Source organism: Macaca thibetana, chromosome 4, assembly GCF_024542745.1.
Source record: "Macaca thibetana thibetana isolate TM-01 chromosome 4, ASM2454274v1, whole genome shotgun sequence".
NCBI classification, from domain to species: Eukaryota; Metazoa; Chordata; class Mammalia; order Primates; family Cercopithecidae; genus Macaca; species Macaca thibetana.
The window spans coordinates 148,443,005-148,515,093 of NC_065581.1; the positions used below are offsets into that span (position 1 = coordinate 148,443,005).

General features: G+C 37.1%; 2 protein-coding genes across 3 annotated transcripts in view; both read left to right on the forward strand.

Annotated features, from left to right (window-relative positions):
* Positions 1-11,041: 11,041 nt before the first annotated feature.
* GPRC6A (G protein-coupled receptor class C group 6 member A) lies at positions 11,042-44,909 on the forward strand. Of its 2 annotated transcripts, none has more exons than XM_050786609.1 (6): positions 11,042-11,281; positions 26,134-26,437; positions 28,831-29,142; positions 35,290-35,502; positions 40,095-40,218; positions 42,704-44,909. In XM_050786609.1, the coding sequence occupies exons 1-6, from the start codon at positions 11,088-11,090 to the stop codon at positions 43,816-43,818; spliced, it is 2,262 nt and encodes a 753-aa protein (XP_050642566.1). In that variant the 5' UTR covers positions 11,042-11,087; the 3' UTR covers positions 43,819-44,909. The 2 variants fall into 2 exon arrangements, with proteins under 2 accessions (XP_050642566.1, XP_050642567.1); XM_050786610.1 differs by having other exon boundaries at positions 28,831-29,667; positions 42,704-43,831.
* Positions 44,910-63,406: 18,497 nt separating this feature from the next.
* Positions 63,407-72,089, forward strand: part of FAM162B (family with sequence similarity 162 member B) — a 23,582-nt gene continuing 14,899 nt past the window's right edge. Inside the window, 7 exon segments of the mRNA XM_050788878.1 lie at positions 63,407-63,502; positions 63,647-63,825; positions 65,052-65,076; positions 67,702-67,730; positions 67,732-67,994; positions 68,144-68,252; positions 71,270-71,378. Of these exon segments, the coding sequence (XP_050644835.1) occupies positions 63,407-63,502; positions 63,647-63,825; positions 65,052-65,076; positions 67,702-67,730; positions 67,732-67,994; positions 68,144-68,252; positions 71,270-71,378 (810 nt within the window).

Sequence of the window (72,089 nt, forward strand, 5' to 3'; positions counted from 1 at the left end):
CAAAAATTCCTGCCCTCAGGTAATTTAAATATTCGACAGTACATTCTTTTATGAATATTGGAAAAATTATAAAGGGTAGAAAATTTGAAACCTATAATTTTCTTTTCTTTCCTTTTTTTCCTTCCTTTCTTCTGCTGTTCTTCCTTCCTGATTTCCTTGCTTTCCGCTTTCTTTCTTTTTCTTTGTAGAATCTGTATCCCTCTATTCTAATGTACTAGATAGAGGTATTTAATCATAAAAATGATGACTAAAAATTTTTAAATACTTCCAAATGCTTGTAAAGTTCAATATCTCAAAACTTTTGAAGACTGTTAAGCTGCCAAAACTATGATAGTTATTATGAAAAGTTCTGTGAACATTTTAGTATCGTGTATTATTTAAGAGATAGAATACAATTGTAAATCAGTCCATTCTCCCACTTCTGAAAACAAAATTATATTACTTAATTGCCATTAATTTTTCTCAATGGGTATAAATAACCATGAGAGTCACATTGGCTAAATGAAATAGACAAGAAAGAATCTCACCAGAGGTTGTCTGGTGTTTTATCTTAATGCATTCCTAGGATGTATGATAAATTCACCCATGAGCTCCATTAACTCTATTCTCTAGAAGGCCATATGGAGTCATCTAGCACAGAAGTCAATGTGACATTTATGACTTCAGTGTCTCTTGGACATTAGGAGAGGGCTATGGGGTAGAAAAGATAAAAACACAGTCTCTGGATCCAGATCGATGTGGATCTGAATCCCAACTGCAGCATTTAGGGCATGCCATTCTCAGCAAGCAACAAAATTCCTTCAGCCTAGGATTTCTCTTATTTAAAATGCATTTATTAATATAACCTACCTTTTGGATTTTTAGCATAGTGATTGAAACATAATATTGTTCATTCTACATTATTGGCAAACAATTAGATTTAGATGTCCGAATAACTGAACTAAAAGGTTAGCCTTTGGAATATTTCAAACATCACCATATTAACCTGATAAATCCACAGTGACCCAAGCATCAGTCTGAAGGTGGCCATTTAACTAACTAACTAACAAACATTTAGTTTATCCCCCACTACTTCACCAAAACTACTCTCGTCAAGGTCATCAATGTCCTTAACATTGCTAAACCCAGTGCTCAATTTTTAGTCCTCACCTTATTTCACCTAAGCAGCATTTGACAATATAGATCAATCCTCGAAAGTGTTCTTTACCTCCTGAGTCTTCTCCTACCTCACTGGTCGCTTCTGCTCATTCTTCTGCCGTTTCTATCCTCGACACTGGAGTGTCTCAGGAGTCAGACTTTGGACCTCATCTCTTTAACATCTTCACTAATATTTGATGAGAAGATCTCTTCTAGTTCCATAGCCTTAACACCATATACATGATGATGACTTTTCATATTATATTTCTCACCCAAACATCACTTCTGAATATTGCACTCATATATTCTATTGCCTTGACACCTTTATTTAAATATGAATTATAAATATTTCAAACGGAAAGATCCAGTGTTGAAATTCTGGTATTTCTCACTCTGAATCTGCTACTCCTGCATTCTATTTTTCTGAAGTAATTGCAACTTGGTGCTTCCAGTTGCTCAGAATGAAAATTTGTAGTCATCCTTGACTCCTCATTTTTTTCTTGTATCCCATGTGCATTATGTCAGCAAATCCTGTTGGCTCCATTTTTTAAAATATATCCCGATTTTGCCTACTTTTCACTTCCTTTACTACTACCAGCCTTATCAGAGCCAACATCATCTTGCCTGAATTATTACAAGAGTTACCAAGTAGCCTGCAATCTATTCTCAACAGAGACAAAATGATCTTTAAAAATCTAAATCAGAATATATCACTCTGCTAGTCAAAACCTTCCAGCGACTTCCAATTTCAAAGTAAAAAACAAAGTTCTGAAAAAGCCCTTACGATATGGCTGTCAGCTCTCTAATATTTCTCATTCTATGTTCCCCTTGCTCCCTTTACTCCACATCACACATCCCTGTGCTATTCTGCTGGGCTCCCTCTTCAGGTTGTTGCACTCACCTCTGCCTGGATCACTTTTACTTCCCACATCCACATGCTTCCCTCCCTGACCTGCTCTAAGTCTTTGCTTACATATTATCTTCTTAAAAAGGCCTTTACTGACCAACTTGCCTGACTAAAATGTCAACCCTACTCTAGAACTTCCTATGCCCTTCACTGCTTTATTATTTTTCAAAATCTTCTTAATACCTTCTAAGATGTTACAAAATATATATTTTTGTCATTGCCTGCCTTCCCTATTAGGATGTAAACTTTATAAGTTTTTTCCATCCTATTTCGTTCACTTCTGTTTCTCCAGCACTAAGAACAATACCTAAAACGTAGTAGACACTCAGTAAGTATATGATGAATAAATGAATATATCATAGACATGGTTTAATATGCCTCTTCAACAAGAAAAGAAAGCATCTATAGGCAAATGAAAAGTAACTTTGATCAACTGCTAGGTAATTATCTGAGGCTAATTTAGATAAAGTAAGCAATTCTTACAACAGAATTGCTGATATAAATGATCCAAGTTGTCTCTATACATTCCTAAAGCGTTGAATTGCTACGTAATCAGTTTACCTGTGACTGTACCACAAGAAATTTGATAATAGCACAAGTATATCTATGATTCAACCTCATTTCTTGTTTCCAACTTGTATTTTCTACTTTACCAATTTAAAGAATTATACACATTTATTTCTACAGTATTTGAGGACAAATAGATGGATTCGGTTAAACAAAACTACTGTTGATTGAAGAATCTAATCAACCAGAATTCTATACAGCAGTCCTAGGTAAATTTGTTATCTTTTTAAATTGGTTATCTGTTACACTGTCTTTTCTAATCATAATAGAGAGGGTTTTCTACCTTTTTTTTTTTTTTTAAGAGTTCTAGTATCACGTCCTACAGGTAAGCTTTCAAAGGAAACTCTCGATGATTGCTGGTCAACTGAAGCAGCTAGATCATCAGTAATTCACCAAGCTGGTCTAACCATAGTGGTCTGCATTTGTTTAAGGGATTAAATCTGTTGGTTGTCTAAAATCTCAAGGAAGAAGACCTGATATTGTCTCTCACACAGTGTCCTATTGCCCACTCAAAATTGCCAACCTCATATTTTTCCTTACATTAAGTAGAAATCTATAATGGCATGTACTCCTATGCCTGAACAATCTTTTACAATCTTTTCACTGATAGCCTATTCCTTATGAAAGAATTTCTGAATCTGTTGTCTAATTACTTTTCATTTGAGTTGGCCTGTTTCTTGCTACTGAACAGAGCCTAAAGTGGCATGTGTAGCACATATAAAAGGTTATTTATCCTTAAAACATAAACACGCCACACTCACAACATGAACTGTGAACCTGATGGATGATGGGATATGTCTGTTGAAAACAAATAACAAGTAAGTAGTGGGAAGTCTTTTGGGCTTACAACCAGGCAGGTGCTGACTATATTGTGTCATTAAGAGAGGAGCGCAAAGAATGGATAAATAGGAAAGCAGGTGTTACCGATTCTCCCAAACAAATCCTCATTCTGACATCACAGACTGGAGAAAACCAATGTGAACTTGGAGTTTCTGCTTTTAGCTTCTGAGTGTTCCTTACCAACATTCAGCTTTCAGAGCTGTTCCAGGTATTGCAGTTTTCCTAAAGCTACATCCACCCGGTTAAGAAAAGCAGTCTAAGCTGTAATCACTCATGCCTGTGCTATTTCAATGTACTCGTTCATTCATCTGACAACTAGTTATTGAATGTCTACCATTCATAAGTCCTGTTTAAGAAGCTGAATATATTTTAGTAAATATGTGCATATAATCTCTGTCCTTATAGAGCTTTAAAATAATGGAGGAGGTAGACAATACACAAAAAACTAACAATGATAGATATTGATAAATGCTGTGAAGAAAATGAGCACGTTTTCTGAGGAAAGTCACATTGTAGCCAAAATCAAACACAAGAAGGGTGAAAATACTCTGGTATTAACATTTGCAGGATTTATGTGCCCTCAACTTTGAGTCCAACATGGTAATCTGGGTTTCTTGCCAATTTAAGCATTTGTTGTGTGTGGAATGTTCTATCACAGATTGTGGGGATCTAGGGGCACAGTTTGTGATTCCTGAAGAAAGTTTATTTTATATATCCTATATTATTTATTTACTACATAGAAAAGACAGCTAAGTTAGTTAGTTGTTGAATTGGACTATGTGTATATACATCAGAAAATTGAAAAGAGAAATTCAATCAGCTAATTTTTATATCAACGGCACTAAAGTAGTAATTTGGCAGATTTATTTTTCATTGAATTTATACTTTAGCTTGATATCAAAATGGTTTTTAAGCTTATGCAACTTGCTATACAAAAAGACTGAAACCTTTTGGTATTTTTTAATGACTCTACTGAAAATACAGTTGCAATATGAGTGATTCAGTCAGTACCCAAAAAGAAGATGAGGCAATGATTAAACACTAAGCTGAGTAACCGGTAGATACTTTGGGATTTGGGGGGTGGAGGGTTGCTTGTTTTACAATTAGTGCTGAGTTGGATGAAAGAAGTAATTTTTATGACTAGTAGTGTAATATCGGGGCTAAGAAAGAGGATGATGGAATACCATGTTGCCATTCTATAGGAGACAATGAAAGACAGAGCTGGATAGTATCCTAAAAGATTAGAGCTCTTCCCTGAAGTGGTGGGAACATATACATGTATATACATGTATATTAAAATCATACAGTTGACCCTTGGACAATGCAGGGGTTAGAGGTGCTGCACCTTCCCTGTACAAAGCATCCCAGAACTTAACTAGTAATAACCTGTTGTTGACCAGAAGCCTTACGAATAACCTAAGCAATCGATTAACACATATTTCTTATGTTATATGTATTATATGCTATATTCTTACAATAAAATAAATAAAACATTATTAAGAAAATCATAAGGAAGAAAAAATATATTTCTATTCATTAAGTGGAAATGAATCATCATAAAGGCCTTCATTCTTGTCACCTTCACTTTGAGTAGGCTGAGAAGAAGGAGGAAAAGGAGAGATTGGTCTTACTGTCTCAGGTATAGCAGAAGCAGAAGAAAATTCATGTATCCATGTAGTTCAAACCCATGTTGTCCAAGGGTGAATTGTGTGTGTCTATATATATATATGTATATATAGACACACACACATATATATATTTATATATATGTGTATATATATCTCTTCAATTTACAACAAAGTATTTTAATAACAATTCATTTTTTGTATGATTGTTAGAAAATAATTTTTTGTTGCAGCACTATTTACAATAGCAAAGACATGGAATCAACCCAAATGCCCATCAATGATAGACTGCATAAAGAAAATGTGATACATATACACCATGGAATACTATGTAGCCATAAAAAGGAACAAGATAATGTTATTTGTAGAGGCATGGATGGAGCTGGAAGCGGTTATCCTCAGCAAACTAACACAGGAACAGGAAACCAAACACTTCATGTTCTCACTTATAAGTGGGAGCTAAACAATGAGAACACATGGGCACAGAGAGGGGAACTACACACACTGGGGCCTATAGGGTGGATCAGGGGAGGGGAGAGCATCAGGGTAAATAGTTAATGTATGCTGGGTTTAATACCTAGGTGATGTGTTGATAGGTGCAGCAAACCACCATGGCACATGTTTACCTATGTAACAAACCTTCATGTCCTGCACATGTATCCTGGAATTTAAAATAAAATTTTAAAAAATAGAAAATAGTTTTGAAAAGTGAACACTTGACTTCTTCTGTACCAATAAAACCTTATAGATTATTACTACTGCTTAACTTCACCAGAAAATTGCCACCTTCCCTATTTCACAGTAAGGTAAGCAGATCTGGTCTTAGGGTAGTGATCTAGCTGAGTTCTACACTTGGATGAATGAGAAGGAATTTGTGGACAATAATACATTGTTAACAATCTTTTCGCTGATGGTATTAAATGGTGATGTGTATCAGGCACATGAAGTTGTTGGTGGGAGATTAGTGAGGATCATTCGAGTTACAAACAGGTAACAACAAAGGCAGGATCATTATCTCAGAAAACATTCCTGTGTTTCCTGAAAGCAGGCTTCAAATCTGTTCTAATAGATTTGACAGTGTTCTAATAAAACAGACAGTGGTTCTTCACATTTCTGGGGCTAAATGTCCCTTTGATAATCTGATGACAGCACTGAATGTTCTCCCCAGAAAAATCTACATATGCATATTCACTCAAAACTTTTATACAATTTCAAAAGATTCACAGACTCTCATGAAGTCCATCCATAGACCTCCTAGGGTACCCTAAGTAAGATAAAATGCTGTATGTTGCCCATTAAAGAAAATTAATTACCTAATGTTAAAACTACACATTAAATAAGAAATGCTAGGGGGGATTTCAATTACAGACCAGGTACAGCAGGAGAAGAAAATGGAGCAGGATGAAGTAGAGTGTTGCAGTGATCAGTGATAGTTCAATATTAAATAGTGCAGTGATGGAATAATAAGCCAGCTGGGCAAGTACAGGGAAACAGGGCACCTGGTGAGGGAAGATACAAGAGAACCAAAATCTGACTTGGTTATTTTATGACCTTGTTAAGGACCAATCTTTCTCTTTTTTACATATTTGAAATTCAGCTAAATGAAATAACTTTCTTAGCTATGCATCCAGTGGGGCCCAGTGGGGATTTAGGCTTTTGCTTGTAATTTTACCTCTAGAAGAGGTTTTATTGAACTCTTCATTTAAGGTGCAGTGATATCCCTCTAGCATTCAATACTTATTAAGCAATATGAATTGATATTTTTATTTTCTTGGGTAAATGATAATAGCAATAGACTGTAAAAGTTGCTGATCATATCTAGTGAGAGCTATAGCTTGGATTCATTTTCTGGGGCTCATCTATCTACTATGAGCTTATTGATGATCTGTTAAGATGAGCAAACTGATCAATATATTTGTAATGTGATTAAATGCATACATACACAAGTAAATAATAACATTATAATAAGTAACATGTAATTGCAAGACATTTAGAGTCTTTAAACTCATATATGTTTGTTAAACTCTCTGGACAACCAAAGTTGTCCTAATAAAAAAGCCTGCCATTTGAACTATGAGATACACAAAGAAGTATAAAACTTTTATCTCAATCTTCAAAAAGCTTCAATCTAGTTGAAGAGGTAATAGTAATCACGTGAAAAATTAGAAAATAATAGGAGGATTAAATAAGCTTGTAAGCTAGTAGCACAAGAGATGCCAGTTGAACGTGCCTAATTGTGGGATTCATGGCTTAGTGCTTATGGTTGTGTTTTTAAGGGCAAAATCTCTCCTGCTGTGACTTCTTGATAAGGAATTATTGAGAAAGACAGGCACACCACAAGCAGAAAAAAATGCATTCAAATTTAATGTTGATGAAATAAAACGGAATTGGAAAATTGTGTTTTGAATACCTGCTTGTTTTGGCTAAATATATTTTTGTTCATGCTGCCCTGAAAAACAAAAGGAAACTGAAGCAGTTTGACAATATGGAATGATGGGTCAGAAGTCATTCTTAAGTTCTGTTTATTTTCCCCCTAGGCTGTAGATATTGGCATCTACCCTCATAACATTGGTGTCAGCTTCTTCCCTTCCAGAGGCCACGCTCTGACCTGTTCCATCAGGCTGACTCCACGTGCAGCGGCATAGTCAGCTGCCTGCCTAGTGTGGGCTAAAGATCCCCCGTGAGCCCCTGCCACGCTCTACCTCCCTCGACCCCCTCTTGCAGACAACTGAAATGCCATTGTTATAAATGGATTCCTTTAATCTTGAAGACGTTTCTGTTTTAAAAATCTTATTGCAGATGCAAATAGCACTGAAAATAATTTTGTAGTGTCATTGTTAAGTTGAAACTCAATGAAGTATGAAAGACAGGTGTGCAATTGAGGAGGGTGAGTGGGAAGCTGGAATAACAGGAGGGAAAAATAAAATGTTAAAATAAAATAAGATGTGTGTCAAACCTCACCCTCTTGAGGTCTTTCTTGAGTGCGAATGTGGCATTCCCTGCCCCTGCTCCCAGAGTATCATTTCCAGCCTGATCCCATCTTCATGCAGCCTTTCATCAGTGGGAAGCCACCCCATCTTCAGTGCTACAATCTCACCATTTTAGAATAAAGTATCTTTAATCATTGACGGTATTTTCCTACTAGGCTTGTTCAACCAGGATAATGGTATCTTTATGATAATTACTTGGGGAGTGATACTTTCTTACTTCCCTCTAAGTTATTTTAACCAGATAGCCCTCCAGGTAAGGCTAGTTACAAAGAAATATAGACTCTTGAGATCAAAAGGAGCAATAAGCTAGTCCTGTCAGTAATTCATATCTCAAAAATTTTTAAGAGGTTTTACCCTCCAGAAATAGTTACTTAAGATAAAAATCAAAATCTTTTGGAATAGAAGTAGTTATTGTTGTCATTTATAATGATTTTTTAAATAGAAAAAATATAGTAACTGTACATTCTAAATTATGGCTAAAAGTTCTATTCCCAATAACAGAAACTACAAGAGTGACGATAATGTTTCCAGTGGAATTCTAAAGTAATTAACATATTCTATATCTTCCTTCAAGTTTAACTTAACAATGGATTTGCATTCCAACGTGACAACAACCAGCTAGTAGTACTATTACAAAAGTCATTTCTACCATGCATTTAATGCTTGACAAAAATCTTTGAACAATGATTTAGCCAGCTGTAGAAAGCACTACAAATTTGACTGGGTGCAGTGGCTCGTGCCTGTAATCCCAGCACTCTGGGAGGCCGAAGCGGGTGGATCACCTGAGGTCAGGAGTTCGAGACCAGCCCAGTCAATATGGTGAAACCCTGTCTCTACTAAAAATACAAAAAATTAGCCAGGCGTGGTGGAACACGCTTGTAATCCCAGCTACTCGGGAGGGTGAGGCAGGAAAATCGCTTGAACCCAGGAGGTGGAGTTGCAGTGAGCCAAGATCGTGCCATTACACTCCAGCCTGGGCAACAAGAGCGAAACTCCATCTCAAAAAAAAAAAGAAAGAAAGAAACCTCTACAAATTTAGGAAATGATAACTTTCAGTTTAGTTTTGGCAAGGGAAAGAAGGGAAACGAACTAATTATTCAGTGCATGCTAGAATACAGGAGCCGTGCAAATCAAACCAGCTTGTCTCACAACATATTTGTTAGATAGAGTACCTCAACTCCTTTATAGATGAGAAAATTATTTTTCAGAGAAGTTAGGTAACTCATTCAGTGTCACACAGCTAAGTAGTGGGCAGAGCAACCCAGGTCTATCTGATTCCAAAGTTTGGGCCCTTTCTGCCACGTGATACTTCATTTTACAGCGCAAAAGTCTTTTTAGATGTTTTGTTTTCCTACCTTCGGAGGCTCCTTTAAAGACATAGTTCTTCAAACTTAGATTATATTTATTAAAATTTTAAAAGTGCCTTATCTTTACATTTCATCAGATTACAAAGACCCTAAATATTGTTGAAACTGCAACCTAAAAGACATTATTGGCATAACTTTTGTCATTGATTTTTCAAAGAAATGTCATCTGAATAATGCATCTTCAGAATCACTCTGAGTTGCTTAATACTTACTATAATTTTGCTGGGAATTATCTGGATTTCTCATTTTTTAGTTTAGTTTTCCTGAAATCATTTTTGAACTTGTAATTACATAAGACCTTTGAGGTTATCCGAGCAAAATAACTAAATTCATGAAAATATAAATCCATCCGACACCAAACACACACATACACCAATAAGTAATAAGATTAAGATGAGTAAAATGTAATTGCTAAACATTTCAAGAGTCTTCAGACTCATGTATGTTTGTTAAACTTTCTGGGCAACTGAAGTTAACTGGTTTTCATTCTAATAGAAAATCCTGCCATTAGTAAAAATGCTAAGACTTAAGAAAACATTTGAAGCTGCATGATGAGCTGTGACTTCTCCACTCCTCAGCTGGTATAACCCTACTGGACCATGGAATCTAAGCCTAATTTAGATAATGAAAAAATGCCACAGTGGCCATTGCACTCTTTCATTTTTTTGAAATTTCTTTAAATGTATCTGCTACTCATCAAACAAACTGAATGTATTGGATTTGAAACTGCTTGCCCATGAGATATTCATTTTTAATAAAATATTTTTAAAAGACTGATTTTATTAAATAAATTTTAAAACTTTGAACTTTTTCTTAATGGTGACTACATCATTGAGGTTTCTCTATCCTCTGTTAAATTCCAAAAGACACCCATCAAATTATGTTAGTTCAGATTCCTAAGTATTTAAGAATATATAGCCTGAAATTAGTTCCAAATTTATTAAAATATAGCATCCACAATAGTGGAAATGGCAATGATCTATGAACAGACCTTTCTTGTTCAAAGCAAAATACTGTATCAGACAAGTTTCATCTTGTTTTTAGTTTTACCCATCTTCACAAAAGCTATGTATTTCTAACACAGGGAAACTGGAAATGACAAATACCTAATGTGGGAGTGACAAATACCCAAATTTAACTGAATTTCATTTTTTAAATAGAGCTTTTCAGGAAAAAGAAAAGCAGGATGTTTTTTTCTAAACACCTGATAAACTATATTGAATTATTTGTGCCTTGAATGTGATACCTTTTTGAAATGTAGAACTGTCTATTTCTAAAGTGGAAAAACTCTTCCAAACTGCTGCTTCTTGAAAGTTCTACATTCTGCTTCAAAAGAAATGCCAACGTGACTCAGGGCCCTTGACATATCACTAGAGTGAAAAAGTACCATTACAGTTAGACTTGTGTTTATAATTCTATCAGCTTTTACATCACATGACTGCTATCACATTATCTCTAACACTGGAGTGTTAAAAAGTCTATGTTCTTATTGGTGAAATAACTGTTTTGACTATCATCAAGTATCTGAATACTGAGTGTTTCTGGCCCTTGACACTGTCCTATACCTTATAAGGTGTTTACAGGTGAAATAGGAATCTTGTTGGCACTCCATGCACTTAAGAACTCACATGAACTGAGCAAATGAGATGGAAACATGGCATTATTAATTATACTAATTACCTGCTTTATGATTATTCTTGCTACTTCACAGCCTTGCCAGACCCCTGATGACTTTGTGGCTGCCACTTCTCCGGGACATATCATAATTGGAGGTTTGTTTGCTATTCATGAAAAAATGTTGTCCTCAGAAGACTATCCCAGACGACCACAAATCCAGAAGTGTGTTGGGTGAGTAAAGTCTCAAAAAATACATTTAGATTTCAAGATTCTGTCATGAGACTAGGACATATAAACTGTTGACTTGTATTAATATCTAAATCATTTTTAAAAATAAACTCATATATATTTTTTAGGTTGCATATGGTTAATCTTGCAATCTTTCTTTAAAAGAGTACTATAACAGCCCTATATGTATAATGAAACAACTTCCAAGTGCAGAGGATATGAATGCTTTTCATTAATATATTTATTTAGATTTTGCCTTATAAAACAATGCCTGAAGTCACTTGAGAAGACATTGTGGCCTATTTTTCACTACAAGCATACATAGCCCACATGTATTTCTATCACAGAAAACATGTATTTTATTTTAAACACAGATCTATTATTTAATGCTTTGTTTAAAATAGACTGTAGCTGAATTTTTTCTTACTAACATTTCATTTTTTTTTTCAACACTGCATTCGTTTCATTCCAGAAATAGTCTAACTCTTTCCTGATAAATTAAGACCCTCCTCAACTCAAAGTGCTCCTTCCTCCTGGATGAACACTTTGTGTCATGAGAGCTTACCTATGAGAAAGACATTTCACTGGCACAGTGTAATGTGGAAAGGTAAAGCTGGGTGGAAGGTGTTGCAAATGGATTTTCCTTAAGGAGAAGAGGATATTCTAATTCTCATTTCAGTTTTGAGACAAGCTAATTTTGTAAACTTAGGTAGATCACTTAAACTCTGAGTTCCAGTTTCACTGTCATGTGTATTTTCTCATCTGTAAAACAAAGGCCTGGATAATCTCTAAGGACACAGGCAGCATCAGCTGCTGTTGCTATGGAATGTGCTCTTCATGCCTCCTTCCAACTCTAAAATTACCATTCTACTTTTATGTTTCTGTGTCTAAGTTTAATCTTGTTTTTTCTCTTACCTTTCTTTCTTTATCGACGAAGTATTTCCCAAGCCCTCTAAAAATACTTTTAGATAAAATGTGATCCCCTGTCATACTAAGATTTCTTGGCATTCTCCCTAAAAGTTAGGCACTTTTAGCTATTGTCATCATAATCATTGATTAGCAGGAATACCAGAGAATAGTAAAAAACATAATAACAATTAATGAAGATTTTCAGAGCACTACTTTGGCACACAAAGAATGGCTGCAGAGTTGAGGCCCGCAATTGCAGGCCAACAATTAAGGATGGAAAACACTGAATAGCTATTTGACCAAATAAGGAAATTTCCTATTTTAAAAAATCACTCAGTTGAAAATCTCTTACCTTTTTGTCACTCATCAAGAGAAATGGTACTCACTCAACATTGCACAACTACTTATTAATTGCCTACATTACCTGTACCCTATTATAGGCACTGGCACACTAATGTGAATACGCCAAGGAGGTTCCAACTCTAATGGAGTTTACACGTGGTGGCCTCTGAAAATATTATACAGTTTAATGTCAGACAACCTATTCGTTTACCCTTTTTCTCTTCTATGTTTCTCTTCTTTTAATTCATACATATTAGTTTACATATTTATGAGGTACATGTGGTATTCTATTATATGCCTAGAATGTGTAATGATCAAGTCAGGCTTTTTGAGGTGTCCATCACTTTGAGTACTGTCACTTCTATATATTGGAAACAATTCAAGTCCTCTCTTCTGGCTATGTTGAAATATACAATACATTGTTGTTAACTAGAGTAACTGGGCTGTCAAACGACTGAACTTCTATCTTTTATCTAACTATATGTTTATACACATTAACCTACCTCTCTTTATCCCCTCTCCTTCCCATCTTTATCCACCCACCTTCCCATCCTCTAGTACCTTTATAATGTCAGCTCTCTACCTTTATGATATCAATGTTTTTATCTCCCACATACGAGTGAGAACATATGATATTCGTCTTTCTGTGCCTGAGTTATTTCGCTTAACATAATGGCTTCCAGTTTCATCTATGTTGCTGCAAATGATATGATTTTATTCTTTTTGTGGCTGAGTAGTATTCTGTTGTGTATATATAGCACATTTTCTTTATCTCTTCTTCTATTGATGGACACAAGTTGATTCTATATCTTTGCTATTGCAAATAGTGTTAGTTATGGTAAGCATGTGAGTGCAGGTATCCCTTTAGTATACTGATTTCCTTTTCTTTGGATACCCAATAGTAGGATTACTGGATTACATTTATCATTTTTAGATTTTTGAGAAATATCCATACTGTTTCCCATAGGAGTTGTACTAATTTACATTTTCTCCAACAGTGTAGATGAGTTCCGTCTTCCACATGTCCTTGTCAGCATCTGTTTTTGTTTTTGTTTTGTCTTTTTAGTAATAGCTATTCTAACTGGCGTAAGAAAATATCTCACTGTGGTTTCAATTTGCATTTCTTTGATGATTAGTGATGCTGAGCATTTTTTATATACCAGTTGGCCATTTATATGTCTTCTTTTGAGAATCATCTGTTCGTGTTCTTTGACCACTTCTTAATGAGATTTTGCTTTCTTATTGTTGAGTTGTTCAATTTCATCTATATTCTGGATATTAGTCTTTTGTTAGATGAATAGTTTGCAAATATCTTCTCCCATTCAATGGCTGTCTCTTCACTCTTGATGGTTTCCTTTCCTGTACAGAGATTTTTATTTTAATATAGTAACATTTGTCCATTTTTATTTTAGTTGTCTGTGCTTTTGAGGTCTTACCCATAAAATCTTTGCCTAGACTGATGTCCTTAAGTGCTTTCCCTGTTTTCTTCTAATAGTTTTATAATTTGGGATCTTATGTTTAAGTTCTTAGTCCACCTCAAGTTGATTTTTATATACAGTGAAGGAAAAGAGTCCAGTTTTATTCTTCTGCATATGGATATCCAATTTTCCCTGTACAATTTATTGAAGTCCTTTCCCCTGAATATGTTCTTGGCTCCTTTGTCAAAAATCAGTTGGTAATAAATATGTGGATTTATTTTTTAGTTGTCTATCCTGTTTCCCATGGTCTATGTGTCTATTTTTATACCATGCTGTTTTGGTTACTATAAATTTGTGATATAATTTTGTCAGGTAGTTTGATGCCTCCAGCTTTGTTCATTTTGCTCAGGATTGCTGTGGCTATTCTGGCTTTTTTGTTGTTGTTGTTCCATATTAATTTTAGGATTTTTTAAATATTTGTGAAAAATGATATTGACATTTAATAGGGATTGCATTTACTGTGTATGTTGCTTTGGGCATTATGGTCATTTTAACACTATTATTTTTTCTGATCCTTGAGCATGAGATATCTCTCCATTTATTTGTGTTCTTTTCGATTACTTTCATCAGCATTCTGCAGTTTTCCTTGTAGAGATCTTTCACCTCCTTGGTTAAATTTATTCCTATGTATTTTTTTGTAGCTGTTGTAAATGGGATTGCTTTCTTGATTTTTTTTTCAGCTATTTCACTACTGGTGTACAAAAATGCTATTGATTTTTATATGTTGATATTGCATCCTGAAACTTTACTGAATTTGTTTATAAGCTCTAAGAGGTTTTTTTGTGGAGTCTTTTGGTATTTCTAAATATAAGATAATGTCAACTGCAAAGAGGGACAATTTGACTTCCTCTATTTCAATGTGTGTGCCATTTGTTTCTTCTCTTGCCTGATTGCTTTGGCCAGGACTTCCAATACTATGTTGAATAAGACTGGTGAAGGTGGGCATCCTTGTCTTGCTCTACTTCTTAGAGAAAAGGCTTTCCACTTTACCCAGTCGGTATGATGTTAACTATGGGTTTGTCATATATGGACTTTATTAATTTGAAGTATGTTCCATCTGTGCCTAGTTTGTTGAGAGGTTTTATCGTGAAAGGTGTTGTATTTTATCAAATACTTTTTCTACATCTATTGAGACGATCACATAGTTTCTGTCCTTCATCCTGTTGATGTGATGTATTACTTTTACTGATTTGTATATGTTAAACTATCCTTGCATGGTTGATATTACACTTAATCATGGTGTATTATCTTTGTGATACACTGTTGAATTCTATTTGCTAGTATTTTTTGAGGATTTTTGTGTGTATGTTCATCAGAGATATTGGTCTATGGTTTTCTGTTTTTATTGTGTCCTTATCTGGTTTTGGCATTAGGGTAATGCTGGCCTCATAGAATAAGTTGGAGAGAATTCCGTCCTCTTGAACTTTTTGGAGTAGTTTGAGGAAGATTACTAATATTTCTTCTTTATATGTTTGGTAGAATTCAGCAGCAATCCATCTGGTTCTGAGCTATTATTTACTGGGGCTTTTTATTACTGATGATTTAATCTTGCTATTTGTTATTGGTCTGCTCAGGTTTGCTATTTCTTCCTGATTTAATCTTGGTAGACTGTATGTTTCCAGGAATTTTCACATTTCCTCTAGGTTTTTCCATTTGTTAGCATGTAATTGTTCCTAATAGTTTCTGATAATATTTCGTATTTCTGTGGTATCAGTTGTAATGTCTCCTTTTTCATCTCTGGTTTTGTTTATTTGGGTCTTCTCTCTTCTTTTTTCAGTTAGTCTAGTCTAGTGATTTATAAATTTTGAAGAATCAACTTTTCATTTTATTGATCCTTTGTGTTTTTATTTTTTAGTCTGCATTTCATTTAGTTCTGCTAGATCTTTATTATTGCTTTCCTTCTACTAATTTTGGGTTTCATGTGTTTTTGCTTTTCTAGTTCCTTAAGGTACATTCTTAGGTTATTTGAAATCTTTCCACTTTTTTGTTGTAGATGTTCATTGCTATTTACTTCCTTCTTAGTACTGCTTTTGCTGTATCCCACTGGCTTTGGTATGTTGTTGATATGGTTTGGATCTGTGTCTTTGCCCAAATCTCATATCAAATTATAATCCCCAGTGTTGGAGGTGGGACCTGGTAGGAGGTAATTGGATCATGGGAGCAGTTTCTTATGAATGGCTTAGCGCCATTCCCCTAGTGCTGTTCTTATGATACAGTTCTCATAAGATCTGGTTGTTTAAAAGTGTGTAGCATATCCCCTCTCTCTCTTTCTTCCTCCTAATCTAGCCATGTAAGGTGCCAGCTCCCCCTTTGCCTTCTGCCATGATTATAAGTTTCCTGAGGACTCCCAAGTCCCAAGTTGCTAAGCAGATGCCAGCGTCATGCTTCCTGTACAGTCAACAGAACCATGAGCCAATTAAACCTCTTTTCTTTATAAATTACTCATTCTCTGGTATATTTTATTCAATGCAAGAATGGGCTAATACAGAAAATTGATACCAGAGAGGTGGTGCATTGCTATAAAGATACCTGAAAATGTGGAAGCAGCTCTGGAACTGGGTAATGGATAGTGGTTGGAACAGTTTGGAGGGCTCCAAAGAAGATAGGAAGATGAAGAAAAGTTTGGAGCTTCCTAGAGACTTGTTAAATTGTTGTGACCAAAATGATAATGGTGATATATATAGACAATGAAGTTCAGGCTGAAGAGGTCTCATATGGACATGAGGAACTTATTAGGAACTGGAGTAAAGGTTATCTTTGCTATGCGTTAGCAAAGAACCTGGTGGCATTGTGCCCCTGCCCAGGTATCTGTGGAACTTTGAACTTGAGAGTGATGATTTAGGGTATCTGGCAGAAGAAATTTCTAAGCAGCAAAGCAGTCAAGAAGTTGCCTGGCTGCTTTTAATAGCCTAGTTCATATGTGTGAGCAAGGAAATAATGTAAAACTGGAACTTATATTTAAAAGAGAAACAGAATGTAAAAGTTTGGAAAATTTGCAGCCCAGCCACGTGTTAGAAAAAAGAAAACAAACAAACAAATAAAAATTTCTGGGTGAAGAACTGAAGCTGGCTGCAGAAATTTGCATAAGCAAAGAGAAGCTGAATGTTAATAGCCAAGACAATGAGAAGACTTCAAAGGAATTTCAGAGACCTCCATAGCAGCCCCTCCCATCACAGACCCAGAGGCCTAGGAGGGCAGAATGGTTTCTTGAGCTGAGACCAGGGCCCTGCTGCTTCTTATGTCCCAGCCACTCCAGCTCCAGCTTATACCAGTGTCCCCTGGGTATGAGACATGGAGTTAAAAGAGATTATTTTGGAGCTTTAAGATGTAATGATTGCCTTGCTGGGTTTTGGATTTGCATGGGACCTGTAGGCCTTTTCCTTTAGCCAATTTCTCTCTTTTCAAATAGGAGTATTTACCAAATGCCTGTACTCCCATTGTGTCTTAGAAGTAACTAACTAATTTTTTATTTTGCAGGCTCATAGGCAGAAGGGACTACTCAGATGAGACTTTGGACTTTCAACTTTTGAGATAATGCTAGAATTAGTTAAGACGTTGGGAGACTGGTGAGAAGGAATGATTGTATTTTGCAATGTGAGAAGGACATGAGATTTGGGAGGAGCCAGGGATAGAATATAAAAGTGTGTTACATCTTCCCTCTCTCTTTCTTCCTTTTGCTCTGGCCATGTGAGGTGCCAAGGCCCCCCTTTGCCTTCCACCTTGATTGTATATGTCCTGAGACCTCCCAAGAAGCTGAGCAGATGTCAGCACTATACTTCTGGTATAGCCTGCAGGACAATGAGCCAATTAAACCTCTTTTCTTTATAAATTACCCAGTCTCAGCTATTGCCTTATAGCAATGTGAGAAGAAGCTAATACATTCATGTTTCCATTTTCATTTGTTTTAATAAGATTTCTGATTTCCATCTTAATTTCTTCATTAACCCAATGGTTATTCAGAAGCATATGGTTTCTGCTGATTTGTATAGTTTCCAAAGTTCCTCTTGTTATTATTTCTAATTCTAGTCCATTGCAGCCTGAGAATATATTTGATATAATTTTTATTTTTGTAAATTTGTTAAGACTTGTTTTATGGCCTAATATATGGCCTGATCTGGAGAATGTTCCATGCACTGATGAGAAGAATGTGTATTCTACAGCTATTGGACCAAAAGTTCTGTAAATGTCTGTTAGGTCCACCTGGTCTAAAGTTCAATTTAAGTCCTTTTCTTGAGATGAAGTCTCACTCTGTTGCCCAGGCTGGAGTGCAGTGGTGCAATCTTGGCTCACTGCAACCTCCACTTACTAGGTTCAAGTGATCCTTCCACCTCAGCCTCCCAAGTAGCTGGCATTACAGGTGTGTACCACCATGACTAGCTATTTTTGTATTTTTAGTAGAGATGGTGTTTCATCATGTTAGCCAGGCTGCTCTTGAACTCCTGACCTCAAGTGATTCATCCTCCTCAGCCTCCCAAAGTGCTGGGATTACAGGGGTGAACCTGGTTGTAAGTTTGTTATATTTTTGCTGATTTTCTGTCTAGATGATCTGCCTAATGCTGAATAGGGTGTTAAAGTTTCCCACAATTATTGTATTGCAGTTTGTTTCTCTTTAGATCTAGTAATTTTTGCTTTATGAATCCGGGTGCTTCAGTGTTGCTTGCATATACATTTTAAATTATTTCCTCTTCCTGGATTGACTCCTTATCATTATATAATGACCTTATTTTACTTTTTCTACTATGTTTGGCTTACAGTGTGTTTTATCTAATATAAATATAGTTACTTCTGCTCAATTTTGGTTTTTGTTTGCATGGGATATCTTTTTCTATCCCTTCACTTTCACTCTATATGTGCTTTTATATGTAAAGTGCATTTCTTGTAAGTTGCATATAATTGGATCATGCTTTTTTTTTCATTTATACAGCCAGTCTATATCTCTTTTTTTCTTTTATTTATTTACTTATTTTTATTATACTTTAAGTTCTAGGGTACATGTGCACAACGTGCAGGTTTCATACATAGGTATACATGTGCCATGTTGGTTTACTGTACCCATCAACTCATCATTTACATTAGGTATTTCTCCTAATGCTATCCCTCCCCAAGTCCCCCACCCTCCTACAGGACCCAGTGTATGATATTCCCCTCCCAGTGTCCAAGTGATCTCATTGTTCAATTCCCACCTATGAATGAGAACATGCAGCATTTGGCTTTCTGCCCTTGTGACAGTTTGCTGAGAATGATGGTTTCCAGCTTCATTCATGTCCCTGAAAAGGACATGAACTCATCCTTCAATGGCTGCGTGGTATTCCACGGTGTATATGTGCCACATTTTTTATCCAGTCTATTATTGATGGACATTTGGGTTGGTTCCAAGTCTTTGCTATTGTGAATAGTGCCACGATGAACATACGTGTGCATGTGTCTTTATAGTAGCATGATTTATAATCCTTTGGGTATATACCCAGTAATGGGATTGATCAAATGGTAATTCTAGTTCTAGATCCTTGAGGAATCGCCACACTGTCTTCCACAATGGTTGAACTAATTTACACTCCCAACAGCAGTGTAAAAGCATTCCTATTTCTCCACATCCTCTCCTGCATCAGTTGTTTCCTGACTTTTTAATGATCTCCATTCCAGCTGTTGTGAGATGGTATCTCATTGTGTTTTGATTTGCATTTCTCTGATGGCTGGGGATGATGAGCATTTTTTCATGTGTCTGTTGGCTGCATAAATGTCTTCTTCTGAGAAATGTCTGTTCATATCCTTTGCCCACTTTTTGATGGGGTTGTTTGTTTTTTTCTTGTAAATTTGTTTGAGCTCTTTGTGGATTCTAGATATTAGTCCTTTGTCAGATGGGTAGATTGCAATAATTTTCTCCCATTCTGTAAGTTGCCTGTTCACTCTGATGGTAGTTACTTTTGCCATGCAGAAGCTCTTCAGTTTAATTAGATCCCATGTGTCTATTTTGGCTCTTATTTCCATTGCTTTTGGTGTTTTAGTCATGAAGTCCTTGCCCATGCCTGTGTCCTGAATGATATTGCCTGGGTTTTCTTCTAGGGTTTTTATGGTTTTAGGTCTAACATTTAAGTCTTTAACCCATCTTGAATTAATTTTTGTATAAGGTGTAAGGAAGGGATCCAGTTTCAGCTTTCTATATATGGCTAGCCAGTTTTCCCAGCACCATTTATTAAATAGGGAATCCTTTCCCCATTTCTTGTTTTTGTCAGGTTTGTCAAAGATCAGATGGCTGTAGATGTGTGGTATTATTTCTGAGGTCTCTGTTCTGTTCCATTGGTCTATATATCTGTTTTGGTACCAGTACCATGCTGTTTTGGTTACTGTAGCCTTGTAGTATAGTTTGAAGTCAGGTAGCATAAGATACTTCCAGCTTTGTTCTTTTTGCTTAGGATTATCTTGGCCATGTGAGCTCTTTTTTGGTTCCATATGAACTTTAAAATAGTTTTTTCCAATTCTGTGAAGAAAGTCATTGGTAGCTTGATGGAGATGGCATGGAATCTATAAATTACCTTTTCACAATCTCGATGCTTCCTATCCATGAGCATGGAATATTCTTCCATTTGTTTGTGTCCTCTTTTATTTTGTTGGGCAGTGGTTTGTAGTTCCCCTTGAGGAAGTCCTTCACATCCCTTGTAAGTTGGATTCCTAGGTATTTTATTCTGTCTGTAGCAATTGTGAATGGGAGTTCACTCATGATTTGGCTCTTTGTCTATTAATGGTGTATAGAAATGCTTGTGATTTCTTCATATTGATTTTGTATTCTGAGAATTTGCTGAAGTTGCTTATCAGCTTAAGGAGATTTTTGGCTGAGATGATGGGGTTTTCTAAACATAGAATCATGTCATCTGCAAACAGGGACAATTTGACTTCCTCATTTCCTAATTGAATACCCTTTATTTCTTTCTCTTGCCTGATTGCCCTGGCCAGAACTTTCAACACCATGTTGCATAGGAGTGGTGAAAGAGGGCACCCCTGTCTTGTGCCAGTTTTCAAAGGGAATGCTTCCAGTTTTTGCCCATTCAGTATGATATTGACAGCCAGTCTATATCTCTTAAGAGGGGAATTTAATCCTTTTAAATTCAAGGTTAATATAGACATATGAGGCTTTGTTCCTGTCATGTTTTTGCTTACTGTTTGTTTTATGTATTCTATATTCCATTCTTTTTCTCATTTTTTGTCATTGTGGTTTTGTAGATGAATATCTGTAGTAGTATCATTTGAGTCCTTCCTCTTTTTTACCATTGTTTTACACTTTGTTGTGTTTTCACCATGATAAGCATCATCATTTCACTTCCAGGTATAGAACTCCTTTGAGCATTTGTAGGGCCAGTCTAGCGGTGTTGAATTCCCTCAGCTTTTGCTTGTCTAGGAGCAACTTTATTTCTCCTCCATTTAGGAAGGATTATTTTTCTGGATATAGTATTCTTGGCTAACAGGGTTTTTGCCTCAGCACTTTAAATGTATCATCTTCTTCTCTTCTGGTCTATAAGGTTTCTGCTGACATATCTTCCATTAGTATGATGTGATTTCCTTTAGAGGTGACTAAATTCTTTCTGTTTTTAGAATTTTCTTTGTCATTGACTTTAGACATTTTGACTATAATGTGCTGTGCAGAATTTGTGCATTGTATCTGTTTAGGGATTGCTGGGTCTCCTGTATCTGGATGTCTAAACCTCCTACTGGATGTGGAAAGTTTTTATCTATTATTTTCATCTATTATTTTGTTATATATGTTTAACTATTTCAATATCTCTTTACCTTCTGGGATATCAATAATTTGTATATTTGATCACTTTATGGTGTTCCATATATCATGAAGGCTTTGCTTAGCTTTTTTTTTTTTTTTTTTAGACGGAATCTTGCTCTGTCGCCCAGGCTGGAGTGCAGTGGTGCGATCTCAGTTCACTGCAAGCTCCACCTCCCAGGTTCACGCCATTCTTCTGCCTCAGCCTCTAGAGTAGCTGGGACTACAGGTGCCCGCCACCACACCTGGCTAATTTTTTGTATTTTCAGTAGAGACAGGGTTTCACCATGTTAGCCAGGATTGTCTCGATCTTCTGACCTCATGATCCTCCCGCCTCGCCCTCCCAAAGTGCTAGGATTACAGGCGTGAGCCACTGCACCAGGCCTGTTTAGCTTTTTTTAATTCTTTTTTTTTTCCTTTATATTTTCATGGCTGGCTTATTTCAAAAGTTGAACCTGAACTGTCTTCAGGTTCAGAGCTTCTTTCATCTGCTTGAGCTAATCTATTGTTGAAGCTTTCAAGTGTTTTATGTTGTTCATTCAATGAATTGTTCAGTTGCAGAATTTCTGTTTGATTCTTTTACAACATCTGTGTCTTTGGTAAACTCATTCATATTCTGAATTGTTTTTCAGATTTCTTTGTATTGTTTTTCAGAATTATCTTGTATCTCACTATCCTTCTTTAGAATCTGTAATTTGGATTATTTTTCTGGAATTTCATTAATTGCTTTTTGATTGAGATATGTTTCTGGAGAATTATCGTGTTTCTTTTTTTAAAGTTATTTAAATTTTTTTTCTTAAAGACCATTATTATAGTATATCTTCCTTTAAAAATGTCATCTTTTCTGGCTTTTTCATGTTACCTGTGTTCTTATGTTAGTATATGTACATCTGATGTTTCAGTTGCTTCTTCCAATTTTAAAAAATTTGCTTTTGTAGGGGGAGAACGCTTCCTAAGGATGAATAGATAGTTTTGGTTGGGCAGGGTACTTTGACTTTTATTGTGGTTGCAGCAGTAGTATAATTACTTTGATTTCTTTGGCCATGACTAGCATAAGTGTCATCTGACATTTCCTCAGTGGCCTAGGGTACAGTTATTCTTGGGACTATGATGCAGCTTTGCTGGTGACTGGGATGCCAAGTAAGCCAGTCTTTGAGCCCCAGTGGTGTTAGCAATGGGCTGAGTATGCCCATCCTTGTGTCCCAGGGCAGCATACCCTGGCAGCAGTGTTAGGTCAAATCAGGTCAATTCTTGGGCCTCCAGGTGCCTTACTCAAATACTGGTAGTGGAAGCCATGGAACCAGCAGGTGAGTGATTTCTTGGGCTCTTGGGACACTTGTGTGGCATGCATGATGGCAATGGCAGTGACAGGATGACCCTCTGAGTCCTGAGTGGTGCTCACTAATGTTGGTTGTGCCAATGATAAGCTGGGCTTACTTCTCTTTTTTAATTGAAATTGTAATGTTTAATTAAGGAATTAAAATTTCTTAATTAAATTTAAAATTTTAGTAAAGAGGGATTTTTGGGGGTTTTTTTGTTTCTTTTTTAATTTTTTTATTATACTTTAAGTTCTAGGGTACATGTGCATAATGTGCAGGTTTGTTACATATGTACATGTATGCCATGTTGGTGTGCTGCACCCATTAACTCGTCATTTACATTAGGTATATCTCCTAATGCTATCCCTCCCCACTCCCCCTACCCCACAACAGGTCTCGGTGTGTGATGTTCCCCTTCCTGTGTCCAAGTGTTCTCATTGTTCAATTCCCACCTATGAGTGAAAACATGCGGTGTTTGGTTTTCTGTTCTTGTGACAGTTTGCTGAGAATGATGGTTTCCTGCTTCATCCATGTCCCTACAAAGGACATGAACTAATCCTTTTTTTATGGCTACATAGTATTCCATGGTGTATATATATATATATATATATATGTGCCACATATTCTTAATCCAGTCTGTCATTGGACATTTGGGTTGGTTCCAAGTCTTTGCTATAGTGAATAGTGCCGCAATAAACATACGTGTGCATGTGTCTTTATAGCAGCATGATTTATAATCCTTTGGGTATATACCCAGTAATGGGATGGCTGGGTCAAATGGTATTTCTAGTTCTAGATTCTTGAGGAATCACCACACTGTCTTCCACAATGGTTGAACTAGTTTACAGTCCCACCAACAGTATAAAAGTGTTCCTATTTCTCCATATCCTCTCCAGCACTTGTTGTTTCCTGACTTTTTAATGATTGCCATTCTAACTGGTGTGAGATGGTATCTCTTTGTGGTTTTGATTTGCATTTCTCTGATGGCTAGTGATGATGAGCATTTTTTCATGTGTCTGTTGGCTGCATAAATGTCTTCTTCTGAGAAGTGTGTTCATATCCTTCACCCACTTTTTGATGGGGTTGTTTGTTTTTTTCTTGTAAATTTGTTTTAGTTCTTTGTAGGTTCTGGATATTAACCCTTTGTCAGATGAGTAGATTGCAAAAATTTTCTCCCATTCTGTAAGTTGCCTGCCCACTCTGATGGTAGTTTCTTTTGCTGTGCAGAAGCTCTTTAGTTTAATTAGATGCCATTTGTCATTTTTGGCTTTTATTGCCATTACTTTTGGTGTTTTAGACATGAAGTCTTTGCCCATGCCTGTGTCCTGAATTGTATTGCCTAGGTTTTCTTCTAGGGTTTTTATGGTATTAGGTCTAACATTTAAGTCTCTAATCCATCTTGAATTAACTTTTGTATAAGGTGTAAGGAAGGGATCCAGTTTCAGCTTTCTACTTATGGCTAGTCAGTTTTCCCAGCACCATTTATTAAATAGGGAATCCTTTCCCAATTTCTTATTTTTGTCAGGTTTGTCAAAGATCAGATGGTTGTATACGTGTGATATTATTTCTGAGGGCTCTGTTCTGTTCTGTTGGTCTATATATCTGTTTTGGTACCAGTACGATGCTGTTTTAGTTATTGTAGCCTTGTAGTATAGTTTGAAGTCAGGTAGCATGATGCCTCCAGCTTTGTTCCTTTGGTTTAGGACTGTCTTGGCAATGTGGGCTCTTTTTTGGTTCCACATGAACTTTAAAGCAGTTTTTCCAATTCTGTGAAGAAAGTCATTGGTAGCTTAATGGGGATGGTATTGAATCTATAAATTACCTTGGGCAGTATGGCCATTTTCACGATATTGATTCTTCCTATCCGTGAGCATGGAATGTTCTTCCATTTGTTTGTGTCCTCTTTTATTTCATTGAGCAGTGGTTTGTAGTTCTCCTTGAAGAGGTCCTTCACATGAAGAGGGATATTATTATTCAGAGTTTTGATATTACAGTTTCTTTTCAGTTCATTACATTTTGCTAAATTAAGCTATTTGAATATTACTATTTGTCATTGCAAACCATGGTTTGCAATGACAAATAGTAATCTTCAAATACTTTAACTTATTAATATATTTTTATTATTACTTACTTTATTATTTTAGGGAGGGGAGAGGAGTATCTGGCCAAGGAGCAAGAAGTGCAAAGTTGGAATGTCCAAAGAATAGCAAAACGTTTAATCTGGCTATATCAGTGAAGCAGAAGAAAACATAGCAAGAGATGCATTTGTAGAGATAGAACCATCTAAACATGGTTCACAATGGCAAATAGTAATATTCTAATAGTTTAATTATCAAAACTTAATTAACTAAAAAGAAACTAGAATATCAAACCCTGAACAATAATATCCCCCTTTATTCATTTGTAAAAAGTGTATTGAACCCTTATTATATATTAGGCACTATTTGTAATATTTTGTATACAGTGGTGGATGAAATAAACTTAACAGTAAATCAGTAATCAGACAACTCAGTGCTCTGAAATAATCACAGATCAAGATGTATAAAAAATATCCTCTGAATGTGGAAATAGCTATGCCTCAGAACTAAGCCTCAGTTAGGCTTTAACCAAAGCTGTCTAAATGTAATTCTTAAGAGTCTTATTTATCTGGTTTCCAATCCCACAGATTAGAATCAGAAACTAAAAGACAGGCTTATGAGTCTAGAAAGCAAGCATTTTGACAGCAATAAAATGCTGATCTCTAACAACAAAAAGGAACAAAAATCAAACATATCTTCATATTGATTTGTTCAAAATGATCAAAAAATCATCAAGAAAAGTTAATCCTGTAACATAGACTCCTTTTAAGAAACTGTGGGTTCTTATATTACCCTTTATAAATATTTTCATGAAAAATTGTTTTTAAATAAAATTTAGATCCTTTAAGACGTAAGATTCACTAATCCAGAAATTTTTATGAGGAGATGTAGGCAAAATGAGATATGGGCATGTCCATAGAAGAGTTATGTTCTGATTTCAAAAAAACTTGTTTCCCAACAGCTTTGAAATATCAGTCTTTCTTCAAACTCTTGCCATGATACACAGCATTGAGATGATCAACAATTCAACACTATTATCTGGAGTCAAACTGGGGTATGAAATCTATGACACTTGTACAGAAGTCACAGTGGCAATGGCAGCCACTCTGAGGTTTCTTTCTAAATTCAACTGCTCCAAAGAAACTGTGGAGTTTAAGTGTGACTATTCCAGCTACATGCCAAGAGTTAAGGCTGTCATAGGTTCTGGGTATTCAGAAATAACAATGGCTGTCTCCAGGATGTTGAATTTACAGCTCATGCCACAGGTAGGTTTTGTGCTACCTCCATACATTGATTTTGATCACATTTGTTATTATGAAAGGATCAGGGAAACCTGAGGAAACTAGTTAGGGAGTCACTTTTACTCTAACCTTTCTTTCTCTTTAGTTAAAGAAAGGATGCATACCATTACAGAGGGTATAGTGGAAAAGTACTAACGGAGTAATTACCCCTCAATCTATCAGGTCTAGTTTCTGACTGTTTTCAGCTTGATTTGTATAAGACACAAACATCTTTGGGCCTAAACTGCCTTGTTTCTAAAATAACATCAGTCACATGCTATGAAGAAACTAAAGAGACTCAGGAGTAAGGAGACAGAGAGGTCAAAAGAAGACTTCTTGAGGAAGTGACATTTAGTCTCAAGCTTGAGTGAGGAGTGTGAAGGGAGGATGAGGGAAGGGAGAAAGAGTATCTGAGAAAGTAGCAAGTGCAAAGTTGGAATGCCTGAAGAATAGCAAAAAGGCCAATCTGGCTAGATCAGTCGAAGCAAAAGGAAACATAGTAAGAGATGCTTATGTAGAGATAGGCAAAGCCTGGGTCATGTAGCATCTTGTAAGCCCTGGGACAGTTTGCATGTTGTTCTGAATATGATGGGAAGGCATTGAGCAAAGACTATAGAGCTATTTCTTTCCCTGGAATGCAAGCCAATAACCAGAAAGTAAGCAAAAAGTTCTCTGAAAAAAACAAATCAGATATCAGAGCACTGTGTACTAAGTTCTTGAACATTGCTCAGAGTCAATTAAGTCTCTTTAGCTTTCATTGTGAAATCACACTACTTTGTAACTCTCTACATCACTGATTTCTAATCTTAAGGAAGAAGAGAAGCCAAAAGTTAGAAAAGAAAAAGGTTTATATTCAGATTATTAAGAAATGACCATCTGACAGAAGTGAGCAGACAGAAAAAAAATATATATATGTAACATAATGAAAATGTGTATAAGAATTCAAAATACATAACTTTTTGGAGGTAGAGTAAATGAATGCATATACATACAAAGACTATTAGAGTTCCATTATATTATAGTGACGTAATAAAAAATGTAATCCAAAATGATTAAACAAAAAACTATTTATCAAACACATCAAAGATAAGGCTTTGGCTTAAAAGTTCTAGACTATGTATGATACTAGTTAGGTGATAAGTAAGGAAAGCAGACTTAACAACAACTGGCTAATGCAAAAATGCAATTTCTGTAATAGACAGCAGAAAAGGTAAGGGGACGTTCCATGGGTAACACTAATTTTAAGAAAGTTCAGCTCTTAATGTGGCTGAGCATAGCAACATCAGGTACTTGGAAGGTAACTTAGGTTTACTGAAAGTGTGCTCTTATCTATTTAAATTTTCTCCTTTAATCTTAGCAAGAATCTTATAACTTTACAGTAAAGAAACATTAAATAACATTCCCAAATTTATTTGAGTTGGGATTCTAACAGTTTATCTTGTTCCCAAGCCTATTGTCTTTCCACCACACCACATGGCAGCTGCAAGTAGGTAAAAAAAAAAAAAAAAAAAAAAAAAAGAAAAGAAAAGAAAAAAAAAAAGAAGGAAAGAAAGAAAAAAAAAAAGAAATGCTGAACAAGTGACATGTTGCTATTGCATCTATAGAAGGTAATAATTCACCAAAGCTATGAATCATGCAAAACTTTGTGTATATTAAGTAGGTCTTCCAAAAATGCTGATACTTATTTGACTAGATCAGGAGTCAGAAAACTACAGCCTGTGGACCAAATGTGGCTCTCATGCTCTTGAGCTTCCAAGCTAAAAATAGTTTTTACATTTCTAAAAGGTTGTAACAAAAAAAGAAAAAAGATATGACAGAGACTATACATGACCAAAAAAGCTTAAAATATTTTATATCTGGTTCTCTACAGGAAAATTTTGCTGATCCCTGGACAAGATGATTATTTGACTGATTGACTTTACCTAGAATAAAATCACCCAAATTATGCATTAGACAAGATTTTGAACACACTGATGTTCCAAACAGCATTTTGTTTATGTGATGGACTGCATTTTTCCTGTATTTACCTCTAAGTATTTGAATAATATCCACTCTTGGCCCCCTGCCAGCGATACAAGATAGATATAGAGGAATATAGAGGTGTAAATGGAAAATGAGATAGAGCCTGGATTCTCAGAAGGCCTGTACTAAACACAGTATGAAATAATTAGAAAGTCGTGATTCTAAACCATCATCGGGGCTAAGTATCATGATTTAAGCTGTTTGTAAAGTAGTAATTCATAGAAGAAGGATGAAAAAGGCTAGAGAATTTAAAGAAAGTCGTGAAAACTTACAGCAATCAAAGAGAGGAACACCTACTGTGAACAGTCACCTGGAGTTCATCAACACCATAACTAAAATATTCTGTCTATTTCCAGGTGGGTTATGAGTCAACTGCAGAAATCCTGAGTGACAAAATTCGCTTTCCTTCATTTTTACGGACTGTGCCCAGTGACTTCCATCAAATTAAAGCAATGGCTCACCTGATTCAGAAATCTGGTTGGAACTGGATTGGCATCATAACCACAGATGATGACTATGGACGATTGGCTCTTAACACTTTTATAATTCAGGCTGAAGCAAATAACGTGTGCATAGCCTTCAAAGAGGTTCTTCCAGCCTTTCTTTCAGATAATACCATTGAAGTCAGAATCAATCAGACACTGAAGAAAATCATTTTAGAAGCCCAGGTTAATGTCATTGTGGTATTTCTGAGGCAATTCCATGTTTTCGATCTCTTCAATAAAGCCATTGAAATGAATATAAATAAGATGTGGATTGCTAGTGATAATTGGTCAACTGCCACCAAGATTACCACCATTCCTAATGTTAAAAAGATTGGCAAAGTTGTGGGGTTTACCTTTAGAAGAGGGAATATATCCGCTTTCCATTCCTTTCTTCAAAATCTGCACTTGCTTCCCAGTGACAGTAACAAACTCTTACATGAATATGCCATGCATTTATCTGCCTGCACATATGTCAAGGACACTGATTTGAGTCAATGCATTTTCAATCATTCTCAAAGGACTTTGGCCTACAAGGCTAACAAGGCTATAGAAAGGAACTTCTTCACGAGAAATGACTTCCTCCGGGACTATGCTGAGCCAGGACTCATTCATAGTATTCAACTTGCAGTGTTTGCCCTTGGTTATGCCATTCGGGATCTGTGTCAAACTCGTGACTGTCAGAACCCCAACGCTTTTCAACCATGGGAGGTACTAACTCACACATCCAAGAAAAACTCTCCTACCATTATTTTCCGCATTTCCTTCCCTGTTTTAATTTGCAAAGATTTATATTCATTGCTCTTAATCCTATTCCTTTTATAAATAGACACTTTCAGTGTTTAAATAACCTGCATTTCTATCATAGTGCCTTACTCTTGAAGATAATAGAGTTGTATTTTATCTTCACTTCCTACTCTGACCTACCAAAGTTGTATTCTTTTATTTCCCACGAAAATTATTTTGATGATGCTATTTTCCTTGAGTCATATAAATTATCACTTTTAAATGCACTTAAAACAACACAAGAGTTAGAGCTGACATGTTTAATAATCCTTTTGTTTTTTACTAAATATGATGGATGAGGAAACTAAAGCTAGGAAGTACCAAAAATACAACTGCAGTCTAGGTCTTCTGACTCCACCTTCCTTGCTTTTCACTGTCTTTAGTGGTTTATAATCACAACATTTATAGTTAAGACTCTCAATTAGGATGGAGGTAGAGTAAATAAATACATATACACATAAGACCATTAGAGTCTTTATGTGTATATGTATATACGTAAAGGACTTGGACTCCAGTATTCGTCAAAGGAATGTTGTTAGGTCAGTTATGATATTCCAGGTTTAAAGAAACCAGCAATTGTGTGTAAAAGAATTTTTTCCCTTTCTTCTCTTTGATTAGTTTGGGGAAACTTAAAATTTAACATGGTTTCATTTAGTGAAAAATTTCCATTGTGCTTTCTCAAATGCCCTTGAACAAGGCATTGAAAACTACATTGCTTCCTTTAATAATGATGTTTTACTTATTAGAAACAAATTTCTCAATAACGTGTATTCAGAGACAAACTTGTGTGTCCTGAGGCAGAATCATGTTACAAAATATGTATTTTTTAAATTTGTAAGAGAAAAGAAGGTAAAAGAAATAAGACAATTCTTCTGATCATACAAGTGGATATCTAGAACAAGTTTTTTCTACTTTTGTCATTTTTTTTTTTTTACTTTAAACACCCAAAAATACCATCTCTGAGGTCTGGTATGACAAGTTAACATTTGGGAGGATCATGCAATGGTGGGAGGGTATTTTAAATTGCTCACTTTTAAACTACTTTTTACCTTATAAATACAAAGCCAAAAATCTAATAAAGAGGTAAAACTGGAGATTAGGACCTTTTCTCAAGTGCAAACACTCTTAAAATATATATATATCTATATATAAAATATATATATATAGTTATGTCTGATGACTTTAAGACACCTATATGAAAGCATTCCCTTTGTAATATAAAACTTTAATGATGGTGGTAAAAGCCATAAATTATCTTTTTTAGATCATCATTCTTCACTATATTCCAAGGTCAGTACAAAGTTTTCTAATATATTCCAAGGCTTTTGGCCTGGTGCACTGCAGAAAAACAGTTTTAATTTTTAAAATTAGACTACAATAATAATACCACCACATAGAATTTTAGAAATAAGAGATTGAGAAAGAGACATAGAGAACAGTCATAGAGACAGATGACATAAAGTGGAGCGGAGGGGCGGTTATATGAAGAACCTCATAAGGACAAAGAAATGCAAATAGCAAGAGTTATTCACCACCTGAAGATATGGGGAAAAATAGAGAAAGTATTTTAAATTAGGAATAAGTCTCAAACATGTTGATGATAAGATTTGAGAAGAAATCATCTAAGCAGAGTCTCCTAAAATGTTTTATTTAAACATGAGGAACCTGGAGTCATTCTTTTTGCCCCCAGAACCTGTTAATCTAGAAACAAACAGAAACAGATTGGAAAGGAAGAACAGGGGGATGACTTGCTCCTTTGATCATGACATGAGTGAGCCATATCAAGTCAGTGCAAGAGTCAGTAAGACAAATAATACAAAGAGTTATCCTTTTATAAAGAAATCTCTGTAGACTTAAATTTTAAAGATCAGCAACATTTAGGGTCCCTAGTCAATGATACATTCTTAAGGATTACTTTGTAGCCTAGCAAAATTCACTAATATTTAAAGAGTACATTCTAAATGATTTTAGATTCAAATAATTTTAAAGGGGTTAAGTTTTCCCAGTGTTTGAGGATAGTACTTACTTTGACCCTATATGTGGTGATATTTGTGAGCCATACTCAGGGACAGCACAGTCATGCTTGTTTTACTTCAGCAGATTTTTGATGTTTCTCAGATGTGTGTGGAGGATACCACTTCCTTGCTGTGACCAGTGATTTTGGTTTTCTTTTTGGTTTTCCTTTACTTCTGATGATATATAAGCTAGTAAGTGATGTGCGAGAGATGAAAGAATGTCTAATAGTTAAACTTCTATTCGTATACTTATTTAGCAAATGTTTGGTGTCTCAATGTTTCAGGCAATGTGTTGGGTGGTAAAGATATTATGGAGAACAGGACAGAATTCCTTCCCTAAAGGAATTATCTGTCCAGTGATGTGTACAATCAAACAATTAAGGAGCTGATTACAATGTAGGATGGTGCATTATAGTGTTTCATATTAACACAAGATGGCGGAGAAGTACTTAAGTGAGACAGCTAATCCAGTATTACCAATTCAGAGAATATTCTCCAAAAAACATGACCTCTGTGTGAATGCAAGGAAGAGTAGCAGTTAGCCAGAACAGAAATATTCCAGCAAAGTCCCAGAAAAGAGAGAAAAGAAAGCACAGCATCTTCAGGAAGCAGGAAATCATGCTATATGACTGGAGTCTTCCAAGAGAGCTATAATGAGTTAGTGAAGGACTAACTGAATGAGTTAGTGAAAGATATTATTAGAGCCTTGTCCATCAGGGCATCTCAAACTTTGATGTGCAGTTGACTTTCTTGGGAATCTTATTATCTGTTAATTCAGTAGTTCCACAGTGGGATTGAAAAGTCTACATTTTTAACAATGTCCCAGATGATGCTGATACTGCTAGTATAGGGACACCCCCTTAAATGGAAAGGCTGCAAATTATGTTCAAAGGTTTGAACTTGACAGAGGATAGGGCAGCTAATTAAAGACATTCTCAGGCAGGAGAGTGATATGATACTTTTTCCATCCAAGGTGAATTGATTAGAGGGACACAAGACTGAAGGGAGAAAGACCAATTTGGTAAATCAGACATAAGATAAGAATGCCTACAGGTAAGACAATAAGGATGAAAAGATGTATACATGGATATTGAAGAGGGAGGATGAAGAGCATTTGAAGGTCGATTGGATGTAAATGATGACAGAGAGCACGAAAAGTGCTGCAGATGATTCCAATATGGGACAACTGGTGTCATTTGTAAAGCTGGAAACGTAGAGAAAAGTGGAGGTCTGGTGGGAGTAAGAAATATTAAGCATTCCATTTTGGAGATGTTGAATTTGATGAATTTATGAAACATGTATTAGTAAGTGTAGCAAGGTAGTTGCATATTAGTCCAGAAGTCAAGAGAGACATGAGAGTAATTTTGGCATGGTAAGATAATAATAACTAATAATTTTTAAAACATATGGTTCTAGATACTGATATACACCACCTCTAATCTTTATAAAATATGGTAGGCCGACAGGACTCATCCTCTTTACATTGCATCTTGAAGAAGTGGTAAGAAGAAGTGTTTCTAGTGACCAAGACTTGTCAGAGTTTAGAGATGGAAGAAACCTTAACAGTAAAGATCTATCCCATGGTGATTCACATAGTTAGCAATGAAACTGCTGCCCCAGCCTTAGATCAGTGTATTTTCTCCTACACAATGGAAAACTTCACAAAAGAAGGCATAGTCTGGGCATCAGGACACAGATGCAAGGCTGTTTCCTCTGCTCTTCTCTAACTTAGCCATGAAGATACCTCTTTCCACAGTAACCTTACTTAGGGAGGTAGAGCAGACATCAGCACAGTTAGAACAATGGAAAGCAATATCAACCATATCACCTTAATTGGTGTGATTCCTGGCCATGTGTGCTTAAAAACTGGGCATTATCATACACAGGTGAATAAGATGATAATTGAAATGCAAATCCCATTCTCTAAATTTGTAGTGTCAACTAATGGTGAATTTCAGAGTCTCCATGAAAAATGTTTGTAAATGCTGTGAAAAAGCATTTAACAGCTTAATAACAGCTTAAGAATTACCTTACTTCATAGCAAATGTTTTATTATATTTAATGAGTAATGAAAATACTGTTGTATTTGCTTCCACCCTGTTTCCTGTAAGAAGAAGCATAAAATTGTGGAAGTTTATTTACATTATACAATTTTATGATTATTTACAGAACAAATATGTGTCAGAACTTTAGCCTATAAAGCCTAATTAAGCACAGGAAAAACAGAGGTAGAAATTATAGTTCAAACACTTGTGTGGAAGAGGATATGCTCCCTAAAGAACTGAGTCACTGGGGTTTACATGTATATATTGCTTAAGGAAAGAACAGAAGAAACAAACCAGTCAACAGATAGAAGTGAGAACATTGGAGGTAGGCTCTTGCATATTCTTTCATTTTTGTTCTCTCCTTTTTTTTTTCTTCCAGGCAATTGCTAGAATAAAATTTTGTTAGTGAATTCCACCATGTTAGATCTGATATCCTGCTTCTTTAAAGTAACACTAATTAATTGATATCCATTAAAAGAGCTAAGAAATCTGTGGAGACATAAAATAAATACACACATGTAGAGATTCTGCTAAAGAAACATTTCTCATTGACGTTATTATCATAGCTAATCTATTTACTTGAAAATGTAACTTATTTTTTATATTCTATTGACAAAAAATTGAAACACTCATAAAAAGTTAACTAAAAAGAAAGAGAATAGAATTGTCTTCAAATAGAATAATTTCTGCCTTATTCTATAGATTTTATACCCAACAAAAGCCACATAAAACCATAGATTTAGGTAATAAATGGGCCATTATGAAAGCATTCGGAGAGGATATTTATTTGGCTTACTTATATATTAAGTTAATTTTGAAGCCAGAACAGCAGCCTGTTTCCCTACCTTCTAGTCTATTGTTCTTCCACTACAGCACAACCTCAATATGGCTACCCCATTTGTAAGCAAAATATTTTTTGTCCTAACTCTGTAGTATGCAAGTTCTCACTGTACAAACTGGGTAGCAAGACAGGCAACTTATCCTTATATTTCTTTCCTCTCAAGTTAAAAAATAAATCATTTTGTGAATTAACTTAGAAATATAATTTAAAGATCACTTTACTACATACTCAATCATTGAAACAAACTTAAGAACCATTGGAGATAATAAGATAGAAAGTAATTGTACCTGTCAAGATTTCATTGATGAGAGATGGAACCACAGTTAGATCCCAGGTGTCTATACCAGGGGACCTATTCTAAAATTCTGTAGGATAAATGCAGATACTTAGAAACAACCATTCATAGAAATTAACTTGCTTTTCCAAATTTATATGGCAAAAGTTAGGCAGAAATGAGGCTAGAACCCAAGTGAAATTCATTCTCAATTTGTTGCCAGATAGTTAAGAATTCTCGAACCAGTGATCTATAATCATTTTTTCTCTCATTTTTAAGTGATATACTTTATAAGGCAGTGTTATCATTAGAATAACGAACACACTTGCAACATTTATTTTAAGAGCTTATTTCTGTTTTTACTTTTTATAGTTACTTGGTGTGCTAAAAAATGTGACATTCACTGATGGAGGGAATTCATTTCATTTTGATGCTCATGGGGATTTAAATACTGGATATGATGTTGTGCTCTGGAAGGAGATCAATGGACACATGACTGTCACCAAGATGGCAGAATATGACCTACAGAATGATGTCTTCATCATCCCAGATCAGGAAACAAAAAATGAGTTCAGGAATCTTAAGGTAATCTTGTTGTAGGCTGCTTTGTAGCACTCAAAGCAATTGGTACCTCAACTGCAAAAGTCCTTGCCCCACCAAGACCTCCAGTGACCTTCTTGCCTGTTTACTGTCCCCACCTTTCCTCCTCAAATTCCATGGTCAACTATTTAACTCCCCTTTGTACACCCTCAATTCCCCTGCCCCTCTCTTCATCATACTCATCTGGCCAAGCACAATCCCTGTTAATCAAGTTTCTGCCTAATCAATGTAGCTCCTATTTAGCTGAAGTTGGCAAGAAAGGAAAGGAAAGGGAAGGGAAGGGAAGGGAAGGGAAGGGAAGGGAAGGGAAGGAAGGAAGGAAGGAAGGAAGGAAGGAAGGAAGGAAGGAAGGAAGGAAGGAAGGAAGGGAGGGAGGGAGGGAGGGAGGGAGGGAAGGAGGGAGGAAGAGAGGGAGAAGGAAAGAAAGAAAAAGAAAGAAGAAAGAAAGAAAGAAAGAGAGAGAGAGAAAGAAAAAGAAAAAGAGAAAGAAAGAAAGAAAGAAAGAAAGAAAGAAAGAAAGAAAGAAAGAAAGAAAGAAAGAAAGAAAGAAAGAAGAAAAGAGAAGAGGAAAGGAAAGGAAAGGAAAAGAAAAAAAGAAAAGAGAGAACAGAAAAGAGAAGAATAGAAGAGAGCTAGGGAGGGAGGGAGGTCGCTGACTAGTCTCATTTTAAATTCATGATCTCTAGCTTCCAGTGGGCTCTTAACGCTGCAGGGCAATCAGATTATTGCCCTAGTTCATGCACTCACTCACCTTCCTAGATGGCTATTTTATGCCTTCTCTTCTATCCTCTGAGATCAGTACATCTTTCCCGTTCTCACTTCAGTTAACTCTATTTTCTGTTCTAACAAAACTGAAACATCAGAAGAGAATTCCAGTGGCCCCTGCCACCACATCAGGGGTACAGAAGGCCAGTACCCCTGCCTTCCATCTGGCACTATAGATGGACTGTCTGTGCTTCTATCCAAGGTCAGCTCCTCCACTTCACCTTTGGGTTCCAACCTCTTTCACTTATTCAAAGACATTACGTTAATTTTATACTCTCTCTCCTTTATTCTCAATCATTCCTTCTTCTACATTATCCACTTAATGAAATAAATAGGTCATTATTTCTCTCATCTCAACAAACAAAGAACCTCTGTTGTTCCCTCAAGTTTTTCTTTGTATACTCTATTTCTCTTCAGTAAAACTCCCTGAAACAGTTGAATGTATTTAATGGCCCCAATTTCTCTCCTCCCATACTCTTTTGAATCCTCTTCAATCTATCGAAATTGTTTCTGTCTAGCTCACCAAAGTTAATAAAGCCGAATATTATCATATATTCACTTACCAGCTAATTATTCTCCCCCCAATGACATCTTTTCCTTGTTTGCTTCCATCACACTACATTCCCTTGATTTTCTTCCCGTGTATCTGGCCACTAATTCTCTGTCTCCTTTGCTAGTTCCTCATCATTCACACTACCTCTAATCATTCAGGTGCCCAGGACTCAGAACTGCTCCTCTTTTTGTCTACCCCTTTCCTTAGTGATCTCATCCAGGTTTGGGGCTTTAAATGATATTATACGGGAGACTGATGACTACTAGATTTTTATCTTCTGACTTCTAACCCAAATAAATAATCAACTGCCTAATTGACATCTCTACCTGGATGTGTAGCAGTCAAAACAGAGCTGATATTCTCTCCCAACCTACTCGCCTCTCAATAAACAGCAACCCCCTTCCCCTAGTTGCTCATGAGAAAACCTGCTGGGATTCTTGTCACCTCTCTTTCAGTGACACTCCATAACCAATGAGTTTTACTTTCAAAATGTGTCCAGAACCTGACCACTTTTTACTACCTACTCCAGTGCTGTTGCAATCACTTCTCACCCAGATTATTGCAGAAAGTTTTCTGCCTCCTCTCTTAACCCTTCGGTCTATTTCCTTTTTTTTTTTTTTTTTTTTTCCCGAGATGGACTCTTGCTCTGTCTTCCAGGCTGGTATGCAATGGCGCAATCTCAGCTCATTGCAACTTCTGCCTCCCAGGTTCAAGCAATTCTCTGGCCTCAGCCTCCTGAGTACCTGGGATTACAGGTGTGCACCACCATGCCCGGCTAATTTTTGTATTTTTAACAGAGATGGGGTTTAACCATGTTGGCCAGGCTAGTCTTGAACTCCTGACCTCGTGATCTGCCTGCCTTGGCCTCCCAAAGTGCTGGAATTACAGGCGTAAGCCACTGCGCCGGCCCCCTTCAGTCTGTTTTCAAAACAGAGATACAAGTGGTCCTGTAAAACATAGTGCTCTGCTCAGAATCCTTTGATGGCATCCTATTTCTCTGAGGGTAAAAGCCAGTGTCTTTAAAACTTCTACACAATCTACCTCCAGTACCACCCTGACCTTATCTCCCACCCTCCCCTTACTGTACAATCTTCCTGCAATCCCCACAGGCTTTTTGGTCTTCTATGCGTGTCTTCCCTTCTCATAGCCCAAGCACTTTGCCCTTGCTATTTCCTTTGCCTATAATAATTTTCTCTGATGTTCATGCGGTTAGTTTTCTTATTTCTTTCTGTCTTTTCTAAAATGTCACCACCTCAGTGAGGCCTTCTCTGGACACCTTATTTAAAAATTGCAACATCAACCTAGTAGTTCTTATTCACTGTCCTATCCTTATTTTTCTCCTTAGCACTTATAACTTTCTGTCATTCTGTACATTTTGCTTATTTTAACTCTGTCACTCTTGTCAACTAGAACTTAAGTTCTATGAGCTAAATATTTATGTCTCATTCCCCACTGTGGCTTCAACAATTAGAACAGTGCCTAACATAGATAGGCACTCAACCAATATTTGGTGAATGAAAGAATGAACATAGTAATGCTGTAAACCATTTTCCTTAATCAGATTTCCCCTGGCTGTAAAAGTTTTAGTAAAGCAAGACACTTTTTCCTTGAAAGACATAAATGTAGCCATTCTTCTGTGTTCTCAAACTTTCGCTGTCATCATCTTCATTTTTCTTACCATTATCCTCACAACTACATTACGAACCCAGCACTCTGCTAAACACCGTAACTCACACTGAAACTTTTAAAACATGCTCTGATTCATTTTCTTTTTGAATACAGAGATGGCTATTATTTTTGCAAGAAACACTGCTAATTGCTATCAATATTTATCTCCAGACTCTGTAGGGAATTCACTTAATGAAGAGAAGGTGATAGAATGACAGGTAATTATGTGAGGCTCTTAGTGACTAAATGGAAGGGGCTGACCACTATGAACAGAGAGACAAGTCTTCCCTTCTGATGGAGACACCTATAATTATTTCAAGGATACACTAAAAACCAACAGTATCTGAAATCATTTAGGTCAGATTTCTGGATTTGTCAATTTGCAGGCTAGTTGGGGTATTGACATTTCTGGTAAGTCACAAGAACTCATAGTACAAAACATCAGATAATCCTAAATCAATTGAAGCCTAAAGTAATCAGTACAAGATTTTAGACTGTCTTTGCTCTTGATGCGGAGGGAGAGAAGGGACCCTAACAAGGTCCGGCTTTATCTCGTAGTTAAATCCTTTTGTGTCCTCTGAGCACCCTCCAGGAGAGTGGATACTTTAAAAGTTTACCCTGGGGAATTCTCAAGGCATATATACTACCTGGTGAAAACCCAGGTCAGCAATAAGTGGAGAGAAGAAGAAAACCAGTGCTTGCAGACCCAGGGCCTACTGAATCTTTTCTTTTCTATCTCAGACAGATCAATTGTATCTTCCAGAGAAAGACTGGTTAGCTTAGTACTTCAATTGTGTTCCAAAGTAGGAAATAATGGATAACAGAATCTTGAGAAAGACTCATTTAACCATTCTGCCCTGCTCCGACGGTAAAAGTGACAAGACAAAGCAAATTTCTCTCACAAGATATGCCATGAAAAAGGGACTATGAATAGAGAATAATAACATAGCTGAAATGCAAAGAATTACTAGCTAGGGTTCCATAAAAGTAGAACACTGCATGTAATTCAAATTGTGACATGCAAATTATAACTTGAATTCTCAAGATTATTTAAATATTATATATTTAGGGCTGTCTTTTAAATCTAATGTTCTAATATTAGAGTATTAAGTTTTAAATTTTATTTTAAACTCATTTTTTTTTTTTTAGTTTTTAGAGTTAGATAGGACATGATCCTTGCCAGCATGATAAGAACTTTCTTTTAAAGAATACAAAAATCTAGCCATGTGCTATTTTCTTATCTAGTGGAACCCCTCATTCAACATGGGATTGAAACTTCCCAACCATCATTATTTTCTTTAGTTCTAGCATTACACATTTCTCCCTCTACTAGGGACTTTCTGAAAGGGCTAATTTCCATAATTTGCTTACAGAAGTTTTTAATGCGACAAAAACTGTGTTCTTCTTAAAGCAGCTTCTCCATCTTAAAAGCTTGTTTACATTTCCCAAGATGGAAAAAGAGTCTATAATCCTATGAAAACAGACCAAAATAGTATTTAGTAAATATATCTTAAATTAAGCCGAGGATAATTGATTAGGATAATTCTTTTTACAAATTTACTTGTGATTTTTTTTTTCACCTTTAATATAGCAAATTCAATCTAAATGCTCCAAGGAATGCAGTCCTGGGCAAATGAAGAAAACTACAAGAAGTCAACACATCTGTTGCTATGAATGTGAGAACTGTCCTGAAAATCACTACAGTAATCAGACAGGTAATTACAGTCACTCCACATGGATAGTGATACATGTGAATCATTCCTCTTAGGTTTTTTTTTTTATTTGCATGAATTTGATTTTGGTTTGTTTTTTCATTTGAAAAAATTTAAAAAGCTTCCCATGCTCCTGTGAAATTAAATTCCAGTGAAGTTTCATTTTATCTTGGAATTTGCTCTATTGTGTCAACAGGTGCACAGCCAATAAACAATAGAGATGTAAAAGTTACTTTACTTCCAAGGGAAAATGTCATCCCTTCACTCATATTTTCTAAAGTATGTAACTCTTAAAGTGATGCAACTTCTCCGTCAATTTTGTCCATGTATCCCTATACAGATGTGCTTGGCTTGTAACTGAGGTACGAAAAAATACAAATAAGTAAACGCTGAATTAACTAAACATAATAGAAACCCAGAGGCACCTGAAGTTGAGAAACAGGTGTGCACATCCTGACGATCTCATTATGTCTACCAAGAACAAAAGTTAAACCTGAAAGCAACTTCTTCTGTGAGACAAGGGACCAACTATTGACAGGGATGAGATGCTGGTAACTGACTGTTTGCCAACCCTATCTTTAAAAATTTCACAAGATGAAAGCAAAATACACAAATTAAAGTACGAGAGTGAGGTCAGCAGCCTTAGGAGCCTAAAAAGAAACTATGAGCACTTTCCCTGGAGTTCAGCCTAATTTAAAAGCATCAGATTTCCTTGTTTATTAGAGCATTCCCATTCATCTTGTAGAAAAGCTGAGAACTCCAGAACTGGAATAGTCCCCAGATACCTATTCTTTTTGCTTATTGGCTTCAAGGAGAAAAGTACACCAATGAAAATATTCCAAGTTTCATGTTCTGTTATTGTGTCACAAAAAAAAATGTCATTTATTCCAACCTGAGAGTATCAGAACTTTATATGTATCTGCATTTTATTATCTCACATTTAAAATTTTCCCATTCCTTGGTATGTTTAATAATGTTTATATTAGTGGAAGTGAGCATTTAAATGATGAATAAATAAAAATGCTATACCACCGCCTAAAAAATTAGATAATTAGGGAGGGAGTTTTTCAGGCAACATGGTAACTAGCAACTATCTTCCAAGTGACAGAAATAAAAACACCAAGGAGTATGTAACATTTATTTTCCATAAAGATGTACGGGACTCTTTAAAGGCTGTATCTGGGTTTTCTTTTGGTAACCAGGGTAAGTCGCTTCCAAGAACAAATGTAGAAATGTAGAAGACTGAAGACAACTTGGAGGATAAGCTAGGAGTTAGGAAAGCCTAGACGGATACCATCTGCTGTTCCTTTCTATCTCTAACACACAGCTCTCATACCTAGATGAGGCCAGTAAATGTCCACTGGACGAATGAAATGATAGACACTAGCAACTGTGGTTACGGGGCAAACAGAAAAGAACAGGTATTTTCAGGGAAATAGAGTTCAGAAAGAGGAGGAGGCTGGAAGGGTCATGAAGTTTATAAACAGAAATACAACCTTACTTTGAGGTTAATAAAGAAGAGAACACAAAATTTTAAAGAGTTGTACAGACACTGTGGGGTGTAATCTGATGAATGCCCTGACAGAGGCCCTTTGGTTGCAGCTGGGACTCACCAACTTTGGGTGGCTGGAATGGGGAGCAAATGTAATATCACTTCTAGAGATACAACTCTAACATCAACTGTTTGTGCTGCCCTGCAGCCAGAATCAGCATAAATACTTTTCAAAGTTATCACTTCCAGTGCGAGAGGCTCCGATTTACCCACTACTTGGAAAAAAAAATAAACTTTAATTCTTCAATTGCCATTGACTGCAATTTTGCATTATCTCACTTTTAGAAAGAGACTTCAAGCTTTTAGAGTAACCTAGCCATAGTGCCTCTTCTTTTAAAAGAATTGCACCCTTATTCATGAGAGCAGCTCCCATACATTGAGGGTCTTCTATGTGTAATGGTCTGTGTGAAGCATTTTACATTTATTATCTCATTGAGTACGGCATCCCAATAAGGCAGAGTCTTTTCATTTTATTATTTTTTGAGATATGGGAGATTCCGAAACAGGCTCAGAAAGTTCCGTTAGTTTGTTCAAGTTTACAGGAATTACAAGTGGAAGAGATAAGAAAAGCTATGTCTGATTCCAAAGCCTTATTCTTAAGAGTGCTGGAGCCATCATCTATAATAGCAAATGCATAAGAAGCTAGCATGTATTCTGAGTATATTCATCTCCTAAACATTTACAATCCAGCTGGCTTTTTTTCTCTCTCTCTCTTTTTTCTCTTTCTTTTCCTTTCTCCTAACTTTTACCTTTTCTCTCTCACTTTCTCTAAGTTTGAGCATGCTTTATTTTAATAAGTAACCAACGTGACAATCATCTGTATCTGTTCTCTAGTCAGAACTATTACAGAAGGCGAATCTCATTTGTAGTATTGTGGACTATCACCTAGTTTAAATGTTGACAATGTAACTGTCTCCTCTGTCTTCTGTCTTTTAGATATGCCTCACTGCCTTTTATGCAACAATGAAACTCACTGGGCCCCTGTTAGGAGCACTGTGTGCTTTGAAAAGGAAGTGGAATATCTCAACTGGAATGACTCCTTGGCCATCCTGCTCTTGATCCTCTCCCTACTGGGAATCATATTTGTTCTGGTTGTTGGCATAATATTTACAAGAAACCTGAACACACCTGTTGTGAAATCATCCGGGGGATTAAGAATTTGCTATGTGATCCTTCTCTGTCATTTCCTCAATTTTGCCAGCACAAGCTTTTTCATTGGAGAACCACAAGACTTCACATGTAAAACCAGGCAGACACTGTTTGGAGTGAGCTTTACTCTCTGCATCTCCTGCATTTTGACGAAGTCCCTGAAAATTTTGCTAGCCTTCAGCTTTGATCCCAAATTACAGAAATTTCTGAAGTGCTTGTATAAACCAATCCTTATTATCTTCACTTGCACAAGTATCCAGGTTGTCATTTGCACACTCTGGCTAATCTTTGCAGCACCTACTGTAGAGGTGAATGTCTCCTTGCCCAGAGTCATCATACTGGAGTGTGAGAAGGGATCCATACTTGCATTTGGCACCATGCTGGGCTACATTGCCATCCTGGCCTTCATTTGCTTCATATTTGCTTTCAAAGGCAGGAAATTACCTGAGAATTACAATGAAGCCAAATTCATAACATTTGGCATGCTCATTTACTTCATAGCTTGGATCACATTCATCCCTATCTATGCTACCACATTTGGCAAATATGTACCAGCTGTGGAGATTATTGTCATACTAATATCTAACTATGGAATCCTGTGTTGCACGTTCTTCCCCAAATGCTATGTTATTATTTGTAAGCAAGATATTAACACCAAGTCTGCCTTTCTCAAGATGATCTACAGTTATTCTTCCCATAGCGTGAGCAGCATTGCCATGAGTCATGCTTCACTGGACTCCATGAACAGCAATGTCACAATGACCAATCTCAGCTCTAGTGGCAAGTCTGCAACCTGGCAGAAAAGCAAAGATCTTCAGGCACAAGCATTTGCACACACATGCAGAGAAAATGCCACAAGTGTATCTAAAACTTTGCCTCGAAAAAGAATTTCAAGTATATGAATAAGCCTTAGGAGATGCCACATTCCAGAATAAAATGTTTCCAGGGTCTTTGCATCTAAGATATGCATTTACTTTCCCAGCAAATATGTCATATATATTTCCTTGCCACCATCTTTACCAAGTTTTAGTTGAACAGTCACTCTGTTCAATCGCCTATTGAATTGAGCCTTCAACCTGAAACTCCCTTCATTTCCTACCTCTTTCATTGGTCTCCATCTTTACCTGCTTCCTCTTAGGCACATCGTTAAAGACTTCTCTTCTATTCAAAGTTGTCCCATAATGTGTCGTCCTTACTCCATTCCCAACCACTTCTTTTCAAATCTCTTTGGATTCTCCTCTGTTGAACATTTTTACTTTTCTTCCACTGTTCAGTGTAGTTGAACAAGATTTGAGCAATTACTATGAACCAGGTGATATGCTAAATAACAAGGTACAAAAGCAGCAAGGTGTCATTGCTGATCTCAAGGAGCTCAAAATCCAAGGTGAATCAGGCACATGTCAACATCTTCAATCAGTGTGAGGAAGTCTATGATTATAATGTATATAGAGTGTTACAGCGGTATAGAGAAATGGCACTCAACCACACTGGGAGAGGATGGGAGGGCTTAAAAGAAGACTTAAATAAACAGTATGATGGTTAGGTGAAACCCTGAAAGATGAGTAGGAGTTAGCTAATTAGAGAAAGCACAGAAAGGTATTCTAGATAAAGAAGGAAAGTGGGAGCAACAACAGAAAGTGTGACAAGAAGGTGCATTCAGGGAACTACCATCGTTTGGGTATTACTGGAGAGGAGCACTCTTTGGTATGTAGAAGTTAGGTCATGAGAGAATTCCACCCATTGGAGTTTCTTGCTAAGGAGCATGAGTCTTCGTCCTGTGGGCAGTGGGTAGCCATTAAAGTGTCTGGCACAGAAGGGACAAGTAGCTCAAACTCCCCAGAATGATCACTCTGATACAAGGTGGAGGATGGAGTCTAGTTAAGAGAGGATTAGGATCTGTACCAGGGAATAGAAAGGGGGATATGTATGTGAATTCAAGCTATATTATAGAAGGTGGTAATTTATTTGAAGTGGTTGGTGAAGAATGAGTTATAGGCTTCTAGTCTGGTTAATTGAAAGGTGGTATGTAATATAGGAAGAAGAAGTAACTTAGAGTAGAAGATGGAATGTTGAATTTGAGATGCCTGGAAGAATTTTTAGATGTATCAAATATTCACATAAACAAAAGACCATGAGCTCAGGGGATGGTGGTCAGGGCTGGTGATAAGGATTTGGATGCCATGTTCACATTGCTCCCATCTGTATAAACCACAAATATACAAAATAACACTGTGCCCAATCTTTACTTTTTCTTTAGCTGTCACCCTCTTTCTTCCTCCATCTCACAATAGACTGTTAAGAGGAAGATTGTCATTATTGACTTGTGACCTATTAGTTCTCAGTTCATTTAAAATCTGGCTTCTAGTTCACCTCTGATGAAATAGTTCATGGAAAGTTTACCTGTTACTCTTTATTTCTCAAACTTGATGATTATTTTTAAGTGTTTATCTCCCTTGAATCTTAATTATATTTCTGATCTAACTCTTCCTCATTGAAATTCCCCTTCTTGGTTCCCTCTGTAATTTATAAAGCCTTCTATGAGTCAAACTCTTAAGTCTGATGCAAAGGCTCTTCTGGTTCTACTCTGATACCCGGGCCATTGCATTTTAGTCTCCTTGGCAGATTTGTCTTCCTCCACTTGACTATTAAATGTATTTCCCAGAGTTTCATCCTCAACCTACATCTGTTTTCCTATAACACACTCTCTTGCTACAAAATTACCCAGCTCTCTGTCTTAACTTTGACCCAAATGACTCCCCAAACCATATCTCTGGCCCAGGTCACTCTCCAACCAACCTGGTTGCTTGTCCCCCCTCATACTTCAAAGTCAATATTCATAAAATTGAACTCATATTTTCCTTCTCCTTACTCCTCCTCCTCCTGTTTTTCATTTCTCAGTATGTAATAGTACCACCTTTGGGTTAGTGGGCCCCTGGGATGCATCCTTGACTCTACTGCCTGCTTCACAGTCCTATACCTTTAATTCATCACCTGTATTTATTTTCTAACACCTACGTTTTTCAAAACCTTACCATAATCTGTATCCCTGTCATCACTTCTTTAATCCAGGTCTTCATCACCTCTTTTATAGATTGTTGCAATAGCCTTCTCGTTTGACTCTGACCTCAAATGTTTTACTCTAAATATAGAGGAGGTATTGCTAAACCTTCTATTCACTTCCACTAGATCTCTTCTATAGTAAAAGCCTCTTCATGTTACTAAATTATTTAAAAATCTATAATAAGTCAAAAGTCCTTATCTTGATACCGAGGCTCTTCAAGTCCAGCACCAACTTCTACTCCTTCCTGCTTAGTGAAGCATGCTTCAGAATTGGCAAACTGCTGGTGATTGTTGGTGATTGTTCATCCTCATACCATGCTGTTTCAGGTCTTGGAGCCTGGGCCCTTCCCTCTGCCTTGATATCCTCTCCACTTCTTGTCTTTCTGAAACACTCTAGCTAAATCCACTAGACACAATTCAAGTATCTCCTCTTCTATGAAGCCTTTTTTTCTGCTCCTGTTATAGCACATATTACATTTTATTGCATTTACTTGCTTTTATCTTAATTTAACACTTATTGAGTTCCAATGCATACCAGACATAATTCTATGCACAGGGATTATTAAAAAGTTAAAAAAAAGAAAAAAAGGCAAAGTCTCTGCTCTCAAAGAGTTTACATTCCAGTGTTTTCACCATTTTGCAGTGAAGAGTCAATTCTTTAGTAATAATTCTCTCAACTGCCCTTTCCTCTCTAGGACTACTACTGTCACCACAACTAATATCACCCCAATTCAGGCTCTTACAACTTCACATCTTTGCTGTTGAAATATCCCAAACTAGTTACCTACCTTAGGATTTGCAGTCTAATACGTAGAATACATCATTACAGAATCAATCTTTTTCAAATTCATTCCAATACTATCAAGCTCCTCTTCAGAAAAATTTAGTAACTTCCCATTGTCCTTAGAATTAAGTTGAATTTTCCTGCCTTGCTAAGCAAGACTTTCTGCAGCCTTGCTTCAACACAAATTGAATGTTTTTTTAAAAAAAAGATACTAATTTTAATTTTCTGCTTATCCTACATTTATTCATATACAATATAGTGATAATGTCCCATAAAAATTGTTATGGAGAGAAAATATTCTGATGTACATGAAAATGTTAAGAAATTATTATTCTGTTTGTGATTTCATTGACTTACTGGTCTGTTGATATGAAAACAATTTCTCCTATTGACATGAGAGCAAAGTTGTAGGAGAGTTTTCATATTCTTAAGTGTTGTCTCCCAAAACAAAAATCGCAGCACTGTTGTGCCAATAGAACAATAAAAGAAATATTGTTTCATAAGAGTTGTGAGTTTTACCGCAATTACATAGCTTTCAACAATTATTCTGGAGGAAAAATATCCTACTTAACCTAAGAAATTACGTTTTAAATTCCTTGAAGCCAAAACTACATCCTTATCATCATTTGAAAAACACAAGTAAGAGAATGACTATTTTACTTTATCTTTTTTTTTTTTTCTCTGAGACAAAGTCTTGCTCTTGTTGCCCAGGCTGGAGTGCAATGGCACAATCTCAGCTCACTGCAACCTCTGCCTCCCAAGTTCAAGCGATTCTCCTGCCTCAGCCTCCCAAGTAGCTGGGATTACAGGTGCCTGCCACCATGGCTGGCTAATTTTTTGTGTATTTAGTAGAGACAGGGTTTCACCATGTTGGCCAGGCTGGTCTCAAACTCCCGACCTGAGATGATCCGCCCACCTTGGCCTCCCAAGGTGCTGGGATTACAAGCATGAGCCACCGTGCCCAGCCTTTCTTTTAACTTTTGAGGCCCTTAAATTCAATTGGGTGTAAATTGAATAATTTCTAACTCTTTTTGGAATAAAGGGTTTCCTCCCCTTTTATTATAAAGGCTATACTTAAATATTATTTTTAAAATAAGAAAAACAAAAGTGAAAAAAGTACCTATCCATTCCAACTAATCAGCAATCCTTCACTATGTAAGTATTCAACTCTTTAAAATTTGTCTTGATAAGTCCAAATTGTTATTTAGATAGAAACTTTTCCATAGTCAAGACAAACTAATCTGGGGCAGGGCAGGGGTAAGGTATTTAGAATGCAGTGTCAGATTGACTCATATAGTTATCCCCTACCCTGCCCACAGGGACACACATAGTAAAACACTTTATTGCTAAAATGGAGAATGAGGGAATAACACACATTGCACCATAGCTTTTATTGGCAGGATGAAATGAGAAGCAGGTCAACTCGGATTGTGATGATCTCAAAAGCAAGATCCACCTATAATTGTTATGATGTGTCTGGATTTTGTACAAGGCCACACCAAAACTGGTACTCAATAAATATTGAATGAGTAACTTTTAACATTCTCATGAATATTCTTGAAATCTTGTTCAAAACAGTAACTCAGTGACTTTTCCCGACCTTCCCTCTGATATTAGAATCTCCACATCTCTTAAACTGTCTTTAATCTAAACCCTCAAATAGGCCCCTACTGCCATTATCAGCAAAATAAGACTTACGGAAAGTTAGAGTGGAAAACAATTAATGCGTAATCCTCAAAACTTGGGTGAAGGGAAGATGGAGAATAAGCTTGTAGACAACTAAACACAGGAGTGAAAAGTGGAACTTCCTTTGTGACATAAAAAGGAAAGGAGTATCTCCACGCCATACTTTTCTTCACCTTCTTGCCAGTCGCTGTGCAAAAGTAGAGCAGCCATCTTGGACCATGAGATGAAATCTGCAAGGTGAAAAGGACAGAGCAACAAGATGAAAGAGGACTTGATCCCCAACACTGTGGAGCTGCTCTTGCAGCACTGCACCCCTTACGCTTAGAGCATATGGAACAAGAACAGCCTGATAAATTCATGTGTGAGCTTTCTGTCTATTTTAATGAGTGACCAAGCACAAAAACAATATGAAGAATGGGAGAATCAACATAGTATGTAGATGCACTCACATTCAAGAGTCTCTTGTAGGAAAATCTCAAGTGATTGAAATTTCTTACATTTATAACTTCTCTTAATTTTTCTAGTAACCTGGAAGTACATTTGCAGACAAAATTAGATTACCAGAAAATGAAATTTTCAGACCTAAAAACAAATGAATCAAATAAATTCACAGTTTTACATATAGCCAGTTTCACATCTGTAAATATGTGGACTTGATCTGTGTTTTAGCTTGTTAGACATAGAAGGGCATGACTAAAAGTATAGAATCTTAAATAAAGTATAATATCCAGTCTGTAAATATTTTTAACTTTATTTTTAACTGACAAATAGAACTTATATATATTTATGGGGTACAATGTGATGTTTTGATGTATGTTTACAATGTGGAACGTTTAAGTCAGACTAATTAACAAACACACATACTTATCATTATTGTGGTGAAAACCTTCAAAATCTATGCTTCAAGTAATTTCAAAATATACGATGTATTATTATTTATTTTAGTCACCATTCTGTGCAATAAATTATTAAAGCTTAATTTCCTGTTAATGGAAACTTTCTACCCTTTGATCAGTATCTCCTCTTCCCCATTTACCCTTCCCCTCCCTAGCCTCTGAGAACCACCATTCTACTGTCTACTTCTGTAAGGTCGCCTTTTTTAGATACCACATGTAAATGAGATCATGCAGTATTCCTGTGCCTGTTTATTTCACTTAGCATAATGTCCTCCAGGTTCATCCATGTTGTCACAAACAACATGGTTTCCCCATTTGTAAGGCTGAATAAGTATTCCTCTGTTCCCCAATTAACCAGTGAGTCTGTGGTAGTATATTTCTCATCTAAAGGGCTATCCATTGTAAATACTCCGACAGAAAACATGAGAGCAAAATTCTGGGAGTTGCCAGTGTAAAACCAATGAAATTAGAAGAATTGCTATGTCCTTTCATAAGACTAAATAGAAATGAGAGCAGCTAGTAAGACCCCTATGATGGTAAACAGAAAAGAAAAAGTGAAGTGTTGACAGGGTTAATTTGTTACATTTGCAGCCACTTATTTCCAAAATAGATTGAAATTAATTTTACAATAAGAAAACATATTTATTAAGGTTCTTAAAGATGTTTAAAATTAAACATATAACAGAACAAGGCCAATAATAATCATTGAAATCTAGGCTGACTATAGTGGTTTCTCTTGTACAAAATTTGGCAGTGGACATCACAGCAGACAATAGAAGTGGACACCACAGCCCTCAACAGGTACAGCCTGCAATGATATTGGAAATTTTATAGTCTAGGAGGCTTGTTTTCTGTTCTCAGCTCCTTCCATATCTGCTGTGTAATTCTGTAAGTTCCCCACCCTCTTCACAATTCTTTTAGGAATCTTCCCACTCCATGTGCGACTGGAAACGCTGTAAAACCAGAATGATGGAAAAGTGGCTCAGACTGAGCCATAAGAGTTGTTATGGGTCCTTTCTGGCCTCGGAGGGAAACAGAAAAACTCCTTCTGATTTAGGTTTGTGAATGATAGGATTTCTGACAATCGTCTTTCCTGCAAATGTAGGAAACCTGTTTGAGGCAGGAGATAATGAGGTAAAATGAACAGTGAAGCCGAGTAAAGTGATAGAGAGAAAGAGAGAGAATTACATGACCACGTTGATTTAGCTGTGCCTAAAGCTGAACTATCCTTAGACCTTTTAGCTATGAGAGCCAATACATATTCCCTTTTATATTCAGCTTATTTTACTTGGATTTCTATCATTTGAAACTAAAGCATCATAACTAAAACCCTTGTGCTTCACATCAATGGTTAACCTTTTCCCACCTGTAAAATGAAAAGCATGAACCAAATTATCTCAGATTTCCTTCTGAGTCTAACATTTTACAGCTCTAAATTAATTGTGCATTGCTCTAGGACAGGGCTATTATCTTACCTGTTTTGATAGCCAGAATTTCTGGCAGTTAGTAGGGTCTGAATAACTATCTCTTGTATTAAATTTTTTAAATGGTCTGTCCAGTCTTTAAACCTAGCCTTTTGTAAAGCAGTTACCTCTGTTATTTTTGCTTTCTTATGTCCCCTCTGTATCTCTAATAAAATACAGCATCAAGCACATGTTCACAGGTTTCCCTTCCAGGGAAAGAGAGCTAAATAATGTTGGTGAGGCTGCACGCGGTGGCTCACGTCCATAACCTCAGCACTTTGGGAGGCCAAGGTGGGTGATCGCTTGAGCTCAGAAGTTCAAGACCAGCCTGGGCAACATAAGGAAACCCTGCCTCTTCAAAAAAAAAAAAAAAATAGCCTGACGTGGTTGTGCACACCTGTCATCCCAGCTACTCAGGAGGCTGAGGTGAGAGGATCACCTGAGCCCAGGAGGTCGAGGCTGACATGAGCCGTGATGGTGCCACCGTGCCCCAGCCTGGGTGACAAAGTGAGACCCTGTCTCAAAATAGTAATAATAATAACAACAATAATAATAATGTTGGTAAAATGATGAGAAATACACATTGTACTATTGATCTGATACCATGGTAAATATAATAATTCAAAAGAGTTATTTATTATTGACAGAATCCAAGCTAGAGAGAAAAATTATTAATCATTCCATTTGTAATTAACTTAAGATTTGATATTTCTTGCTCTGTGGAAAACAGGGAAAAAGTAAAAGGATTTATTGAATCAGTAGCTAAAAGAAGCATAAGCCAAGTTTTAGAAATTTAGTTCATACTTCTGCTAAAGTTTATGTTCAGACCTCCTTTACTTTCGGGTACCCTTTACATATACATACACACACACAGAATATACATATATATACACACACACAATTATATCTACACATAATATATATATGTAAATGAGTGTGCATGTGCTTGCACACGTGTGCACATGCACACACACACACCATTTGCCCCTCCAGGATGGGGGAGAAAATAAGAAGTCCCTCTGCTAAGACACATAAGAGTGGATTCTTTTCCTTTCTCTAAGACGCAGTGTGTACTGTGCTTTGGTTGTTACCCTAATAACCTAGTGTACGACTCACCCAGAGTAAATTTTTCAAGATCCCAAGTCGGTGCTTGGAATGAAGTTCTAGCATAAGCTGAAAAGACAGAAGCTGGAAGTTAGATACATAACGAAGTTTCCAGTGGTGACAGAGGGAAGAAAACTTGAGGATCCCACTGTCAGTGGGCATGGGTGAGATGAATTGCTATATAAAAGTAATGATTGTCCAAGAAGTCTCAGTGTTTATACAGCATATATACTTATAAATCTCACACACACACACACACACACACAAACTTCTACTATTTTCTGTTAACTTCCCTATAACCATATACAAGGAGTTTTGGTGGGAAAAGTGAGGGAGAAAGGTTGGTCATAGAACTGTCTTTTCTTCTTAGTAAATAACCTCAGGCATGTTGGAAGAAGAAACGCCATATACACAGCCTTCTCTGATGTTACTTGCCAGGAAAACATCTGTATTTCCTTGTTCTTGGTATTACAGTTGTGCGATACTTTTAATTTCCCAAATAAACTTTTCTTGCTATTACGGAAACTTAACAGTGTCGTTTTTCACCTGAAAAATGATAAAAATGTCTATCCAGTCTACCATATGAGGTTATTATAAAGATCAGAAGAGATAATGCACATTAAAGTACTTCAAAAGCTATAAATCACTGTCCAAAATATTATTACTATCCTCACCACTGTTAGTATTTGTTTTCACAACATCTTGTGAGGTGGGTAACTATTACTAAGGAGGAAATTAAGGAACAATAAGATTAATTGTCTTGCTTAAAGTTGTATCTCTATTTAGTGTCCAAGTTGAAGTGAATTCAGACACCCTGACTTAGTTCTAGAACACCATGTCATATACAATGAAAATCAAAAAAAGAAAAAATTTCCAGAATTTTATATGAACACTTTTTTTTCATACATTTTACCTATGTTGTTTAAACTTGAAAGAAAGAGAGAAACAGAGGGAAACAGAGAGAGATTAGATATTTTTACAGGCATCCAAGTCAATGGATCAGGTTAGAGTCATAAACCTCTTTTTCCATGAATCAATCAAAACAACGTATTGAACAGGAGGAAAGGATAGGTTTCACAGAGTGTTTACCCAACAGTAAAGATACAGATATTCTTAGACCTTCAATGTATGTTAAATTTACTAGTTTGGAAGTAGGAATTGTTATGTACTATCAATGAAAAGGTAATTCAGAGCAATTTTTGGAAACCAATTTGTCTCCAAATATCTAGATTTGCTAATATCTATCACAATTAAAGAAAAATATAGGCTGAGCTCATGCCTGTAATCCCAGTGCCTTGGGAGGCTGAGGTAGGAGGATCACTTGAATCCAGGAGCTTGAGACCAGCCTAGGAAACACAGCAAGACCTTATCTCTACAAATGAATTTAAAAAATAGCCTAGTGCATGTCATGTAGTCCTAGCAACTCAGGAGGCTGAGGCAAGAGGATGGCTGGAGCCAGGAGTAGGAGACTGCAGTGAACCATGATCATGTCACTATATTCCAGCCTGGACAACAGAGCGAGATCTTGTGTATAAATAAATAAATAAAATAAATAAAAAAATAGTAAAAAACATAGTCTCTGACTTAGGAAATCCACTGTTAGAAATTTAGACCTCAGAAACAAATTCTCAACTACACAAAGATATATTTATTTACAGGAGGCTCTTTGTAATAATTCTTAACATTTCAAAGATTTCAAACAACAAATATCCATAAAGAATGAATTATATAAGCTATGATTCATTTTATTGAAAAGACTGCTCAGCCATTTTAAAAAGTGAGGTAAGCTTATATGAGTAGATATTTGCAGAATAGCAAAATTGTCACATGTATGATATATGTAAAGAGTGGAAAGACATGTATCTAACTGATAATGCTGGTTTCCCTTAAAGAGTGAATGATTGGCCAGGCACGTTGACTCAGGCCTGTAACCCCAGCGCTTTAGGAGGCCAAGATGGGTGGCTCACCTGAGGTCAGGAGTTCGAGGCCAGCCTGCCCAACATGGTGAGACCCCTGTCTCTACTAAAAATACAAACAGAATTAGCTGGGCATGGTGGCGTGTGCCTGTAATCCCAGCTACTCGGGAGGCTGAGGCAGGAGAATAGCTTGAACCAGGAAGGCAGAGATTGCAGTGAGCCAAGATCACGCCATTGCACTCCAGCCTGGGGGACAAGAGCGAGACTTCGTCTCAAAAAAAAAAGAAAGAGCGAATGATTGAGTAGACTTTCTCTTTCTATATTTCATTTTTATGTCAATTTTCATTACAATGAACATGTTTGATCTCAGAATAAAAATGTAAATAAAACGTCATTTCTAAACTGTCCATTTACTGATTTCACGTAATCACAATGAAAATCATTTTTTAAAATACTTTATATAATGAAAATAGAAAAATACATGCTAAGGAATATTCTAAAAAGTAATAAAGGTGGAAGAAATGTCAGGAAGCACAAGTCCCTCCAGATAAAGTAACAATAATTAGATGATGCAATATTGATACAAAAATAAATATAAATAAAATGGGATTTTTAAAACCCAAATATATTCATTTATGTTTTAATCTAAATATCTGACAAAATAAGAATCACATGATTTCAGGAAATGAACATTACTTAATAAATAGAAAGGGGCATTTATACTACAATATGGAAAAGATTGATTTAGATCTAAAATTTACACACTAAATGAACACCATGTCAATTATTTGGAAACAGAAATCCTAAAAGAACACTGGGTACAGTGGCTCACGCCTGCCTGTAAACCCAACACTTTGGGAGGCCAACGTGGGCGGATCACCTGAGGTCAGGAGTTCAAGACCAGCCTGGCCTCTACCAAAAAGCATACAAAAATTAGCCAAGTGTGACAGCACGCAACTGCGGTCCAACTACTCTGGAGTCTGAGGTGGGAGGATCACTTAAGCCTGAAGGTGAAGGTTGCAGTGAGCCAAAATCAGGCCACTGCACTCCAGCTTGGGTGATAGAAGGAAATCCTGTTATTTAAAAAAAAAAAAAAAAAAAGAGGAAGAAGAAGAAGAGGAAGAAGAAGGAGAAGGAAAAGGAGAAGGAGAAAAGAAATGCCAAAAGAAAAAAAAAGCAAAGCATTAGTTACACAAAACAAAGAGATGCTGATATTCCCAGAATTTAAAGTGTAAAGAAACATTATATTACTCAGATATTTTTTTCATTTGAACTGTTTCTTTAAGTCAATATCCCGGAGTAAAATTGTTGGCATTCTCACACACACACACACACACACACACACACACACACACGTTTACATAGTTCTTTGCAGGTGTTGGGAATCCAAATCAAATTCAGGACACATGCTTTGACAAATATTAGAGTATTTATAGTCGAATTAAACAAAATACCTGAACTCAAACCCACCCAGAACATCATCCATACTGTAATTAATTGCAACACGTAAAATAAAAAACAACGTAAGTGTCCGCCATAGAAATAAAATGAACTATATCTTTATAACACAATATTAAGATGCCATTTACAAAAATAAAGATTATGCTGCAAAATTGAAATGTTTATGAAATAATAAGTGAAATTTTCAAAATGTTATGGGTGCTCTAGAACTCTCCATTAGGAATGATTATATGTGGGATAAAGAGGAAAAACAGAACTCTGTATAAATGTGGATAAAGATTCTAAAGAAGCATAGAGAAATAGAAAATAGTTTGTGTTCAGAATGTGGGAATATGAGATAATTTTATACTACCTGTAATGTTATTTAACAATATATATTTTAAACCTAATGGGGTCTATTGAAATTGCACATGTGACAAGAATAAGATGTTCCCGGTCAACTTGAAGCTGTATTGCCACTAATTACACTAGATATGTAATAAATGTGAACTGGATGTCCTAAAAGCACAATCACTTTCTAGTAAATGGAATGCCAGTTGCCATTGTCTGGAGGCTGAGAAGAATCATGAAAAAACACATGCCTGAAACCATGTATATTTTTAGTGAAAAGACTATCGTAGAATGTTATTAGATTAATTTTTGTGTGAGTGACTTTAAACTCTTAATTGGATTCCAAGCATGTCAGACATAGGCAAAATGACTCTAATTGCCTCACTTTTCCTTCTGACGCTTGAGAATGGCCCATATTTAGACTTTTTTACAACCAAAAGATAAAGAAAAAGGACAGAAAGAAAAAATATATATTTGAGCTACAGAATACAGACTGTGAGATAGCTGAGGGCAGTGGGAGGACGTCTCTAGGAACTTAGAAAAATGCCCCATTCTTCGGTTATTTGTAGAACGATTTGAAGATACTGCTGCCACCTTGTGGGCAATTATATTTTTACTTTTTATTTATAGACAGAACAGTGCAATTGGAACTAAGACCCTCACTGAATATTTATAGAACAATTTCGTGATAAGCACTAATATCGATGTTTCCGTTTATTACAATACTGAAGAATACAGGCAATAAAACTAAAAAATATGTTTTATGGCCCGGCGCGGCACTTTGGGAATCGCAGCACTTTGGGAAGCCGAGGCGGATGGATCACCTGAGGTCAGGAGTTCGAGACCAGCCTGCCGCAAATGGTGAAACCCCGTCTCTACTAAAACTACTAAAATTATCCGGGCGTGGTGGCGGGTCTCTGTAGTACCAGCTACTCGAGAGGCTGAGGCAAGAGAATCGCTTTAACCTGGGAGGCGGAGGTTGCAGTGAGCCGAGATCGCGCCATTGCACTCCAGTCTGGAAGATAGAACAAGACCCTGTCTCAAAAAAAAAAAAAAAAAAATTGTCCTTTCTTCCAAATATTATAACGCATACGAATAACATCATCATTGCCGGGTGCCGTGGCTCACGCCTGTAATCCCAGCACTTTGGGAGGCCAAGGCTGGCGGATCACAGATCAGATCAAGACCATTCTGACTAACGCAGTGAAACCTCATCTCTACTAAAAATAAAAAATAAAAAAAAAATAGCCAGGCGTGGTGGCGGGCGCCTATAGTCCCAGCTACTCGGGAGGCTGAGGCAAGCAGAATGGCATGAACCCGGAGGCAGAGTTTGCACTGAACCGAGATTGAGCCACTGCACTCCAGCCTGGGCAACAGAGCGAGACATTGTCTCAAAAAAAAAAAAAAAAAAATCATTAAATACTTTTTAACTTTTTCACTACTTATTCATTCAGTAAACATTTTCCAGTGTTACAATATTCAACCCCTGGTACAAGCAACAAGAAAAATTATTTCAGCATTTCAAGTATCTTTCATAATGTGTGTCCCGGCTCACTGGTTGTTATAATAAACACTAAATATCATCTGATTTTCCCAGCTTAACTCTTTGTATTCAGTATTAAATTCAAAGGTTTCTTTGATGCTAAAGATATACTTGCATTTTCAACACATAAATGAAATAAAAATTACAATTTCAAAGTCTTTAAAACTCTTCATTCGAAATGTATGCATCATATAAAGTTAGTTTCCTGGAACAAAGCGTCAGTTGCTCCATGCTGATCATAGCTATGGCCTTCATGGAAGGAAATTATGTGAAATGCTAGAGCTTCAGAGCTAAATCAAACCCTAGTGTTTGATTTGTCTAACAAATCAGCAAGAAAAAAAAAATCTCAACAAAAAGTGGGCGAAGGACTTGAACAGAAAAGTCTCAAAAGAAGCTATACAAATGGCCAACAAATATATTTTTTAAATGCTCAATATCACTAGTTGTCAGGGAAATGCATATTAAAACCACAATGAGATACCACCTTACTCCTGCAAGAATGACTATAATTTAAAAATCAAAAAATAATAGATGTTGGCGTGGATGTAGTGAAAGGGGAACACTTTTACACTACTAGTGAGAATGTAAACTAGTACAACTAGGATGGAGATTCCTTAAAGAACTAAAAATAGAACTACCATTTGATCCAACAATCCCACTACTGGGTATCTACCCAGAGGATAAGTAGTCATTATATGGAAAAGATACTTGCACATACATGTTTATAGCAGAACAATTGGCAATTGCAAAAATGTGGAACTGGCCTAAACGCCCATCAATCAACATAAAGAAAATGTTTTTAAAATATATATATATATAGTATATATATACACCATGGAATACTGCTCAGCCATAAAAAGGAATGAATAATGGCATTCACAGCAACCTGGATGGAGTTGGAGACCATTACTCTAAATAAAGGAACTCAGGAATGGTAAACCAAATATTGTATGTTCTCACTCATAAGTGGAAGCTAAGCTATGAGGACACAAAGGCATGAGAATGACATTATGGACTTTGGAGACTCAGGAAGAAGACTGAAAGGAGGTGATGGATAAAAGACTACATATGTGCTACAGTGTACAATGCTTGGGTGACAGGTGCATGAAAATCTCAGCAATCACCACTAAAAAACTTTTCCATGTAACCAAACACCACCTGTTTCCCAAAAACTATTGAAATAAACTTTTTAGAAAGGCCAAAAGGAGAATAGATAAATAAATATTTTTAATTTAAATAAATAAGCTTCATAATATCTAGTATTGCACTGATTTAGATATTTAATTTCTAAAAAATGGAGATTATTCTTTTTTCCCATTTATGAGTAGGCAGGGATAATGGAGATTGTTCTTATCACTAAAAATGACTAATGGATTCTAAAAGTACTAACATGTTTAAAACCTGCAAAATATTTCATCCAAGCGGCAGAGAACAAATAGTCCACAGGATGGACTTTAAGGAATAGCATGAGGAGTGGGTGCAGGGGAGTTAGGAGAATAAAGTTACTTTATTGTCATGCTCTATCAAGTCCTACTTTTCATCTATAATGAATACAATAAAGATTTTTATTCACTTCCATTCAGAAATTCCACTTCTAGGTAAATACCCCAAAACAAACTATTGCACATGTACCTGATGAAATTTGTCAAGAACGCTCATTGAAACATCTTTTACAATAGTAAAAAATTGAAAAACAGAATAGGCAAGCAATGTATAAAAAAAAATAGGAGACTACAGAGCATGTAAAATGAATGTATTAGTGCAACAGTAGTAATATAGATACATTTCATAGACATTGTTGAATAATGAAAACATTTGTTAGAAACATTTGTTGAATAATGAAAACAATGTTAGAACATTGTGATCTCACCCTAGGGAAGTCTCCTAGTGATTGTTGAAGTTGAGGGAAGAAAACAAAACTGAGCCTACTTGGCCCAGCCCCTTCTATGAATCTTGCTACCTGCAAAGAGGAATGACACATTCTGGTCTATTCCTTATGCCATTCATTTCATAAAGTAGACTCTGGCATGGTTGGGGGGTCTGCAGGTCCAGGTAGTCTAGGACTTCATAAGTCAGTCAATGTCATTCTAGGGCTCAGTACTAGGAAGGCCATTGCCTGCAGACGCCATAGCTTTCAATCAACTTTATGAATAATAAAGGTAAACTTTGCTTTGCTATTAGCAGACTATTCTTTTATATCTCAACTACTTTAAAATTGATGGGAAACAGAGGTGTCATTTATTGAGCCTCCTCATATAGCCTGATATTCTACAATTATTATAATAGCCATAGTTTGTATTTAGTGACTACTACTAACATTTTTAATGTATTGTATTATGTAATTTACATTTTAGTCTTTCCCTAAAATTTTATATTTTTCTCCTTGGTATACTCTTTGTACTTTTTTGTGCATTTGTACATTGTGATAGAGATTCATCTTGTACTTAATGCAACCAATTACTATACGAGGCACGACATTTTTCACTTATACATAACTAAATTTATTTTATGAAAGCAATTATGATAGCATATATAAAAGCGGCCTTACAATTCAATTTTTAAATAAAGCACTTATACAACTAGCAAGTGCTTCAAACACTTCTTTAAAGAGTCTTTTAGAGCAGTCTAGCTTTTTAGGAACTAGCTTTGAAGGTTTTAGATGACTATTAGAAAAACATTGGAAACACTTCAAATTCAGAACATAATGGTAGTAATAGAAATAAAGATGCTGAAGTACAAGAGTTTCCATCACCATCAAAAATTTTTGCATGATTTTAGCAGAGCTTCATTATTGAATTAATACATCTCATTCTGTAGGTGCTATAAATTATTTCTCTTTGGAGTTATTATTTAGTCAAAGTAGACACTGACATTCCAAAAATAATTAAGTATATATTCAAGGAGGCAGCTGTTTCAATGTTTAGGGTTTGATTTTTGGATAGCATGGTATAGATAGATTTTTGGCTAGATAGGTACAGGCTGGGCCTCTGAGAGTAAACGTTTGACACTTTGCATTTGAATGAAAGAAGAAAAAGAATGAGCAAAATATAATAGCCGATTTTTAATCCTCAAAACATTCTGTGCCTTAGGTTATCCAGTTTCAATTTTGAAAAACTTCCCTAAATTTTGGTATTTTAACCTAGCACAGAGGTCTTGTTAGAGAGCACTGATAATTAAATGATTTTTGGTAACAGTTCCTTGCCAATTATCTTTAACAAATTTTATGGTAAATTTTAGTTATCATGATGATAAACTATTAAGTTAGTATTTGTAGATAGTGGTATAACAAGAAATATGAAAAAAAAAGGTTACACTGCAAATTGGAAATCGGTAAGAGTAGTCTCAAATAAAAAGATTTGGAACAGGAAAAAAAATTATTTTGATGAGTTGATTTTTACCCCTGAATAGGCAGAATGTTCAAATAGGTTGGTTTCCAATTTCGAAGAGAACATGGCCTTATAATCCAAGAGAGAGCCAAGTGGTTTAGAGTAGTTAAAGAGGAATTATACCAACGCATGTAGGACAAGGGGTAGTTGTCCTAAGATAATCTGAGGTGGCATCATTCATGGTGATTAGGAGAGAACAACCTTCTTTTACTGTAACTACATAGGTAGGAAATTACATTGTGTATCTATTATGAGTGTGATTAATTTTGCTGACACCTATGTTTATGAGGGGGTGGTATGGGATGAGGAGCTGCAGAAGCACTAGCAAGTCATCAGAAAACTCTATCCAGGTGGGGCGAGGTGGCTTACACCTGTAATTACAGCACTTTGGGAGGCTGAGGCGGGTGGATCACCTGAGGTCGGGAATTCAACACCAGCCTGACCAAGATGGAGAAACCCCGTCTTTACTAAAAAAAAAAAAAAAAAAAAAAAAAAAAAAAAAAAAAAAATTAGCCAGGCATGGTGGCGCATGCCTGTAATCCCAGCTACTTGGGAGGTGGAGGCAGGAGAATCGCTTGAATCTGGGAGGCAGAGGTTGCAGTGAGCCGAGATTGCGCCACTGCACTCCAGCCTGGGCAACAAGAGCAAGACTCCATCTCAAAGAAATGAGAAAAAGAAAATTCTATCCAAGCATGCAGATTTGAACCATGTAGTCATTATTGTGGATTAAGGATGGAAAGCCTGTAGCAGATTTAATTTCTTGGAATGATAAAATGCTAACTTTGTCATGCAAAATTGTTACTCAGAGCTTAAGAGTTTGAAATTAATCATTGGGTCCAGAGGCTGCTTCACCATAAAGTGATTAGGCAATTGCACACAATCTGACATATATAAGAAAGTCTTGATAGCTACTGAGCTAGACTACATAACTAGACAAACATAACCTTTCTGCTAAAGAATGGGAGTGACATAGCGCTTGCAAATGGACTTATGTTTTTTTGCTGTCTTGTTCCAATGTGCATGTATTTCAGATTTGCAACTTCTAAAACAAAAGCTTTGTATTATTGAAAATATGAAAGGCTTTGAAGAGTTCTTAACTGCAGGAGTAGTTAATCAAAACTCCTTTCTCCTGAATGTATTTATCAGACTAATGTTTAAAACAGTGGGACAACAAGCAACTCAACCAACTCCATCATCCCCTAGTGAGCACTGGTCACACACACAATTTTTACCCCAGCCCTCCAAGCCAGAACTAAATCGTTATGTTAGTTGATAGCTGCTGTACATCACTATTAGTACCATAGAGTAATTAAATGTGACCTACCTTCCTGTGGTTAGTGACATTTTGTGTCTGGGGATATAACAAGGACAGAGAATTTGAATCAGACCATGCAAAGTATGAAAGCAGAAGACTTTGGAAGAACCCTCCCAGAATCATTGTGATTTTTTCCAGGGCTGTTTTTCTGTTTTGTTTTGTTTTGTTTTGTTTTGGAGACAGGGTCTCACTCTGTCACCCAGGCTAGAGTGGAGTGGTGCGATCTTGGCTCACTGCAACCTCTGCCTCCCAGGCTCAAGCAATCCCCCCACCTCAGCCTCCTGAGTAGCTGGGACTACAGGCATGCACCGCCATGCCCGGCTTCTTTTTTAATTTTGTGTAGAGACGAGGTCTCATTATATTGCCTAGGCTGGTCTGGAACTCCTGGGCTCAAAGCAGTCCTCCTGCCTCGGCCTCTCAAAGTATTGGGATTACAGGTATGAGCCCCTATGCCTGGCCTCAGGGCTGTTTTTGTATTCTGTGGATAGAGATTTGAGAGTTAGGGTTAGAGAAAGAATAGGGAAGAGCTTGGCACCATGAAAGTTTTGCATGATTACAACCATGTTTTAGAAAGCTCTCTGTAGGCTATGCAAAGGAAGGATTGGAGAAAGAATTAACCAGAAGTGGGGAAAATGCTTTGGAAGTCATTATAATAGGATTGTTGAGAGATAATAAAAGACTGAACTACAAAAGTGAAACTGGGAATCAAGAGGAGTAACATGAAGACCTGTAAGTAGAGCTCATTGATCTTGCTTGACATCTCATTTTGAGCAGAACTACAGGGTAAAAAGCCAGACCACCAAGAGCTGAGGTATAAAGAGGAAAAGACAAAAATGGACACAATTTAAAATATGCTTCTTTTTTTGAGAGCTCTGTTGGAATGAGGTCAGGCAATATCTGTCATCCATCCATTCCTTTATCCAACACATATTTGAGAATCTGCAAGTGTGCTAGGTACTGTGTTATATCCTGACCATCATATAGTGATGTCCCGAGACCATCAGGGTTTCCCTGGTCATGGAGATTGCATTTCGAGACAAAGCATGTATGCAACACACAGAGATTGGCAATTGCCAAGGAGAAAACACGGTAATGAAATAGAGGGTGGGAGGAGGGGTAGGGCAACTTTCACTAGCTTGGACAGGAAAGGCCTCTAGAAGGTGGTGACAGCTATACTGAGACCTAAAAAATGAGGAAGATGGCCGGGTGTGGTGGCACACGCCTGTAATCCCAGCACTTTGGGAGGCGGAGGCGGGTGGATCACGAGATCAGGAGATTGAGACCATCCTGGCCAACATAGTGAAACTCCATCTCTACTAAAAATACAAAAATTAGCAGGGCGTGGTGGCATGCACCTGTAGTCCCAGCTACATGGGAGGCTGACGCCAGAGAATTGATTGAAGCCAGGAGGCAGAGGTTGCAGTGAGCTGAGACTACGCCACTGCACTCCAGCCTGGGCAACAGAGTGAGACTCCATCTCAAAAACAAAAAAAAAAAATGAGGAAGAAGTGAGCATGTGAGATGAAAGGAAATGAAAAGACCTGACATGAGAGCAAGCTTTCCCCATTTGAGAAAGTCAAAGGAGACCTGTGTGACTGGACCATATAGAAAAGAGGGAGTGGCTGGAGTTGAGCTTGAAAAGGTAGGCAGGTCCAAGTCATACAGGGCCCTGTAGACCCTGGTAAAGAGTTTCCATTTTATTCTAAGCACAATGTGCTTGGAACCACTGGAATGTTTTGCCAAGATAAACAGATGATCTGATTTACGGTTGTTTTTTTAAAAAAAGATCACAACCAGAATAAGTTCTGATGTTATCATCAGCTCTGACCCTAAGAACCTAGGCCAAATTAAGACCTTTGGCATCCTCAGTGCTGAAAATGCTATGGCCTTCATCAACCCATATGTAAATACATATTCAGAAAACAAGTGTGAGGACATTTTACAAATTTCTGGTGCTCCCATGAGGTTTGTTTTGTTTTGTTTTGTTTGTTTTGGTTTTTGTTGCTGTTGTTGTTGTTTTAATTCTAAATTTCAGAATAATTTCAAAACACTCCCTCATGTTTTCGGTGCCTTTTCTGTTGTTGGTGTCCTAAGCATATGCTTGGTGCCTAATGAATAATCAGGCCCTCATTTGGACCACCCACTTAATAAGGTTACCCCAAGCACTGGAAACCCCTGTGAGCTGAGTTTAGAGATAAACTGTCACTTCAGCACTTTCCCTACAGAAAGACTAGCAGGGGATTGAAAAACAAGTTAGTTAAAGTCCCGCTCAGGCCTTCCTTTGGGAGCAAGTCATTTTCTGATGAGGGAACCTCATCCCAGCTAGACTGAGAACTCCTCAGGAGCAGCACTACAGCTCTGTCTTTGCATCCTCTGCCTTAGTCCAGCAAGAAGCACACAGTTTCCAATTAAGAAAAAAAAAATTACCCACAGTCTCCAGTGTTTATGGAATTACTTTATTTAAAATCTAGTCCTAGTTATAACAGTGTATCTTAAGAAGTAACTAAATTAGCTATAGAAAATGAACATGTGAGCCATTCTAATCAAAAACAAGGCTTGAAGGAACAATACTGACAATCATATGTTCAAACAAACTGCAAATTACATGAACCTTTGAAATGAAAAATAATGTAGAACAGAGTGAGTAAACTAAAACCACATGGATTAATAAGCTCTGTAATGGACAGAGATTTTTGTTTGGTTACCTGCTATAACCTCAGGAATAAAACAGTATCCAGCACATAGGAAGCACTCAATCAATATTTGTTTAGTGAATAAACGTGCTGGCTAGGCATGGTGGCTCATGCCTGTAACCCCAGCACTTTGGGAGGCAGACGCAAGCAGATCACCTGAGGTCAGGAGTTCGAGACCAGCCTGGCCAACCTGGTGAAACCCCATCTCTACTAAAAAACGACAAAAATTAGCCGGGTGTGGTGGCAGGTGCCTGTAATCCCATCTAGTGGTAGGCTGAAGCAGGAGAATCACTTGAACCCAGGAGGCAGAGGTTGCAGTGAGCCGAGATCACACCACGGCACTCCAGCCTGGGCAACAGAGGGAAACTCCATCTCGAAAAATAAAATAAATAAAATAAAAATGTGCTATCCTCATTAGAAAAAGAAATAAACGAATATAATTAGTGTATTATTGTATTAAAAGTTTATTCAAATTTTTTAAATTTGTTCTAATTATAGAACTGAAAAAATCTCTAATGCAGCTGTAAGTAATTTATTTTATGAAGACCACTGCCAAATAGTGATATTTTAATCCCGTCAGGGATAGAGAACAGCAAATTGTTCTTTCTCTCATGACTTGAGCTTATTCTGTTGACCTGTAGTTCTGCAATACTGGAGAAGCTCGAAATAGAAGCCCTGTGTATATGTATGACATTTGATTCCCTCCAGGGAAATAAACGTATTTCCCTTGTTTAATATTTCTTAGTGAATTATTAACAATTGGTTGTTTCTCAGAGGTGGCTTTCGCTAGCTCTATGGATACTCCCTCTCAGTGATGTGAAGACAAATAAAATACTAATAGAAAAAAACACATTTAATAATGGAAGAGCAGTATTAGCTATGGTAACATACTTTCTCAGGCAGGAATTCATTCAGTTGAATTTTATAAATATTTATTTGGAGACTGCCATGTGGTAAGGAACATGATACACTGGACATATGAAGGTTAAAAGGACATAGATTGTCCTCAAGCATCTCAGTCTTTTTTTTTTTTTTTTTGAGACAGAGTCTCGCTCTGTAGCCCAGGCTGAAGTGCAGTGGTGTGATCTCGGCTCACTGCAAGCTCTGCCTTCCCGTTTTACACCATTCTCCTGCCTCAGCCTCCCAAGTAGCCGGACTACAGGCACCTGCCGCCATGCCCGGGCTAATTTTTTTTTTTTTTTTTTTTTTTTTTATCATTAGAGACGGGATTTCACCATGTTAGTCAGGATGGTCTCGATCTCCTGACCTCAGGATCCTCCCACCTCGGCATCCCAAAGTGCTGGGATTACAGGCATGAGCCACCGTGCCTGGCCGCATCTCAGTCTTTTCTTAAACTAGCCTAGGTGCAGACTATTCTGTTTTCAAAGACTTGTATTCATCTATTCATTTATTTAACAAATATTTATTAAATATATACTAAGTGCCAAGTTTTCAGCTATATCTTGGGAATATAATAACAAATCCCGAAGGTCAGGGAGCTCCTAGTTCCCCAGAGGAGATATCATAAATTAAAGTACCCTTGTGTTTTGGGACTAAACAATGTGAAGGGAAAGAAACCATTATTTTCTGAAGTATTATTACACACCAGGGACATTTAGAAGGACATTGCTAACCATGCTTTCTAATATCTTCTCACTCTACTCCTGCTTATTTTTTTTCACCTGGTTTTATTTTTCTTCATCCTCACCTGATGTCATCACCGCTCTATCCCCAGCTCTGAGAGGTAGCCGGCACATAGTTGGTTATTGGTGGTCATCGCATGAATAAATCTAAAAGATAGGAATTCTGGTTTTACAAAAGAGACCAAGCCTTATAACTTAAATGATTTACTGCTCACGATTGTGCAACTTTTAAGTCACAAATCTAGGATTTAAACCTAGGTGTGAAGGCAAAGTCCATGGTCCCTCTGCAAGCGCTCCTCTAAATGCATGTCTTCACAGAGCTATTAACCCCTCCTTTTTTGTTTAACACTGTTAGGTAAAAAGAAAAAAAAAAAACTGGGCTGGCAGTTACAGAAAAGTTATTGCCTTCAAGAGCCTGACAGTCTAGTTAGGAAGAAAAATATCTAGAAATCCAACAAGCGTAAAGCAGTGTCTAGATAAGGAGGGAACCTCACAGGCAGTGACAGGAGAGGAGGGTGAGCTGGGCCTGGTGCTGGGCTGATGAGCACTTTGACTTGGCAGGAGGTCTGTTGTCTGTGGAACAAGATCAGTAAATTGCTTGTACAACGCTTCTCTCCCATCATTGAATCTGAATCCCTGTTACCATTCAATGCCTGAAAATAATAGATTCTTCTACCTTTTAGCATAGAGGAGATGGTGGAAGGTGACAGAAGAAAGGCACATGTTGAAGAGAGTGTGGAGAGTTTGTGGGTTGAGATGAAGAGGTAGGAGGCTGGCATGGCGGCTCATGCCGGTAATCCCGGTGCTTTGGGAGGCAGAGTCCAGCGGATAGCTTGAGGCCAGGAGTTGGAGAACGGTCTGGGCAACATAGTGAGATCCTATCTCTTAAAAAAAAAAATAGTGGAGTTTGGTGGCGCACGACCAAAGCCCTAGCTACTCTGGAGGCTAAGGCGGGAGGATTACTTGAGTCCAGGAGTTCGAGGTTACAGTGAGCTATCAGCATGCCACTGCACTCCAGCCTGAGTGACAGAGCCAGCGGCTGTCTCTGAAAAGAAGAAGAAAAGATAGAGAAAGACAGTTGGAGGAACTGAGTTGTTTCCCATAGGAAAGAGAAAAGGTATGGGGGTGGGAGAGGATGAAGTGAGGAGCTAACTTCAAGAAATCTCATCCAGAAGTTCGTGGAGTGCCCTTACACTTACTGGGAAATGTCTTCATTTCCTGCACTTGGAGGATTGTTGTCTCTTCCTGGAGGAGAGGATTTAGATTTATTCTCCTGGGGAACAAACGATGGACTCAAAGGCTAAAAGCCTAGCGGAAACACATTTCTACTCAATACAAAGAATTTAAAAGGAGCTGCACGCACTGTCTCAGGGGGTGGTGAGCCTGTTTCAAACGGAGGCAGGCTGACTTCCGGAGGAACCAGCCCCTAGGGGCTTGACGCCCTGATCCCGGGTCGCTGGCCCGGGGCGGAGACGGGGACAGCGAACTGAGGGTGCGAGCGCCAGGGGTTCCAGCTGCACGTCCCAGGCTCTCCGGGGCGCTGCAGGGCGGGACAAGGAGAGCTGCGGGGAGAACGCCTGTGGCTGGGTCCGGAGGTGCGGGTGCGGCGCGGGACAAGCGGGCAGCATGCTCAGGGCAGTCGGGAGCCTACTGCGCCTCGGCCGCGGGCTAACAGTCCGCTGCGGCCCCGGGGGGCCTCTCGAGGCCACGCGGCGGCCCGCACAGGCTCTTCCGCCCCGGGGTCTCCCCTGCTACTCCAGCGGCGGGGCCCCCAGCAATTCTGGGCCCCAAGGTCACGGTGAGCCAGGGCTCGGACGGGGAGGTCCTGGGAGCGGGGAGGTTGCGGGAGGGCAGCCAGGGGCCGGCCCGGGAGTCGGTTTGAGGGCGCGCTGGTCCTCTGTGCCGGTCAGTCAGTTCCCTCGTCCATCTGGTTTCCTTTCGCTGCAGGGGAGATTCACCGAGTTCCCGCGCAGCGCCGGCCTTCGCAGTTCGACAAGAAAATCCTGCTGTGGACGGGGCGTTTCAAATCCATGGAGGAGATCCCGCCTCGGATCCCGTAAGTGTAGCGAGCGCCGCGCGGAAGAGAGTCGGTCCCCGGCCGCTCGGGTGCGGGGTCACCCACCTTCCGACCGCGGCCACCTAGGAGCGAAAGCGGCCGCAGTGGCAACACTTAGCAATAGCACCCACCACACACGGAGTTCACCTACACACACCCCGCCTCCAGTGCAGTGTGTCAAGAGTCAACTAAGCTTTCAGGGAGAATGCAGAAGGTGGGTGAAAACTGAGAGGCTCAGGGGACACCAGCATCGCCCAGATTGCCGGTCCCCAGCAAGCCCCGAACGGGGAGGCAGTGGGGCTCTTGTGCCAAACAGGCCACGGTCCTCGCGAGCATCCGGATGGCTGCGGGGACGCCAGACGGCAATCCACGCTTTGGCCGGAGGCGCCCCCCTACCCCACCCAAGGAAGGGGTTCCCTGATCTTGGCTTGCGGGGCGGCTGGGCGGGGCCGGGTCTCTGGAAAAAAAGCCGCATCCATGCGGCCTCCTCTTCTGGGGCAGGAGACGCCTGGCGGACGCGTTTCTGCAGCCCTCGAGGCTCCGGGTTTACTCAGGGTGGGATGCGCGGGAGTCAGCACCATGGGCGTCTTCAGCATGCTAAACCCACCAAGACAGAAGATAAAACTCAAGCTATTAACTCCCCCTCTAGAGTAATGTAACCTGTAAATTAAATGCTAATAATAAGTAAATGTAACTTGTAAAAAAAATCTTTCCAAAGTTTCTGTTTCTGCCAAGCCCAAAAACGTTTGCAGCATTTTTACAAGGGATTGGGTAAAAAAGAGAGGGACAAAAACTAAGAATAAAATCAATCTACTACTTTTTAAGTTTACCTTAAAAAAAAATACTAAAGCCATAACGTGAAAGAAGGATTTTAGAGATTCTGTGCATTTGTACAATGTAATGAATGCCTATTAGAATGGAAAATGGAAACTGGGCCTATTTTTCTGTTTTTCACCTGGTGCCTGCAATGTTATTGTTTATAAACAATTGCAGTTTATCAGTTAGCAAAGCATCTCAGATAGATGGGGGCGGGGTGGGAGAACATGGCGGGAAATGTACACTCAATAATGAATTCTGAAGCATTTTCGTTCTTTTATTGGAGCAAGTCACTAAATGGGAAATGGACATGGAATTTGAAATAACATTGCATTTGAATCCGTTTTCAGTATTTATTCAACTACAGAGGCACTTTCTAAGATTACTTTTCCACGAGATCTATACACTCCAAACTACAGACTTAGCTGAAAGCAAAACTTAGCCTCACAAAAGTCTTTATCATCATAAGCTCTGGTTATCGAATTGTAATTGATGCCTGAAAATTTAATACATTAAATGCCAAACAAAAGTAAAAAATAATTAAAATTAAAAAGCCACCACCCTCAATTGGTTTGAATTTTTATTTCTAGTGGCCTAACCGAGCAATCAAGAGTGTAAAGAACCAACATTATTGTATATTGTTCGTCAAGAAAACCTATGCCCAGTATTGCATTTAACATAGCTGTATGTGTGAACAGACTCATTTTACAGAAACAATTTCCCCAAGATCATAGTCAAAAGATGTATTATAAGCAGGAACACTTCACTAAGAACAAGATGCCTATAAAAAGCATTGCAGTTTTGCATTGGAAACAAAAAGTATTTGAGTATTTTTCATTTTATTATTTTTCTATAATTTTTTAAGCATTACTATTTAAGAGAGAGATTCCTGTTAAACTAAGTGTCACACTTACAATGTAAACAGCTTTTACCTTTTAATGGACATATAATGAACAAGTGACCTATAATTTTTGTATCATACACTAATTATGTTTAATAATAACTGTACTTTGTCTTGTTTTTCTCAGTGCTAAACTAATTTGTTATAATAGATTAAAGACAAATGACTAGGTAAAAAAGATCAGAGCTTCTAAGTTCCATCTGGAATGAAAGTTAGCAGCAAATATAATCTAATAATTTCTCCATACTCACTAATTGGACCTGTTTGCAACTAACATCTTAAAACTTACATCATTCTGCCTAAAATCTAAAGAAAATAGGCTACATAGGAGTTTTCTATAGTCTTTCAACCAGTGGAAAAGTTCAAAAGTTTTCTATTTTTAAAAGAAAATGCAACTTTGTCTTTCTGGATTTTTTTTTCAATGCAACTACACTCTATTTAAACTTCACATAGATAGAAAAGACTGCCAATGAATATATTCTTATGAATGAAATTCTTTATGCCTATTCATAAACTGCCACTTCATATTATTGAAAATTGTTAAAGTTTATTTCAACGTAAAAGTCCCACAGGCATGATGGCTTTTGTATCACTGCTTTGTAAGTAGTAGTATTAAAATCTTGGACAACATGCATAAAACTATGAATGAATAAGAATATCTAAAATTTAAGTATACCAAATTTCAGAATAATAATAACATGAAAATGAAGGTCTCTTTTATCTTTTTCTTTGGCAAATTATTGTGATTTTGATCACTTTTTTAAAAAAAATTATTGCAAAAGTCATGAAGGAAATATTTTTCTAACAGACATTCTCACGAACTGGATAATAGTGTCTTTTTGGGGTAGCATGTGAAGGGACAAGAGATTGGGAGGCCAGTGAAAAAAACAAAGTGATGAAAATGAGTTAAAAAAAAAAAACTGTTCAAATGGAAAACAAAGCCTACTTAACAAAGAGGCTAAATATGCTTTAACTCTTCCTTTATCCAACTTAGTGAATAAAAACAATGGAGAGCAAGTTAGCCTCTTTAGTAGTTATATTTCGTGGAATTAGAAACTAATATTCTATACAGTGGTTTCATAATGGCTAACATTAGTTTAAGATCTGAATAAATACTTGTTAATTTGAAATTGGTAAAAATAACCAGCGAGCATTTCAATGTCTTTCACATGAAAATGTCATCGAATGCAGTTTGCATTCAGGGAATTTTTTGGAATGTTTACAAGGCAAATTATCTATCATGCCTGTCAGAAAACCATATTACTTATACATATTTAACAAAATACACATCTTCATTTAGGCCAGAAATGATAGTCACTGCAAGAAACAAAGCTCGAGTGAAAGCTTGTTACATAATGATTGGACTCACAATTATCGCCTGCTTTGCTGTGATAGGGTCAGCCAAAAGGGTGAGTACCTCCTTAAGAGGGCAAGTCAGTTAAAAGGGTGAGTACCTCCAAAAGGGTGAGTACCTCTTTTTAAGTACCTCCTTAAAAGAGTATCTCACCAAAAGGGTGAGTACCTCCTTAGACCAAAGGGTGAATTTTAAGAAATGTCATGGACATTGCTCTCGATTCAGGATTACTGCTGTCTTTTAATATAAGAACAATTTTGTCTTTGAGACTTGAAGTCATATATATATAAAATACTGGAGACAAATTCGTTCATGGAAATTTGAGTCAACAAATCAACACTATATGACCGGGAGGGACAAATGCTTGTTTCAACTTAAAAACAAAAACAAGACAGTTTACACCCTGGTTAAAATCTGCAGAAGACAGAGAACTTTGTCGTTGAAGGTTATCCAGACTAGGTCATTCATTATATCAGGAACTCAATTAGCTGTTGCACAGAGATACGAACTAGTTAGAAATGCAAAGGTTGGAAGTGATGGCCAAGGTCATCTAGTGTGTCTGGATCCTGTATGTCAGCCCTTTCCTTGCCATTCCCAATGTGTGGTTTCTGTTTAATACCTCTAGAGGGAAATTAAGAGCTGACTACCCTCTAATTTTGTTTTCTGCCTCCCAAAATCCTTCCATCTACTGGTCACTTTTTACCACAAAGAGCAGCCCCACAAGTATTTTGACATTTCTAACACATCCTTAAGAGTATTTGCTTCT

Coding starts and splice junctions, on each gene's coding strand:
- GPRC6A (XM_050786610.1), top strand. CDS start 11,088: ATGGCATTATTAATTATACTAATTACCTGCTTTATGATTATTCTTGCT. Junction 26,438..28,830: donor ATTTACAGCTCATGCCACAG/GTAGGTTTTGTG, acceptor GTCTATTTCCAG/GTGGGTTATGAGTCAACTGC. Junction 35,503..40,094: donor ATGAGTTCAGGAATCTTAAG/GTAATCTTGTTG, acceptor CCTTTAATATAG/CAAATTCAATCTAAATGCTC.